The 72,089-nt window shown below is 42.2% G+C and overlaps 1 protein-coding gene across 1 annotated transcript; it reads left to right on the plus strand.

Annotated features, from left to right (window-relative positions):
• The first annotated feature begins 775 nt into the window (after positions 1 to 775).
• On the plus strand, positions 776 to 26,730 carry wnt10a (wingless-type MMTV integration site family, member 10a). The gene is made up of 4 exons (XM_015966762.3): positions 776 to 1,346; positions 2,500 to 2,765; positions 9,073 to 9,449; positions 24,489 to 26,730. Exons 1-4 carry the CDS (start codon positions 1,285 to 1,287, stop codon positions 25,014 to 25,016), a joined length of 1,233 nt encoding a protein of 410 aa, XP_015822248.1. The 5' UTR covers positions 776 to 1,284; the 3' UTR covers positions 25,017 to 26,730.
• The last annotated feature ends 45,359 nt before the right edge of the window (positions 26,731 to 72,089 follow it).

Consider the following 72,089-nt stretch of genomic DNA (forward strand, 5'->3'; position numbering starts at 1 on the left):
CCAGCGCAGAGACTGTCCCCATTCCCCCTTTATACTGCCATGGCGTAATCTTTTGTAAAATGGACACGATTGTGACATTAGTAGGAATGAAGGCCTTGCAAGTCGGGGTTGGTGGTATATTTTAACTAGTGTGTGTGTGTGTGTGTGTGTGTGTACATGATTATAATTTAAAGTAAGGTAGTAGAATGTTTACCTTTTGTTCATATTCTTACCTTGATATTTTCGATTATTGCCAAGTTTGTTTGTTTTTTTACATGATATTATGACCCAAACGAATAAAAAATGCTATTTATGTTTCGTGCAGTTTTTTATGTTGGAGTTAAAGGGACGATTTTCTTTCTCTGGACTGCTTATTTTATGTTAAACCAGTAAAAAGCTGAATTCCTCATTAAATAAGATCATTTTTAAAGCCTAAAGACGTGAAAATCAACTCTAAGCTTTGTTTGGATGGCTGATGGACACAGAACTGAAAGCAGCCGCTTGGTTTCTTTCTTCTGCCTGCAGAGAAAACCCAAAGTGTGTCTTCTCTGATCAATGCACGTGAAAAAGTTTTCCTCTGCGCGGAACAACTCCGCTTCATCACCTTCCTCATCGCCTGCGTCGCTCCTCGGGTGAATCAAGCTCCTCTGCTTCTCGGAGGGCGCAGGCTAAGTTTTCCTGGCGTCCTATCTTGAAGGATCTCCGTACTGCTCTAACTAGGCACTTGACCTCCCTCGGCGCGCTCCTACGAGTCCCCGAGTGACGCAAAAAAGTGGGCTGGCGAAGCGCTAAGAGCAGTAGTTTAGGGCTATCGGTGCACACCGAAACATCACTACTTAAGCTGGCTTGATTTAGAAAGCCCACAGGTAGAGCTGTCTCTCTCTCTCTTTCAGAGTCGGATGTGATATCAGTTTTGGCGCAGACAGCGGCATGTGTGCGGATGTATCTCACAGCAAGTCTTCTCCCAACCTGTAGCAAACTCCGGTCTGGAAGTTGTGCGCTTGATGAAACTTTTTTCTTCCTCTTTTCTGAATGAGCGTCTCACCGCTGGCTGCCACATCTGGACTCAGGCTGCCGGAGCTGTCAGGTCCACTTTTCCCCGGAACTTAAACTGACCCAAATACACTTTTTTTTATTCCTTTTTAATTCTTTTTTCTTTCTTTTTTTTTTTTTTTTTTTTTTTTTGTTCTTCATAATCTCTAAACTTGGGGTCGCCGCATTGGAATTAGTTTCAATGAACACCTCCTCCGTAAAAATTTAAAATCTCTATTTATTTATTAATATTTTTAAATACGACACGCAAGAATGGAACGCTTAGTCCTGAGACTGACACATGTCTTGGTTGTTTTCGGTCTTTTGGATAAAAGGTGAGTGAAATGTTTTTTTTTAACTCGGCTGATATTATTTTGATGCATTTTCTGCTTAAAAATATTAATTTTAACTGGAGGATTAACAGCTATTACAAACTTTCTCAGTCAGTTCACTTCAACACACTGAATTTAAGATATAAAGTTAAATACTTACCACAATAAAACATACTGATTTCAATAGTCACTTACTTCCCACATGCATTAGAGAATAAACTCTTTGCAAACTTTTACCAACAGTCAGAGACCAACAGGTTGCAACTGTTACTGGGAGAGCCACGGTGCAAATTTTTTTAAAATATTTCATCAAAATGCAAATGAAGTGCATTTAACATTATTAAAAGCTGCATTTATTGTTTTTAATGCAATTGTGACCTTTCTTGAATCGTTTGCACATGTACGTGCAAAGTTTAGTTTGAACAAACGTGCATGCAGGAAAAGTGTGTGTGTTTGCCAAGAACCGTGCATGTTTCTGATTGCGTTTGACTGAAAAATACAGAAGATGCACAACCTGTGATTTAAAAACAAAGAAAAGAGGAGCGGGACACCTTCATGTTCTCAAACTATCATCAGAGAGTCATTTTCCTGCTGAATGTTGATTTGCAAAAGATCACTGGAATCAGAGCAGACTACTACTTTATAGATGTTAAGACGATATTTCATGAAGTATGCGACAAGTACTTTTTCCTTTTCGGTTAAAAGTGAAGTTTTATTGCAGAATATTCACTAAATAGCAATAATTTGCACAGATGGGCTTAAATTGTCTTGGGTTTTTAAGAAATAAAGAACACGGTCTTGCATTCTAAAAAAGTTATTGGAAATGTTTGTTTTCCATTTTACAACAACAAACAAAAAAAACAATTAAACATCACTCATATAAATTAATAAAATAAAAGCAGGCTTGAAAGTGCACACTCCTCTTAAACCGCTCACATCTGGAGATAGTTTTTCTAACTGTGAACCCACAGTTTGTGGGTATTTTTAGGTTTTACTGGAATCAACCACCGTGGAGACCATCAACTCGGGACATCTTTGTGTTACAGTGGGAACTGAACATTAGGGGGTCACACCCGGGGAGCATCAGCAGAAACCACAGCAGAACTTAAGTGTCGGGGTTGTCCTGATGTTGTCCTGACCTTTGTGCTCCATGCAGGGTGGATTCCAATGAAATCCTGGGCCTGAAGCTCCCCAACATTGAACCCATCCTGAACGCCAACACAGTGTGTTTAACACTGCCGGGGTTGACGCGGCGCCAGCTGGAAGTGTGCATGCGTAACCCAGATGTGACGGCGTCAGCAATCCAGGGAATTCAGATTGCCATCCACGAGTGCCAGTATCAGTTCAGGGGGCATCGCTGGAACTGCTCCAGCCTTGAGACGAGAAACAAAATTCCCTACGACAGCATAGTGTTTAAAAGAGGTGAGTTTTACTGTCACTGTTCGCTTCTCCTTTGTGGAAATGTGCATCACAATGTATTTAGCAAAATCAAGAAAAAAAGGCTAAATGAGGTTGTTTTAAGCTTAAGATTCAAAATCTCAGCTCATCACAATTTACAAGGAAAAAAGTTTAGTCTTCAAACAAACTGTGGTTTCCTGCTCTAACACACCTCAATAAAGCGCCTTGAAATCATAGGTTTAGAGAGATTAGCTGGTACAGAGGCACTAAAGGGTCCAAACATCAGATCATATTTGGATTATTTCCCACCTCTCAACAAGGCTATCCCACAAGATGTTCACCACACGGTTGTCTCTAGTCACCAGCCGACCGGTATTGTCTTTGTGGCCACCTAACCGTTGCTTCTCAATAACTGGTGTACAAAAGAGCAGATACGTTCAAAAGAAGCTAGTCACCTTCAGATTACCAAACCTCATGGAGATCGGTTTTCTGGTGCTTTGTTGTGCTTGAAGCTTTGCAAGTTAGCCACAAAGGATGAAAGCGGATCTAATGGGTTGAGAAGCCTTCAGATGGACTCATCCCAGGTCGGTGACTGGAAAGAGGCATCAATTTCTCAGTAGCAAGAACACCTGGACAGGTCGAAGAACCTGCAACATGGTCGGGAGTTGGCTTTGAAGTTTTGTGGTGGTAAAAGTGCTTAAAGCAGGAACGGTATGACATAGTTGTGTTTATTTATTGAGTTATAGTGTCGAGTAGGAAAAGCTGTTTAGTACAGCGGTTGAGGTAAGTCTCATTTGACTAAAGAAAAACGTTTATGTTGCAGAATTTGCTGACACACCTCTGGTCGTGCTCTTGCTCGTTACGTGCTCATTGAAAGGCTGTTTGTCATTATTAGCAGAGGCAGTTGCTGGTTGTCTGGCATCCCCGGTTTGCCTCGGGTGCAGAAACTCCAAACCACTGACATAAACGATCTCTTTAAATCAGATGATTCATCTGTTGCATGTCGATGCGATACTCTTCACAGAAGCTTCAAAAATGGATACAAATGATCATGCTGCAGCCATTAACTTCAACGGCTACTGTAGAGAGGCAGGGCTGCGTGGAATCTGAGATGCTGTTCACACTCGGAGGTATAGAACAAACGTTTTCAGGCAAGATGCGGGGTTACCAATGACTAAAAGGGTTAGATGTCTAATACTACTGCATTAGCTGTGGCTTGGGTTCTCATCTTCCATAGATCTCACTGCCGATGATCTCTGTTGTCTTTTTTTTTTCGTTCTTGTTCAGCATTAAAAACTAGGCTAAAGAGAAACCCCAGCAGGACGTGGATATACAGAAATAGGAGAATCGGTCCATCTCCTTCTGTCATTTCTACCTCTCCCAATCTGTCACTGGGCTGCTCCTCATGCTTTTACTTCCCTTGCCAATGCCAGTACTTGTGAATTTGCTCTCAGCACTTTCCCAACTCTCAGCGGCAAAAGCATAAACCTGTTTAGTCGGTTTCTGTAACACAAAGTGACAGTTTCCTTTGAATCTTTAATTCATTTTGCCACTTCCTCTGCCATCAGTTCAGCCGGGCGTGCCGCACCCGGTGAATTATTTGTTAGATTGATTTGTTTCTAGTCTTCTAGGGACCTGTGTCGAGGAGCCCAGAGCAGAGCAAGCCAAGAGCTAAAACAGGCTTTCAATTTAGGAGGGTGCGCCATCTTTCCTGTCCCACCTTACAGCAGGTCAAGGTGGTAGAGGGGGAGGACGCAGGTGTTAGGTGATGTAGCCACTGGTCCGTATATACGGGCATTAGAGGGTTTTTCTGTCATGTGGCTAAAACATGACTCCAGATGTATTTAGCTCCTTCTAACCACTTTGCTCACTTTGTCACTTTTAAAGGTGACAACATGCTGATGCTGTGTATTTGACATGTCGGCTCTTGTTGACTCTTGTAATGATGCCTTTCAACGTGCTAGCAGTCGGAAGATCAACAAACATCTTTCAAAAGGCTCCAGTGTTTTTTGTGGCTGTGAACCAAACGTTAAACAAACTTTGGAAGTGAGAAAATGTTTATTGAATACATGTATAATTGATATCTATTTCAGAATAGTCTTTACTATAGAACCTAGATCAATGCTGTTTTGGTTTTTTAACAATTTCTGATTTAAAAAATGAGATTTATTAATTTTTATGTAAAAGGGAGAAAATCAGTCAGCTATTAAAAAAAAGGAAATGTGTTGGCAGGGATCCAGCACCCTCACACATTCTCGTCTGGATTATTAATGACCAAATTTTTTTTCGTTAAATGTTCAGCTAAAATTTTTTGCTGCTTTTTTGATACGTTTTGTTGCTCCTGGGTAAAAATGTTCAGTTCTCATTTAAAAGAAAACAACTTCATTTGAAAAAGCACACATTTAAAGAAATTTACAGACGTCACAAAAATATATCACTTCAATAACTTAAGTCTGAGAGAATAAGATTTCTGGTATTTTCAATGATTTAAGCAGGAATCTAAAGTATTTTGTTAGAGGACACCATCTAGTGGTGGAAAATGTACTGCACTTGGTCACAAGAAATGTCGCCAACTCGGCATCAGTCTAGGTACTTATGCAAACACGCATGAATGCTCTGATTGACAGCTGCACATAAGCGGACATTTAAAGCCTACTTCACACGGGAGGCATCAGCGGCGCAGAACGGCGGCGGAACATTGTTGCTTCAAATAGAATACATAACAGTCTACGGGGTCGACCAAACCGGCCGTGGCGCGTTAATTTTTTGATGCAACCCAGAAGCAGCACGCTGCGCCACTTAAGATAAGATCCGGTTCTATTGTTGCCCGCAAGTCACTTCTGGAACACGTCAATTTTCGCAGTTAACAATAGGACTAGACTGGAAATTCAAGTTTCAATTCAATTCAAGTTTATTTATATAGCGCCAAATAACGACAAGAGTCGTCTCAAGGCACTTCACCTAATAAACATTCCAATTCACAGTTCATTAAGCCAATCAGAAATAATGTTTCCTATGTAAGGAACCCAGCAAATTGCATCAAGTCACTGACTAGTGTCAGTGACTATACAGCAATCCTCATACTGAGCAAGCATGCAGCGACAGTGGAGAGGAAAACTCCCTTTTAACAGGAAGAAACCTCCAGAGAATCCTGGCTCAGTATAAGCAGCCATCCACCACGACTCGCTGGGGATCGAGAAGACAAAGCAGACACACACACACACGCGCACACACACACACACACACACACACACAATAATGTGTCTATAGTTCTATTGTGATGTCTTGGTAAATATTCTATTTGGTGAGATCAACTTTATTGTATTTATCCTAGTGGATCTCTAATTAAATGGGTAAACTAGCAGTAACACGTCCAATGTCAAGGAAAGCAAAAAGTAAAAAGTAATTATCAGGAGATGGTTAGCAGCATTGTGCTAGACGATAGCCCCCTCCACGAGGCCACCACAGCTCAGCAGAACATCATTGTAGCTTCTTCTGGGGAGAAAAACACTTAGAGAAAAAATAAAGTTATTAGCTGAAGTAGCAGAAAATAATACAGTTAAAGAGCAGATTGTAGAAGAAAGCAGTAGAGGGTTGAAAGTGGAAATCCCACACTGTTTCAGTGTAAAACATCGGGTATTTTTCAAAATAAAAAAACAATTGCAGTTACGCTAATTGATATCTATGTAGATTACGTCAATACAAGTGACCTAACTGATTATTTACTCTCAGCAACGTTCGAGAAGTGCAACAGTGTGCTTTTTATGGCTTTCGTCCTGGCACAGGAGAGGAACATGACATATGACATCAAATATCAAATGTCATTTATTTTTTCTTCTTTTTGGTTTGTTGGTAAATGACATAAACAAACCATGACTTTTGAAGTCTCAAGGAATGTTGTGATCTTGTGAGTCCAGTGAGGAGGATGGCAAAGAGGCAGAGAAACCCCTGAGCAGCTGAAACTCACCCGTCGTGAGGGGTAACACTGTTGGCTAATGCTGAATGGCACTCAATTCAAATAGCACAGGGCTGTATGGGACGAGGGACAGGCTTAGCAAAAGTATATATCACAGTTCAGGGTAAGACTTTCACTTTTACAGATATCTGATGCATCATACATAATTCCTGAAAGAGGGAAAACTCTAGATTACTGGAAACTTGAGCTGGAAGGTGTTAAAACAAAACAAAGTCTTACAATCTGCGAGTTTTCCCTAAGATGCAGATTCTGTTTTCCATCCATTTATGAAACTCGTCATTACTCTGATTGAGCATCAGAGCTGTTGAATGTTTGGTGTGAGACCCTTTAAAGTTCAGTGTTAGCAACTGGAGTAGACATGACAGAATACCTCTCAAAACAAGTCCTGTTACATGTTTTTACATTTGCATGAAGAAGGAAGCAACCTCAAACGGTGCTAAAAAGGGCAGATCCAGTTATTAGCTTTTTATTTGACTCCAACAAGCAGCCTGAATCATTTCCCTCTTGGAGCACTCCTATAAACCCCTGAGTGGTTTCTTTTGATGTTTTCTTTACAAGTTTCCATTCTACTCCTTGCTGTTTTCTTAACCAGTACGTGTCTGCCAGTGGTTCTGCCATTGCAGAACCCGGGGGCACCTTCACAGTAAGCTGAGAGCTAAAAAACACCACAGAGGCTATGAGTTCAGGTGACTCTGTCACACTTGAGTATTCACCAAGTCCACTACTGGACATGGATTTTTTTACATCAAAAATATATAACATATAGGAGCGATTATATATGTGTTTGTGTGTGTTAGAGGAGTGTTGTGAAAATTGCTCTTATGAATTTAGAGAGGAGTTTAATCTAGGAAAAAAGAAGCAGAATTTCAAAAATCAGTTATTTTATATTTACAAAGCTGCTGAGTAAGCCATCTGAATCAACTGAACTTGCGGTTTTTGCAGATTATTTACCTTTCAGTATTCCTTTGAGTAAAGAGTATTCACGCAAATGTTTTACTTTAAACAAAAATAACATTTAAAGAAAAAAATATTTTTAGTTGACTTATGTGCAATTGTATCTTGCATTATATATATTATAGTAATTTATATTTGGAATAAATCTTTAAACAAAAAAATAAAAAAAAAATACATTTTTCATGCATAAAAAAAATGTAAGAAGCAATGATGTAAAAATTCACCAAGCACAAAAAGGAATTCTCCTTTGTGGAAATCTCTTCATCTTAACTCATTCACTGCCATTGATGACTAAAGTCGTCATTTGCATGTTTTTACTGTGTGGGCGTCTGAACGAGCCCCCGCACCATGAGATCAAACATCTCAGCTCCGAAGCCGATCTTCATCCGCATACGTCACACGTCACATGATCAGGAAGCAGAACATCCATGTGTTAGGAGATCGTTTTGGGCCGCTGCTGTAAAAAAAAGTGAGGCGTGAACCGGAAAAGTGTCTGCCGATCACAATTATAACAACGGATTATGAAAGAACGGATAACGCTCGAAACGCGCGGATTATTCCTGACGTAAGAGGTGAGTCTCCGCTTTGTTTTGGTTGTTTTGGCGTCGACATCATGCTAGCGCGCAACGTTCTGTCACTCTTACAAAAACAGTAAAAACGGTGAGAAACGCTGGCAGCGAATGAGTTAAGGTGAAATGCTTTGTGTGAAGATGGAATATTATCCAAAAATTATTTAATTTTCACCTAAAAAATTGTTGCAGGTGAGATTCACAAGAAACACATGAACCTCATTAGTTTTAAAATATACAAGTTGTGCTTCAATCCATATTTCATGCATTTGCTGCGGAAAGAAAAAAGACGGGGAAACGCTCAGATCAGCAAAAGTCGTGAGATCTACGAGAAATGGACTTGCCCATCTTGGCTCATGACCACGGAAGGCTGAGTTTGCCAGGGGAGAGCAGAGCATGTCTTGGCTAGTAAAAGCTAACCGTTAGCATTAGCAACTCCACAACATTGCAGAACTCGCTCAGGCTTGTGTTATTTGTGGAGATAAAACATCAATGTTGCAATTTTTTACCCAATAGAAAAGAACAAACTGAGGCAGCGGAAGAGTTGCATTGCTTTGTCCAATCAGAGGCGATACATTTGCATTTCATTCATTTTAATGAGTACGACTTAAATTCCTGCCGTTTTTCGCGTTTTACTCATTCAGCTAACGTCTACCTCCTGAAACAGGAGTGCGAGAGCTTTTACCTACGGACTTCACTACTAGAGACCACAGAAAACATATAAAACAGGATCACTAGAACTACACATTCAACATGGTGTCAATACCTTTTGTTCTAGTTTACAAAACAGATGGCTACTTTAAAGCATATTAACACTTTTTTGCATTTGCAGGTTTTAGAGAGAGTGCCTTTGCGTACGCCATTGCAGCAGCTGGTGTGGTGCACGCAGTGGCCAATGCCTGCTCCATGGGCAAGCTGAAAGCATGCGGTTGTGACGAGAAGCGGCGCGGGGATGAGGAGGCCTTTCGCATCAAGCTTAACCGCTTGCAGCTGGAGGCGATCCACAGAGGGAAGGGAATGGTCCATGGTGTGATGGAACACTTCCCTGCCGACATGCCGGGACTGTCCCAGGACTCCTGGGAGTGGGGTGGCTGCAGCCCCGATGTGGAATTTGGAGAAAAGTTCTCACGGGACTTCCTGGATGCTCGCGAAACCTACAGAGACATCCATGCTCGAATGAGGTTACATAATAATAAAGTTGGGAGGCAGGTGAGTGTTTCTGTCCATCCTTGTGGTACAATTTGATTTAATTCTCTTTAGGCACAACAAGATCAATATTTAACAAACAAATTCATGAATCTTGTTTTCATTTGAACTTTTTTAATTAATTTCTTCTCCAGAATCTGCAGCATTTTATTTGTGAGTGGAAAAAGAGATAGAAAAAAAAAAGAAATGTTGAGACCATTTTTAACCCATATCAGGATTCATAAAACTGATTATTATTGGTCTTACATTTTTTTAATTCTATTTTTGTATGAATAATTCATTATTAGTGTTGATTTTGGCCCACACAAATGTTTGGTTCCTCGTTGACAGAACAAGTTAGAACATATGTCACTGCTCTCCTCAAACGGATAGATCCAGCATGAAGCAACGACGCAGCCAGCTGTTGTTGCTTTCTGATGACTAGCTCCACATTTGTGTTTTGTCTGCAAAATCAAGGAAGTCAGCAGTAAACCGATGAAAAGATAAAGGACCAAATTACTCAGGAGGAAGCAGGGAACAATGAGCAATTTACGGTTGCTTTTTGTCTCGATGCCACTACTGGTCGTTGCAGGCTAAATCTGCTACACTCAGCAAAACGATCTCAATATAGCTAATTTATTTTTGAAACATATGGAAAATACCTTTTGTTAAACAAACAAACATGTTAGGTTAAGTAGACACAACACTGATGAACCTCACTAAGCAAAAGTCATCAGCTGTCTTTGGTTCGCGCTTGAATTAGCACTTGCTCAGCTCTGTGACTACCACCCATATTTGCCCAGAGGTGCAACAACGTTGGACCTACTTCGCGCTCCTAATCCGTCGTGGTCATTTCAGTCGTCACTGAAGTAGGAAGAACAGATCTAAGGCCCGGTTTGAAAGGGACGAGAGCCGAGTTGTGAATTAGGGAGTTGGTCAAACACTGCTGTCCTCAGGATTCCAGAATCATTTGGGTGGACATTTATGACTTAATTGCCCTATTTGGAGGAAAGGCAATTGCGGTTTGAAGAGAACATTGCTGAAAATGTAGTGGCACCTTACTGTGTTGGGACTGCTAGTCATTACAACCAACAGCACTGTGTGAGGAAAGCTTCTCAGGGAATGATCAAAGGTGTCAAGTAATGAAGTACAAATACTTAGTTACCTTACTTAAAGCTACTATAGCAAATCTACAAAACGAGCTAGTTTTTGAATGCCAACACAATCACGGAACACACACCTCAACACAGTTATCTTCCCTGGTTCTGGGTCCATCGGAAACCAGCTTTGCCAGAGGAAAGGAGATGGTGCTAAACACCATTCACCATTTCTAGGTCCTAACTAAGTCATTTGTTAGTAACTTCAAATGGTGTTTTTCTTTTTGGGACACTGATAGTTGTCCAAAAGTTCTTTCTCTTTCTCTGATATTATTGAGCCACAAACCGCTCACACCAGTGGTGTTCTGTTGCTCAATGTGCAAGCGCGTAATGAAGGAACCAGGTACAGGCAGAAGTGTGGCGGTTTGGGCGAGACAGACAACTGGATGGTCCAATTGTTGGCTTCAGACCAAGCCACGTTATTGGCTAAGGTTTTTAGACAAATGCGACAGAATCACTTCACTATTTATTTTTCTCATTACTTTTTTTCAATTTCCCAAAAATATTTACAGCTATATTACGCTAAAAAATGTGTTAAAAGGCATGAAAAAAACGATTAAGCTAACTTTTTTGCAGATTTGCCATTTTAACTTTAACTTCATTTCTAATCGACCATACTGGGAATACGTACAGATTACAGCAGAAACCTTGAGTCAGTTGCAGAAAAAGGATTAGGCTTCACAACCGTTTAGGCTTAAATGACTTAGAACTCTGGACCCTCACTTTCCGACACACAACTGATGGCCTCTGATGACCTTGGAGAGGTTTTGCAACTGATTGATATTTTAGCTCTGATAACTGAGAATACCTTCAAACATTTAGTACAGAGTCCTTGTTATCTTGTTAAACTAAGAAACTGAGCTTATTTGGTGAAAAATGAGCTTGATTAGTTGAGGAATTTGCATAATACCATGACTGATAATAGCAGCTGACCACAAACTGGAGATCGTTACTTCAGTGAGTGTAATTTAAGAAAAGTGAGGGAGTCGAGAAACCAAGAGAGGGAGTGGATGATGGTCAAGGAAGGAGAGAAAAAGAACAAGTGAGTCACTACAGAGCTGTTACTGTAAAATAGCACACAACTGATGGCTTCAAGTGCAAAGCACTATGAAGCCCCATTAAGACATGGCTCACATGTATCAAACAGAAAACACAGACAGGTGGGGCCTCAAAATAACGCCTACCTTTTCCTCGTGTCTATCCTCCCACCAACCCACCAGGAACAACACCTCACTTCCCTCCACCCTACTCCTGCCCCTGTCCCGCTCGTCCCCTTTCGGAGACGTAGGCTTTGCAGAGGAATGCGGTGGGTTTTTTCGCGGGGTGTGCATGTTGCCTCATGCCCACCCTAGGGTTCTCACGACGTCCCGTCTTGTTTTTAGCCCTAATTAGTGACTGCTGGCAGTTTGGAAACAGATGTTTAAAACCCTGCAAAGGATTTTAGACTTCAAACAGCGGGGCGGAAAGTAGAAAGAGATTCGCCCTTCCTTCCCTCCCCCCTTTCCCCTCTCCTGCTCCTCTAACTTCTTTCAAGCAGACGTCTAAAAACAAAAAAAGGAACAATTCAGCCTACGTCATCATATATGATAACATTATATTTGAGTGAACTATAAGCTTGAACCAAAATGATAAAGATTTTATAAAAAATGTTGTGCTTTGTAGTATCAGGAAAGCGACTAAACTAAAATCGTTCCAGATATTTTCCTGTTACGTACCTTTCTGCAAAGAGACCCCTTCCAGTCATCCTTTGTTGTTAAATTTCATGAAGCCACACACAACAAGCAGTTTTAAAACCATTAAAACAGCAGCTGGCAATAAATTTCTTGATTACCAAACCCCCTATTCTTATCATTTATAAAGCACCCTTGAACAAATGCTTGGCAGACTTCTTTGTGTTCATGTTGCTGAGCTAGGAGCCATGTCGAGGTTCTGTTGAATCCTGTCTGTTCATTAGGCAGGTGGTGACAGTGCTGGCTACACGGGAGTCTGCTGTGTTACTGGCAAGCATCTTTTGGTATTTACAATTCACCACCAGGGCCTGACTTCAGGGGAGTAGAGAGAGATTGATTGCAGCTTTTCAAGAAGACGGTTATCCATTTCCACCCCCTTTAGCCCCATTTTTTAAATATAGATGCATTTTGCAAGAAGTGCATTTAGAAATAACTATACATTTGATGCAATTTAAATCTTTTTTCTCTAAATCTGTGGATTTATTATGAACTTCATAAATGCGTGCACTCTGGTGCAGGAAGGTGTCACACGGTCTCGTTTACTCTTTTATTTCCAATAAACTTGCTGCTGTCTCAAAATGATTGTATTACTTGTAAATAGTTTTCTGTGGAAAAATGTGTTTGCGCACCTCTTTCATGGAGTAGAAGTTTGTCAGGAATAGGGCGCGGAAAGCAAGAGTCATGAGTCTTACTCATAAATATTAATACTATCTCCTCACGTCTCCTCTGATTGGCCAACAGCAATGCAACTCTTACACTACCTTCGTTCACTCTTGGGTAAAAAGATAGATAATTTGTCAACTCAATAAATGACATAAGCCCAGTTATATTCTGCCTTATTGTAGAGCTGCTTATGGTACGCTTCTACTAGCAGAGACACGGTTGCAGGCTGAGGTGGGCGGGGCCATGAACAAAAATTTGCCCTGTGATGTAGTGGAGAACGGTCATTTCTGAAATGATCCTTTTCTTGTCTATTTTATTATTATTATTATATATTTTTTTTGCAGCTAATGCAGGTGATGGGGTTTGAAATTTTTCACGTTCAGTATGCATGTACAACTCTTAGGGTTAGGGTGACATTCGATTTAGGGAAATAGTTTAAAATACAGAAGATTTAGTAATGAACAAAAAATGAGAGATAGCTCTTTAAAAGTGTCCTAGAAAGGTTTCTTTTTTTTTAACAATTGCAGTGTGGGAGTATGGACACTGTTGTACATTCTTTGTTTTCCTTTTTCGTCAAACACGGGTGTTGGCAGTTCAGCCTAGCTTAAGCAGCAGCTCGGGCTAGCATTGTAGTTAGCATTACAGTAGCAAAATAAAATAAACATTGCCAACGTTGAACTGGGTTAGGACATGCAAATCTAAGGAGATGTCTTGCTTATGATGTTAAACCAGCTTTTCTCAAAACAAGGTGTTTCTCTGTGGCCATAGCATTACTAATTTACATAGAAAACCAGGTCAAAAAGGACTCTTGCTAGGCTACATTAACCGCGAGCCACGCTTTGTGTTTCGGCTGTCACAAAGGAAGGCTTTATGTTGTGTTGTGAGAAGTCTAGAGAGGTGGCACACTGTACAGTTTACTATTTCAGTGAGCCAAAGTGCCTGATGTCTCACTCTAGCAGTCACGAGAATACTTGCCAAAAGGTATACGTCACTAAAGGCCAACAGACACCCAAGACAGCAACAATATGGTAAATGGCCTGTTTTTGCATAGCACCTTCTTAGGGTTCAACATCCCCTCAAGGCACTTTACAACACAATCTGTCATCCAGCCCATCCATGGGCTGCAGGGTGGCGCAGTGGTTAGCACTGTTGCCTCGCAACACCAAGGTCGCAGGTTTGAAACTCGGCCGCGGCCTTTCTGCGTGGAGTTGCGTGTTCTCCCCATGCATGCGTGGGGTTTCTCCGGGTACTCCGGTTTCCCCCACAGATCACAACATGCCCTATAGGTTAAAAAAAATTGTAAGTCGCTTTGGGTAAAAGCGTCTGCTAAGCACATAAACGTAAACATCCACACATTCAAACACGAATTCACACCCTGGTGGGGATGAGCTACAATCTAGCCACAGCTGCCTTGGGCCGCGCTGACAGAGGTGAGGCCTGCTGAACACCGATGCCTCCAGTCCCTCCAACCACCACCAGTAGGCAAGGCAGTTTAAGTGTCTTGCCCGAGGACACAACAGCAGCATTCTCTGTTGGGAGCCGGGGCTGAACCTGCAACCTTCTGATTACTGGAGATCCCGCTCTACCTTCTGAGCTATTGCTGTCCCCCAGAGAAAACCAAAAGAAAAAGTGCACAAACAAAAAAATTAAAAAAGGAGTGGTCCACATGTCCTCCATTGCCAACGCTACTCTTGCATTGTTTGCTTACCAATAGTTTCTCGTGTCATTTCCTAGCTTTTTTCATTGGTTGACTGCAGACAAGACCAGGTTTTCTGATACTGCTTGAAGGCTGTTGGAGGCATAATTTGATCGTGAGAAGGCTCCATGAGCTGTTGCTCGGTCGGTCGCACTGGACAGCTGCAGCCTTGCAAATCACCCTCTACTTCACGGTTTTTTGTCACGACTTTTCTCGACTAAAGGTTTGTCTAAGTCGGCAGAATAATGCACAGTGTAGCCCGGGCTTTAGACACCCCAAGCTACCTATTTTCAACAAAATGTGGTTTTCTGTGGTTGATTTAAATTCAAGCTCAGCTTTAATACAATGCAAAATTATACAGAAAAAAGCTAAACAAAAAAATAATGCATGATCAGATATCCTTAGCCAATTTATATCAATCAACCAATCAATCAATCAATCAATCAATCAAAGCTTTATTTGTAAAGCGCCTTCCACGACCCTATCGGGAAGCCCAAGGCGCTGAACACGGTACATGAGAAAAAAAGGAAAAAACATTAAAGAAGAAGACAAATGGGTAAAACAAGAGCTAAAGAGACCAATGGAAGCAGGGAATTCAAGAATTCAAATCAAGATAAACGAAGGCCGAACTCAAACACATTCAGGGAATGCCAAGCGGAGGAGGAGGGTTTTTAGGCGACTCTTAAAGGCTGGCAGAGATGGGGATAGCCTGACTGAGGGTGGCAACTGGTTCCAGAGTGACGGGGCTAGGACTGAGGAAGCCCGGTCCCCGCGAGTACGACACCTAGAACGAGGGACAGCGAGCAGGCCTTGGTCAGAGGAGCACAGACCATGCGATGGGGAATGTCTGTTCAGGAGCGTGGCCAGATAGGGGGGAGCACTTCCCTGGAAGAAATTGTAAACAAAGACGAGGAGTTTTGTTATTATATTATTACATATTATATCATTATTATATATATTATATTATTATTATATGTTATTATGTTATATTAGTTTTATTTTAAAAGCAAAGCAGGTGCTTTCAGGCAGGCGAGGACTATCTGTGTATGTCAAAGCTTAACACTGCCTCGGCCAGAGCTCTGGAAGATTTATTAGTAAGTTGTAATGAATTTGAGCAGCACCCCTTTGAGATTTGCCCAAACCAGCAGTACTGGGACTCCCGGATCATTTTAAGGCTAATTTAACCCATGAGCAATGATAAACTGCTTCTAAGAGGCCATTCGGGTTAATTCACTGACTCAGAGCCCACACCAAAAGCTAAGTGTGTTTGATCAAAAAGAATCAGCTCTGCGTTAGTCCTGCTCTCCTCTGAGGCCCTTTTTCTATCATCTGTGGTTTTTGGGGCATTCCTGACAGTGCACGGGCACAGGATCTAATCTGAACACACACTATACATGCACTAATGCATGCATGCATTTAAACTCAGTCACTCAACTCACTTTAACTCGCACAGAGGCAAATGATTCATAGTAAAAAGCTCAACAGGTGGAAGTGCTTATGTGGGTAATAACATTTTATTAGAGTCTCTAAATGAGAGCTGTGGATACTGTGTGCAATTAACAGTGAGTAAGTGCTCCACACAGACACAAACACACACTCGTCCTAATGTAGTAAAGCTGCACACTGCAGATATGCATTTGCGCCGTAATTGCATGTCATTGTGCCAGCGTGTGTGTGCGTCTGCACACGCTTGGCTGTTCGTTTGAAGCAAAGCGTTTGATTTGCTTAAAGTTGATGTCTGGGTTTAATGTGATGCAGTGGGATTTGTTTGTGTGCTTTGATTTTGCCTCGGCTTTCTGCTCGGCTTTAAGGTCCTTTAGTAGATTGTCTTTGAACTGACAAACACAAGGCAGCAAACAGACGCGTCGGCTGCGAGAAGGGTCGATCGGAGGACACGCAGACATTAGATCAGGATTTTCCCAACTGTGGCTTGCAGCGATGACACAAGAGTGATTTAAATCAAAGAACCAAACTTACTGTTGAAATTAAGCTGGCTCCTGGCGGTGGCACTGACAGCTTCTTAACCTCCACATGGTGGACATTGCTTTGTTTTTTACTTACATGCAATATGTATTAATTGTATGAATTTGCATTTCAGAAAAACAGAAACTTCGAAAATAAGTTGCAAATGAAAATTAAAACATCAGTCAAATACGAGTTCTGCATTCCACAAACGTATGCCACACACCCTAATTTCCCATGGATCATCACCAATTGATTCCTTACAGCTGCGTCAGCATTAACTCAACCACATCTTTGTAGTTGATCACAAAAAAAAAAAAAAAAAAAAACGATATAGCATCAAGCTAAAGGGAGTGTGGAAACACTCCACCTTTGGCACACTGCTAGTCCAGGATCACACAATGTGTGTTACGACATGAGTGCAACAGGCAAGTGCGTGCAGGAACTGAACTGCCTCATTAAATTTCTGTTCTGAAAAACAATCACGGTGATTAACAGTCATAAAACAGAAACTTTTTATAAATATGACTGAAGGATAGAAGCAGCTTTTGAAATGCATGCGCTGTGGTGCAATCTTGTCAGCTCTCTAAAATAACAAAAAAAAAACAGCTTTTTATTTTCATTTAAAGTAATCATTATGAACCGATGTGCTTCTCCACAGTAGCCTGCACGCAATTTTCTCTGCTGTATCGTATTACGTGGCCTCCAGTTGTAGTCTGCCACCAACATGCTGTATTTGATCTCTGTCTGGGGTTGTTTTATAGACGCTTCTGTCAACTCTCTAAGCCCATTAAAATTTACCAGATGTCTGTTCTAACTATGGTCAACAACTGATTTTGGAGCTAATTACATTCTTACGTTGGACGCACTCAGTAAACCAAAGTTTATATTAAAAACTTTAATTCCTACTGCTACTGTTTTGAAAATCAAAAGAAGATTAAATTAATTTTATAATCAAACCTGCGAGGACATAAGGCCTACCTCTCTTCTAATTTAGCAAGATGACAAATTAAATCAGCCGCTAACATAACACGACTCGGTAAAGTGTTGAACCGCAACATGCCTCTAGAATAAAATCTTGATTTTAGACCCTTTTTTTCTAATTCTTTTGGAGAATTTGTTGATCATTCTGGAAAAGGGTGACTCTATTGCACGAAGGTGAGTCAGTTAAATAGGCTATAAATGTTTTTTAAAGGTGTGGTTCACTTAAAATCAATTTTTAATGATTATTTCTGAATATAATCCTGAATATATAATATAGTTACTCCTGATTCTTTCATGCAGGCTGAACATGAAAATAGTTTCTTACACCTATCTACTGCATCCGCTTCTGATAGAAAATAAACGGTGACACTCTAGGATTAGAAAATCCTGACAGATCAATGTCACACTGTCACTTAACATTCACCCATCTTGACTCACGACGGGGAAGGCTGTTGGTTTAGCGTCCAGGGAACAGCAGAGAACATCCCGGCTACTTTAAGCTAGCCATTAGCATTAGCAACTCAACCACAGCAGAAGCTCCTCCAGGCTTGTGCTATTTATGGAGATAAAACAGCCACGTTGCAAGCAGGGGCGGCGTTAGGCCCGGCTACTTGGGCTCAAGCCCTGGATGTTTTATGAAAAGTCCCGGATCTAAATCGCGGAAGTAACATGCAGTATCAAAGTCCAACAGAGAGGGAGCAGCTGGCAGTAGTTTGTATGCAGCCTGCCTGAGCCTCCACCACTGAAGAAGAAGCCCTTCAGCAGCCGGCTTCTTCTACACTCTCTGTCTGAACCACGAGTGAAGATGGACATAAGGACGTTTTTTAGACAAAAAGTACAATGACAGAACCCCAGCTTTGATGATACTGGTGTTGACTCAGGTTTGTGAGTCTTATTTGAAAATATTTGTTGTGCTGCTGGTTTGCCTAAAGTTAGCTTATCAGGTAATGTTGTTGGAGAAAGAAAGGGAATATTTACTATCATCTCACACTAAACACTAACAGCAACAATACTCTGCCCTGAATATGCTTAATATGTAGCTTCAGATAAAAAATGATGTGGTACAAGACAAATATATATGATGTTGTTGACTAGTGCGTGTCACGTGCGCACATATACACACACACGCGTGTGTGTGTGTGTGCGTTAAGCCCTGGATCTTCTTCAGTCCTAAATCCGCCCCTGGTTGCAAGTCAGTGACAAGTCGCTTTGCTGTTATCCAATTCGAGGTGAGATGTCAAAAAATCGGGAAATGAGACTCCAAAACATACTCGCACTTCCAACCTTGCGCTCTTCAATTGCAGGTCCCCGACCAGGGGGTGCGAGTGCATATAGGTGTCTTGATTCTCAAATGTGGAAGGGGACAACGCCCCTTTTGCACCCCTGATCTGCATTTCGCCCAAGTCCACATCAATGTGGAATTTGGCAAAGGGTATTACCCACAATCCATTGCTACTTGGGAATTTGGAGAAAAAGGTGCCGCAATGGCTCAAGTGACTTTTCAGAAAATATGTATTTTCAAATGAAAGAAGTACATTTTAAGAAGATGAATTATATTTATTAGTGCTCTTAATGTTTTAGATTAAGATTTAATGTGATCAGCAATGAATTTAAATTTAGTCAAATTGTTGTTTGAAAGTTTTAATAAAGATTATTTTAAAAGCAGCACAAACGGCGACCGGCATCCTATCACGCATCGCGGTCGATGATGCAATGCTCACTGTCCCAGTTCCACACACTTGTGTACTGCACACTCAAAGCCTTACTGTGCACTTGCTCAAGTGCACTTCAGAGAAGGGCGCAGAGCACAGTGCAAGTATTAGAATTGGGCCTGAAGCTCAGCTGTAATGTGGGTAACTGTTAGTTCCTGGAAATGGTTCACGGGCATATCCCCTCTTCCTATTGTATTGATTAATCGTGGGATCCACACGTTTAATTTATGTATCAAGTAAGGATGGCACAGATAACGGACTGTTCCTGTATTCCTATTTTCCATTTTTCTTATGTTGCCTCAAAAAACCCCAACCTTTTTTTCTCATCTTCAATCAACCAGTTTGAGTCTTTGAGAGTGGTCTCGACTGGAAATGAATGATTTGATCTGAGACTGAAAGTGTTTGATCGGTGATGCACTTTTAACCCTGGTCTTTATTTCCTCTTGTACTAAATCTTTTTACCTAATGCTCTCTGTCAGATAGATCAGGTCACATGTTACGCTGGCAGACCACTTCTAATAGAACAAGAACAGGCAGCTTCCTTATTTCCTGTCACCTGTTTAATGGCCTGCCTTGTACCTGTTCACCTTTCATCTACTTGCCAAAAGACTGTTTCCCAAACACATGAAGCACATTTCATTCGCAGCTGTTTTCTTTGTTGAGGTTTTGGTTCCTTTTTTTAAGCTCTGCCCCTTCAGGTCGCAGTGTGTGCAACACTTTAGTGGGTTTGGTGAACAACCAAATCCTGATAAAAATCCTGATAAGATGCTGTTTATTTAGTGATGGTGCCAAAAGTGAGAAATATCAGATCAGTTGAGAAATGGAAAAATATTTTTTGCATGTCAAATTTCCAGTTAGGCTCCAGCAAAGTAGCTATAAAGCTAATTTACTATGAATAAATAAGTCATCTTTTATTGGATACAGCATCATTTTATTTATTTATTTTTGGAACATGTTTGACTTAAAATCAGAGACTAAAGCAACCAGTTCTGCATGCAATTGTAATTGTTTGTTTTATAGTCAACTGTCCTCCTAGCTGTTTAAGTCCATTTGTCATTTTAAGCACAATGAATCAAAAACTTGTAACGCCTGTTTCTTTATAATAGTTAACGCATAACGCTTAGTGCAGACTGGATTGCTTTATGGCAGCGTAGGAAATCGACCAACCCTGATCTTGACTGAGAAAGGGAGTTTTTATCTTTTGCAATGACATCAAACACAATCTACTCTTATTTATATTATTCTGTCACCCTTTTATTCTACAAACACTCAGGAATGTGCCGTGGGGTTCTCTGAATCTGGTGCCCTTGGCGTCCCAGAAGTTTACAAGGATTTCATATCAAGCAACTCACAAAATATGTTTTAAACTAAAAAATAGAAAGGTCTATTTTCCTTTGCATTTTGACATTATGACTTGCCAAAGAGTTGAAGTCAGCCAAACGAGCTTTCCCCCATTGACCAAAGTAGCTTTTTTGCTTTTTCGGCCAATATAATCATTTGCTGCTCTTCTTTAACCCAACAAAAAACAAATGAGAAAAATAAATAATCTAGTCAGAATGTGTTCCTACGTGTATTTCATCATCATATTCACATAGTCAAGCTCAACCTTTCAACCCTGTTACACGTATAAATTATATTTATGATTATTTGTTTTAAAAAAAACAAAGATAGCTTTGGAAAAATACACTGATTTCTTGTTTTGATCTTCCTATGAGGTTGCTAGCTAATGTTGACTTATGACTACCTTTAGCTAAATTCTTCAACCTCATGACATTCAACCCTGCAACAACAGATGCAAGTCGATTCAAGTTGCAAGTCGTTGGCATTCAAGCCCGAGTCAAGTCATAAGTCTTTATAGATTTTATCAAGTCAATTCAGAAGTCATTAAAATAATGACAAGTCTAAGTCAAGTCCAAGTCATGTGACTCGAGTCCACACCTCTGGTCGCTGGGTCCCATTTTTAAAGCCTTTGGTATGACCCAACTGTGGATTTGAACCCACAATCTCCCAGTCTCAGAGTGGATGCTCACGGCGGTACATCAACACAAAATTATGTTTGACTCACTCAACCACTAACTTTAATTCCTCCAATAACACAATTTAAAGTTCTTAGATTGCCACTTGTTATAAAAAGATTGTTGAGTCATCTGAGTACATGACATTTTTTGCTTTCTTTAAATGCAAGGCAGCTTTGTTTATATAGAACATTTCATACACAAAAGTAATTCATTGTGCTTTTCAGGAACAAGAAAAGAAAAACATTAAAATCAATGTGACAACATAAAACAGCAGATTTCAAAGTCAGAATTCAAATACACCAATTCACTGCATTTTTTGGGAAACCAGGCAAAAGACCTTTGTAATAATCCAGTCTTCCGGAGAAGAATACATGAATGAGTTTCTCCAGATCTTATCTGGAAATGAGCCCTCTGACTCTTGCTGATTGATGAAGACGATAAAACGCTGATCTGGTTATAGCCTTAATGTGACCAGTGAAGCTCAGGTTTATGAGATTTCTAACCTGAATCTTTGTCTTTGTTTCTCTGGAGCCAAGTTGAGCAGTACATTCCATCTGTCCTTCTTATATCCAAAGACAATAACTTCAGTCTTGTCTTTGCTCAACTGAAGGAAGTTTGGCTGCATCCAGTCATTAACTTGGTTCAAACACTGATAGAGTGAGTCTAGAGGACCACAGCCACTAGGTGATAGGTAGAACTGTGATAGGCGACGTGTTTATGGTATATGACCTGACCCAGGGGGAGCAGGTAGAAATTGAAGATCAGCGGTGCAAGAATTGGACCTTGGGGAACACCCAATGGCAGGTTCTTTGTATATAGAGTAAAGCAGAGAGGTCCCAGGCAAATTCCCTGTGACATGCTACGGCCAACTACCTTTTCATCTGAAAAACTTTCCATCACAGAAGACCGTTAGCTTCCTGTTTTCTAAATAACTCTGAAACCAGACCATTTCTATGAGGCTAAACACATAACAGAGCATTTCTCTTAACAAGTGTTTATAATCAGTAAGATCAAATGCAGAGCTCATATCTAACAATACAGCTTCTAACCTTTTGTTGTCTATTGCTGTTAACCAGTCTTTTTTTTTTCATCTGAGCAATGTCTGTTGTGATTGAATGGCCTGTTCTGTATACATTACAGTACTCTGTTCTCTGTGTGGTACTGGAACTGTCAAGAATCAAACTACTGAAATTACCTAATGTGAAGGATTTTGTCCAAAGAACCTAACAAGCATCTTTTGAATCAATCATAGTTCAAAAAGTCACGTGTCCCCTTTAAATGGTTTTAGCTCATTGTGCTCAATAAATTAAAATACAAATAAAAAGAACACTGTAGTGGCTTTTGCATTTCTTTGAAGCCCCTATCCGGCTGTGAATAACCCATCTAACAGTAGCAATGTGGATGCAATTATGACTCCTGGGTCAGTTTGTGTCTTTAGGGTTGAAGTGGGCTAGAGAGTTGCATGATTACAGACTTTGCTGTGTGTTTAAGGCCAGAACGTTTGTGATTCTGGGGTTGTCTCTGACTCTTTCTGAAAACTTGAACCAGAGGCTGCACTCAGTGTAAGTAAGTGCTGTTTGGACTGTTACAGTGTTGTTTACCATAAACTCTTACACTCTTTATTTTCTCCTCACCGCTGATCACAGCTCCTGTAAACTTTTCAACCGTCTCTGTAATAGTGGAACTCTGTTTATTCAAAAAGCACACTTCTGCTTCACTTTCAGTTGTCTAAACAAGCGGAAAGCAAAACATGCAATGATGCAAAGGCTAAAAATGCTTTACATACATAAGAACCTGAGGTCCTGTTGGTATTTTTAACATTTAATTATCTCAAATGCTAAAAATGACAGTTCTGATGAATGATGGGAGGATAAAAATGTTCAAACATAAACGTATGTTACCCAAAACTGCATCAACGTGCACAATAAAAAAAATTGTTAACTTTAACACTATAATATCTTAAATGAAACTACATATTGGTTTAGTTAAATCTACTTTTGAAAACCAAAATTTAGCTAGGAGTTGTAAGTAAGAGTCATTCCCATTTTATTGTCTGCCCATCACATATTTTTATATCAGGGGTGTTTCAAGGAAAAAGGACAAAAACACTAAGAGAAAAGTCTCTGTGGGCCAAAAAAATATATAACTTAATAAAAAAAACAATGCAAAAAAATGGTTATGGTGACCTTTTTCCATTTGCACAGCTAAAAACAGGCATATTTATAAAGATTATCAGTAAAATGTTCAATTGTCAAAGGGAGGAGGCCAACACAGATATTTATCTTTTGTTTTAGATGTAGAAAATGTTTCCCTTACTAAAATAATGTTTACAAGATTACAACAACATCATAATTTTTAATTTGATATATTGGTGTGTGTGTGTGTGTGTGTGTGTGTGTGTGTGTGTGTGTGTGTGTGTGTGTGCGCGTGTGCGAGCGCCTGTTGACGGGGTGGCAGCATTGCCATCTGTCAGTACTCTGGGTGGCCTGGTGTTCCTGTTGGTAATTGGATCTTAAAGTTTGAGGCTGGTGCTGACTGATAAACACACACACACACACACACACACACACACACACACACACGCACGCACACACACGCACACACACATTACGGAGATGAACACGTCTGTGTGTAGCTGTTTATGTCTGGGCACCAATGAAAGGGAATTGGCTTGGATCTAAGGGTAAATTTTGGTGTCTGCTCACCAGAAACCATTTTTTTAACTTTGTAAACCAATTGGTGAAGCTGTTATCACTCACCTTGGCACTGTGAGTCTAGACAAATGAAGAATCCACGTTTCTAAAATCCAGTGCAGTTCTACTGGCCAGGATTAAACCGTTAGAGGAAATATGTAAATACCAAAATGCCCTCCTGCAGCAACATGGGGGTCGCCCTTAGAGTCATTACTTGATGCCAAACAATGAAAAATGAAGGCTGTTTGGGCAATGCCTGCATCCGTTCTGTTATTTGATATCGGCATGTTTAACCACACGCTTCGTCAGACCACCTGGATTTCCTAGCATGAAACCAATGTTTCTTCAACGGTTTTGTGGCATCTGGCCTTATTTGAAAGAATGAATGAAAAATTGGAATTAAGTAGGGAAGAGTCATTGATCATTTTCTCCCTTGCCTTCTGTTTAGGTCGTGCTTGACAACATGAAGCGGAAGTGTAAGTGCCATGGGACATCAGGGAGCTGCCAGCTGAAGACTTGCTGGCAGGTCACTCCAGAATTCCGAGTCGTGGGCTCGATTTTGAAAGAGCGCTTCCATGTGGCCACACTTATCAAGGCTCACAACAGGAACACCGGACAGCTGGACCACTCTCAAAACAATAACCACAATCATCACAACCATCATCATCAGCACAGCCACTACAACCACAACCACCACACACATCGGCGGAGGCCGAGCGTCAACGAACTGGTGTATTTTGAAAAATCGCCTGACTTTTGCGAGCGGGATCTGGGCTCGGACTCGGCAGGTACGCAGGGTCGGATATGCAACAAAACCAGCCCCGGCATGGACAATTGTGAAAGTCTGTGCTGTGGGAGGGGCCACAATATTCTCCAGCAAACACGGAGCGAACGTTGCAACTGCAAGTTTCACTGGTGCTGCTACGTGGTCTGTGAAGAGTGCAGGATAACAGAGTGGGTCAGTGTATGCAAATGAAGAAAAACACCCAAATCTATAAAAAGAAAAGAGAAAAACAGACTGATTTGATCCAAACTCTTACTTTAAAAGGGGGAAAGACTGTAAAATAAATGCCCCGATCGTTTTATTTTGCAGTTGACTGCAGAGAAGTTGTGCAAGGATGGAACGTGAAGCAGTCAAACTTGCAAAAGAAAAGAAAAGAAACTACTTCTTGATTGTTGGTAGTAAGTGTTCACATGCAGGATACATCTAAAGGTGGCACAAGTCAGGGAGAAAGAATGCATACTGCTTCATTCTTAAAATAAAAGGTTTACAACTTTAATGAATCAGACTGCAAAGCAGAAATAACAAAATATACAATAAGATCTTTTTGACACATAAAAGTCAGATTTGTTAGTTACTCACTCAAAAGTTTTTCCTGAACACCCGTCTCTGACTTCCAGTGTAGAGTGCATTTTAGTTTGTGCTCTACATAAACACACAAACTTAGATGTTCCCACAAGAGTCCACCTAAAGCAACAACGTGTTTGAGCACTCACACATTTTGTGCCTTGCTGAAGGACAACTAGGACAATCTATTTATAGCAACTGTCATGTTGCACATACAAGACAGCAGGTTAAGCTGATGCAAATGTTCCATAATAATGTAATAAAGTGTGACACTGCTTTCAAATTGTGACATCCTCTTAATAACAGAAATGCTCAGTTTGGAAGTAAAAGCTGCCACGCTGAAATCTATTCAGTCAAAAGTCTGATCAGAACAGTTGCTGCTGTTTCCTTACATTGGAAATCGATGTGGAAAAACGATTAAAAGCAACTTTTTAAAACGTTACATCTGTGCACCAGAGCAGCCATCTTGTGGATCCACTTGAGTATGAAAAATCACAAAGACAAGAAGTTTGTGTCACTGTTTCTACACATGCACGCAACAAAAGGAAAGATATGTGAACCTGCGTTCATTCATCCAAAACGTGCCACGTGTGGTCTGTGTGATGTGTTCCGTGGTGAGTGTCATTGTGCACGGTGGATTCAACGAGCACTCTTCATCTTCAACATGATCTGAATAGCACTGTAAATACAAATGAGTAATGATGCACAAATGCCATCAATAACGTTTAAGAGCCTCAGGAAACTGAGCGCACATGAATGAGCTCCAGTTGCACACTATAAACATCCGTATATGACATCAATCAAAGTGTTTCCTGTTTTGTGATGCATGTCCTGTGTGCAACACTGTAAGCTCCTTGTTATATATCCACTTACCGTCTTTCCACATCACCAACAGCCAAAACCTGGTGTCAACTTCCAACTATATAAGTAATACTGCTTATGTACTTTTATGGGACCTTATGTTGTCTCAAGATACTTGTATGAGTAAAGCTTCTTATCAGATGGTGTAATTTATTTTGAGCAAATGCTTCTGTGTTGAAAACAGAAAAAAATATTCTGAGATTATGTCTCAAATGCAACAGATTGTGTTTTCTTTATTCTGATGAGTAGTTTGCACATACTAATCTGTGTCCAGGAAAACTCTGGGAAGTTATCTTCAACATGCATTTTTTTAAGTGTTAATTGTAATGTGTGTTTGTGTGTATTTTTGTGTTTTATTGTGGATATTATCTAAGTTATTTTTTATTTTTGTGGATAACTTAATATTTGTAAAACAATAAATACAGATGTGTTCATGAAAATAGCTTTTGTGTGATCATGCCAACATTGCACTTGGTGCATACTTTTTTAAAGACCAAATTCACTCTGAAATGGTCTCTGGTTTAAATGATTGCCTTGTGAGTCAATCACTGCGGGGATACAAGCTCTGGCGCAACTGTTTGAGGAACTAGAAGTGAGCCAGAGCAGAAGTGAACAGAAAACAGCAGGTTTTGGAGTCTTATTTCCGGATATTTGCACGTTGCCTCTGACTGGCAAACAGCAACGTGACTCTACCACTAACTTTCTTTTGCTTTGCAACGTTGTTTTATCTCCACAAATAACACCAACCTGAAGAAGTTCTGCCATGTTGTGGAATTGCTAATGCTAACGTTTAGCTTCTCCTAGTCGAGATGTGCTCTGATCTCTCCTGGACTCTAAATAAGAACAGCCTTCTTCATCACAAGTCAAGATGGTTGAAACCATGAATGCTATTTAGACAATGTGACATGCAATAGTCACTGTCTTTGCTTATCAGATAATGTTCTTGTCTGTTTTCTATTGGTGGCTAATAAGAAAATAGGGATAGACGATTTTCACATTTAGCCTGGATGTTAAACTCACACTGATCAATCATATTTCAAAAAGAACAAGTAACAAACGGTTTCTCATTTAATTTGGCCACTAAGTATTGCACCAGTAACTTTAAAATCATTTCTTTTGCAAGATCCTCAAGGTGCAATGAGTCCACTCGGAACATTTTAATCTTAAGTCTTGAGAACCTTAAACGATATTAACAGACGTCAACATTATTAAAGGGGAACAAGGTAGTTTTGGCTTGCTTTTAGCACCCCCTAGTGTCTGTTTGTAGAACCATAAGCAAAACCTATCGCTACACTATGCGTTCGTCTTCAACACCTTAATCTAACAGCTGAAATGTCTCCCCAGCCTTCCTTAATGTCTACAGGAGTGATTCATTACTAAATTCAACAAATCAGCTGTTCATGATCTAAAACAGTGTTTCTCAACCCTGGTCCTCAGTGACCCCTGTCCTGCATGTTTTCCATGTCTCTGCTACAGCATACCTGGTTCACATATTTGCATTGCCTCCTTAGGAGGACATCAAGTGTCATGTTGGGAATATGTTTAACCCAGGACATGAAAGAATCACAAGCGGAGACGAGGGTGAGTAAATTACAAATAATATTTATTTAAGAACGAATAGTTAACATAAAGCGCTGCTCCAAACGAGAACAGGAGGGACCAAGATCTAGAACGAAAGAAGACTGGGATTAAAATCACAAAAAACAAACCCTGGAACCAGAGAACCAGAACAGGAATGGTTTGGAGAGTTTCTCTTACTGGGAACGTTCAAATCTTTGTTGAGGTTGGGCTGGGTAGTTGAAGCCAAGAGGGGACAGACAGGACACAGAGGATGAGGATCCAGGCTGAGATGAGTGAACAGGTTGTGTGGCAGATAGTGAGGCAGGTATTGCTGCAGATCCGGAGGATGTTGGTAGGCAGACTGGGAAACGGGTAGGATGACAGGTGAGCGGCGGAGAGCAAGGAGAGCGAGGAGACCAAGGGACAGTGAGCGACATGATGTAGAATAACAACTCCAGGCAGTGGTGAGTAATCCCAAGATGCGAGTATCAACCGGCACTGGAGTTGTGTCACACTGCTCCTTAAGTATCCCTGGTCCTCTGATCAGGGAGATCAGGAGCAGCTGGCTCTCCGACACGCCCACCTGAAACACAAAAAACTGGAACAACTGCTGTGCATTACGTGAGATGATTTGTGAGCAGGGCAGATTGTGACATCAAGTGCTGCAGAAGCCTGTTAATCGCTCATTCATTTAAGTCAGGTGTGTGGCAACAGAGAACAATGCTGTTGGACACGGCAACATAGAAAGCATGCGGGACGGGGGCGCTGAGGACCAGGGTTGAGAAACACTGAGCAGGAACCATGCTGGAACAAGACTGCAGTGCCTGGTATGTCAGCTCAGTGATCCGGTCCAGTTTCTTTCACCTGAGACGCCTTGCAAATATCAAGCCTATGCTGTCGAGAGCCCACCTGGAGCGGGTACTGCATGCCTTTGTTATTTCTAGGCTTGATTACTGCAACTCTCTTTATTCAGGGTTGTGTCAGTCATCACTGCGTCGCCTACAGGTTGTGCAGAACAGCGCAGCAAGGTTCCTGACTGGGACCAAGAAACGGGACCACATCAGTCCGGTTCTGGCCTCCCTGCACTGGCTTCCGGTTTGCTATCGTGCACAATTCAAAATCCTCGTCTTTGTTTATCATTTCTTCCAGGGTGGTGCTCCCCCCTATCTGGCCACTCTCCTGAACAGACATTCCCCATCACGCGCTCTGCGCTCCTCTGACCAAGGCCTGCTCGCTGTCCCTCGTTCTAGGTGTCGTACTCGCGGGGACCGGGCTTTCTCAGTCCTAGCACCGTCACTTTGGAACCAGTTGCCACCCTCAGTTAGGCTGTCCCCATCTCTGCCAGCCTTTAAGAGTCGCCTAAAAACACAGCTTCTCCGGTTGGCGTTTCCTGAACATGTTTGATTCGGCCCTCTTTTACGTTGAATTTCTTTCACAGTCATTGGTTCACTCTATCCCTTGTTTTACCCATCTGTCCTGTACTAGAATGTTTCACCTTTTTTGTAATTTGTATTTTGTAATTTGAATTGATTTTATTTTTGAATTGCTTTTATTTTTTATTTATTCACTATATTTGTACTTCTACTGTACCATGTTCAGCGCCTTGGGCTTCCTGACAGGGTTGCGGAAGGCACTTTATAAATAAAGCTTTGATTGATTGATTGATTGATTGATTGATTGATTGATTGATTGATTGGTTGATTGATTGATTGATTGAGCTAAATCTTTTCTAAATCCCAACTGAGCAGTCCACCTGTCTAAATTTGTAAGTGGAATATTCTGGTCTAAGGGGGTGATAGGGGCTGGGTAGTGTTTCATTAACCATGTAAAGGGTCATTTTAGCACATACTGGCTCAAGAAAATTATTTAAAAATATGAAAAAGTTGCAAGCTGTCTCTTTAAGAGCAGAAAAATACCAGTTGTTTCATGGCAGAAACATTTGGTTCTTTTCAGCACCTTCTGGTATTCAAATTGTGCAAAAAATCTAATTAAAAATGTGGTTTTGTGTTTTTAATTAGACTCTGATGTATAAATGCAATGCTGAGACTGTCTGGCATCTTTCATCAAATTCCAAGTGTTTATTAGAGGACGACACATCTAAAACACCGAAACTTGTGCGAGTTGGTTTGAAGATCATCTGCTAAATAAGTTAAAAAAAACTGTGATTTTTTTCTTTCATTTTTATTAAATTTATTGCAATATAAAAATGTGGAAACTGAATCTATGGGGACACTTAAACTCACCATAGTGCAAAGACTTTGACCATGTTTGGTTCAAAGTCACACAGATTCTTGAACGTTCTTAAAGTTGCAGGAACAAAAATCCACATCTGTCACAGATGAAAAAGCTTCTCAGCTTCTCTTTTTTTTCTTTTTTTCTCCCTCTTGTCATTTCTGGCTGTGGAGCAAACAGAATTGATGTCTGAATGCTGGAAACAAGCCTTACCCCCAAATTCCACTACCTCCGCTCCGGCACGAACTCCGCAGCAAAATCGGTCCCGTTGTAGTCAATCAGAGCCATTCCACTACTGCGGCCGTGCGGCGCAGTGCGCCGCCCTCTCTTCCGGCGTCCGGCAAAAATAGAATCAATCCTATTTTTGCCGGACGCCGGAGCACCTCCGCAGTCAATGGACAGGAATCACAACCGCCCAACAGGAAAGGGAGCAAGCAAAGCTTCCGTTATTTCACAATAAATCGATAAACAAAAAGCGTTTTGTGTTTCATATGCACAGGTTTGACAACTTTTAACAACTATCAATGGCGGCTGAACTTTAAATGCACAAAAGTAAGCCATAAATACAGTTTCTACTATCAAAGTAGTCACACTTTGTTGATCCAAACACTGCTGATCTCTCAACACAATTGATGGGCAGATTAAACAGTTCATTTCGATGCTTCTCCCACACAACGGGTGTTTGGATCCAACTTCCGCGTTTATTGCTCGGACTGTATCGCAAGATCTCGAAAATCCCACACATGCTTGTTTACGCACCTCAGGTCTCCGCACCGGAGCGGAGCCGTTGTAGAGCGGGTACCAGTAAAAATTGAGTTTGGATGCGAGCGGTTGCGGAAGGCGGGGCGGAGCGGAGGAAGTGGAATTTGGGGGTTACTCTCAGGTGGAGCTTTAAAGCTTCTGCTTTAGTGTCACGCCTGATCCTAAAACTTTATTGTCAGTGTTTTTGGATCTTTTTAATTCCGACTGGACACGGAGCCAGAGGTGAAAAAGAAAGGAAGAGAGAAAAGGAAGAGGGGGTTTGACAAAAACAGTCAATGATGAACAAGAGTATGCCTCTAGACCTGCAGAAAGAGAGAGAAAAAAAAGGGACACACAACAATACAACAAAAGCAAAATATCACTGTGTCAACCTCATGAGGAAATATAACATCAGTATTGTTTTGCTGAACAATCACATAATAATAAAACAACAGTGAATTTAGTGCCAGCCACAGCCTTACGACATGTGTTGAAAATGCCAAAGTCCACACTTATGTGAGCACCTGTGTGCATACGCGCGCTCGTATACGTGAGGTTTCTCTATAGGAGCGTCCAATAGTGAGTATGAGGGGCCACAGATCTGCCCCCCAAAAATGTGCGGAAGATGGAGGGAGCTCCAACCCCCAGAGATCCAGGAGCTGCCCCAGAGTTCAGGGACCTCAGGGAGACTGTCACTGCATACCTTTCCAAACTCATTCTAGACAATAAACACAATCCCAGAATACTTTTTTCCACCATAAACAACATTTTAAACCGTACATCCAATTCACTTCAGAAAACACCCTCCAATGCACTCTGTGAGGAGTTTGCAGCCCACTTCAGAGGGAAGGTAGACACCGTCAGGCGGAATGTTTTATCCTCCATAAGCAATAAGGTTTTAGATAAATCTGAATGTGTGTCTATACCAGAGGAAACACTGGACAGCTTTGTCCTGGTAGAAGCTGAGACTCTTGATAAAGTTTTCTCCTCAGTGAGACCCACCACATGTGTTCTGGACCCAATCCCAACTTTGTTTTTTAAACAATTTTATGGATCTTTTAGTGATGCAGAGTTTTGCTTGTAGGGAGGGGCAGGCGCTCTATTTGACTGGCCAATCACAGAGCGTGAAGACAGTCAGTTACCCAATCAGGATTTTCCTTCAGCACGATTACAGATATTTACGAGTTTTACTCGTTTCACGCTCGTACTCGTCAAAAGTGCTTTATCCGTACCGGATGCTCGTCTGAAACGAATATCCGGCTCATCCCTAGTCTTTACATTTAAGCAACTAGGTTTAGTGGAACCAGCTAACATAATTTGTTTAAGTAAATTCACATTTACATTTCTTACAGTGTAGATATGAACACATATTCTAATCACACTGATTCTGCAGACACCAGGGTGTTAATACTGTGGGTGTGAGTTAGGGTGAGCATCCTAAGACTTATCTACTCTTTTAAAAATGTTCAGAGGTTTTTCTTCTCTTTGCAGTCACTAAAATACCCTGAGAAAAAAAAACTGTTGTGTTGTCATTATAGATATTACTTTTTATTCCACATAACCTGAATGTTTCATGAAGCTCAAACCAGATAAGACCACATGTCTGTGGTCAAGTGTGGACCCTCCCTCACCAGTTGCGGCTTGCGTGCAGAGTGAAATCCTGTTGAGTGTCCTGACTCACTTAAATATTCTGTGCCCCGAGGGGGAAGCGATGAAGTCACCAACTCGTGTAAGAATACAAGAGATACGCTTTCAAAGTAAACAGTTGTGAAGTAAGAAGGTGCTATTTCTGAGTCATGCAACTCTATTCTTATCCAAACACACAACTGCTCTCCGATGCCTTGTCTGTATGATGAGTTTAGCATCTACAGCTCACTTTTCAACACACTGATCCAAGTGAAAATGCTCTGAACGTCGCTCGAAGGTTTCTCTCCACACGTATAAATAGTTTATGTGTGAACGTGTTCTTAGAGTAACACTGTTGGTGAAATGCTAGCGTGTGTTTGTTAACACGTCTTTTTTACAGTTTTTTCTTTTCATATTTTAAGTGAAAGTTGGTTCATGGTGGTATTGTTTTCAGAAGAGCACCAAACTAAGTTGGACAACCTGCTGAGATTGCAGCTGTCGTCTTGCACCAGCAGACACAAAGTTGATTGCTCTGTGAAGAGAAACTGATGTAAGATCTTCCGTTTCTTTATTTTTGACTGAAACAAAACAGTCATAACTTCTGCAAACCTTTTGCAAAACCTCATCAACGATTAAATGCGTTTTTTACAGGAACGGATCTTATGAATGTGAGGAGTACCAGGTCTGGACTTGTGCACCAAGATTATTTGAACAGCTTTTATTTTGATAGAGAGCAGGTCACAAGTGACAGAAGATTTGAGCTGAAAAAAAAAATCACGCTGGTAAGCTAGATTAATTTTGCTGTAACATGAACAAGCACGCCTGCATTTCTTTTGTTTTTGTTTTGTGCAAAAGGGTCAAAATGCAAATCATTAAAGAGTGCGGCTTTGGTGTGCAAAAATACTAGTAGAACAAACAGTCTTGTGAAATAGTTTAAAAATCAAATTCCAGTTTAAAATTTCTTGGGAAATCCAATAAACGGTTATGAGTCAGAAATTGCAGTGAGTTACATCATGTTATGGTTTTCATTAAAAATAAGCTATTAAAATAATGGCTTGGCACATTCAACCACCAAAAAAGAGCCGACGTTCTGTATTGTTTAATTAAATTTCTGGCAACAATTTAGCTGAACTCCGTCAACTCAGGAATGACATAATTCCCCAAAACACAGACAAGTTTGGTCTTTTGGATACCAGACAGTTGTCAAATACAATCATCAAGCATGACCACAATGTCTCAGTTGGTATTGTTGTTTTGTGAAATGGCTTGTAGAGAATGTTCTAATGACTCATGCTTAAATAAGTCATAAACGTCTTTAAATACATCTTTTTTAATGTTCCTGTATAAAAATCCTAGAACATTCCTAACATGATTAGTCTACTTTGATGAAAAATGTGCAGTCAGGTATGAACATGTGAGATGGGGACAAAGACATTACCTGTGAAAGAGACTAGATAGTCAAATATTAAACCCGTTTTCACTAATGGAACATACAGGTAATTTTACTGGACCTTCACAGCATACATGCTTCTCCATTTCACCGGGCTGGCTCAACCGGACCAGGAACCAATGGAGAACCTGAACTGGTGTATGTATTCAGAAAGGCCCAATAGCCTCTGGATGGGACTTATGGTTAACTAATGCCTCATCTGTCCACTTATCGGGTTGTGGGAGCAGCTGCCTAAGCAGAGAGGCCTAGACTTCTTCTCCCTAGTCACTTGGGCCAGCTCCCCATAGGCCTTCCCAGGCCAGCAGTAAAGCATAGTTCCTCCATCATGTCCTGGGTCTTCCTTTAGGCCAGGGATGTCCAAAGTTTTCAAGACGAGGGCCAAAAAAGGAATGTCTGAAATCAATGGGGGCAACAAGAATATAATTTTCTTAAGTTAAAAATGCAAACATTATTTTATATAATTTCTTTTTTTTTTGTGCTTGTGAAAATAAATCCAAAATAGGTTTATAAGTAAATATCTGAACATAAACATGTTAGAAAGTGGCCATCTATTGGGGAGACAAAATTCATGATTCTAGAAATTCAAGTGGGGGCCGTACAAAATCGCTAAGAGGGCTGGAAGTGGTCCCTGAGCTGCACTTTGGACATGCCAGCTTTAGGGCTCCTCCCAGTTGGATGTTCCCGGAAAACCTCAACCGGCTCCTCTCGATGTGAAGGAGCAGCGGATCTACTCAAGGGCCTTCCAGATGACCGAGCTTCTCGTCCTATCTGTAAGGGAGAGCCCAGACACTCTGCAAAGGAAACTCATATTGGCCGCTGGTATCTGCAATATCATTGTTTCAGGCAATACCCAAACATTCATAGATGAGGGTTGGAATGTAGATCGTCCAGTAAACAGAGAGTTTAGCCTTCTGGCTCAGTTCTCTCTCATCACCACGACAGACCGGTACCAATGGATCTCGTCCACCTTTCCCTCAGTTGTGATCAAGACCCTGAAATAAAAACTCTTCCACTTGGGGCAGGACCTCATCCTTGGCCTGGCCTTGGTGCTTATTGGTTGTAATTCAGTAGGAAATGACATCGGCAGACATCGGCAAACAATCTGCATTTGTAAAACTGGAAGAGTTGCTAATGAAGCTAAACTTAAGGAAAATACACTGCAATGATGCAGCTTTAAAATCACCATTTCTAAACTGCCGACGTCAAAAAATGCATTCGAAATCCTCCCCCACCTCCCACAACACTAACTTATTGGGCTTTGTGGTCTCAGAATGCCCTAAAACCCACTCTGCAGCTGGTCATTAAACGTCGCTTTTTACTTCACACAGCTGCTTCATACACACTTTGTCAGAATAAAAGTTTTAGTGCTAATGTCCCTAGATGCCTATTGGTGCTGATCAATGACGTCACTCACTGCCGAAATGGTCCCGATATGCGAACGTCCTGAAAGGGACAATGGCTGAGAGGACCAAGCCAACAAATCTCTCGATCACTTTTCTCCCTCCCAGAAGTTTCCCAGGACTCTTCTACTGGAAACACAGCTAGTGAAAACCACAGAATTCCCAGGCTCGGAGCAGGAAGGTTCAGTGTTCAAGACCAGCATGCAAAGCGGAACATCTCAAGGAGTAACACGTTGATGTTTTTTCCATTTCCACAAGAGCACCCCCCAGTCTTTCTTAGGTATATTTAAGTTTACAAAATTTAGCAATGTCATAAGAGGATTTCTTCTAGAGCCAGTTGTTAATCATAATAATTTAAATCTCACTCTGAATTCATGACTGATGGCTTAAAATGTATCTAACGGTAAAGTTCAGAGCGTACTTTGAAGGACATTTAGGACACATCACATCATAGATGAGGACCGGATCAGAAAAGACCACATAGGTGGAACACTTGATCCAATTTGCTTCAACAAAGCAGCTCCTAAGATTAAGTCAGTTCAAAGTGATCTGCTGCTGCCGTCAGTTTATTTACCTAATGATGCTCAAGTATGTTCTGCTGATTATCTATTTTTCTTTTATTTTTTTCAGCCATTTTTAAAAGTTGAGATTTGTAAAGTTGTGTCTTGTTGGATGCAGCTTTGTGAATTGCATTTTCAAGGCATCTCTACCTAAAGACAGAGCTTGTGTTGAAATAACTAATTCATCATTTTTATACCTGTGGGATCCAGCTGTGATTTAAATTTGATGTGACAGGAACAGAGAACACGCAAAGCACATCCACATGATCTCATAGGGCCCCTCTTGTATACAGTCCTTTCAGGTTCTTTACAAATACTTGATCTGCGCTAACACTGCAGTTTGATCTGTGTTATTTATTCATGACCTTTCCCACCAGGGAAGGATCGAAGAGAAAACACGGATCATTTTTAGTGTGCTTTTTCCCTCATTCATTTTTGAGAAGGCAGGCCAGCGAGTACATGCTTTTAACACCATTTGCAACATATTCCACTCGACCTAAACTGACTCTTGCTCCACTGGATCCGAGTTCCACTTTCTTGAAACTTGACGGGGAACAAGCCGGTGTGCAGAAATGCTATGGCCCTGCTGACGAATTGATTTTAACTCAAGCCTCACACACTCACATACACACTACGTACCTGTCCTTGTCAGCTTGGAAGATGGGGAGTGACACAAGGAGCAATTTTTCTAAAATATTGATACACAAGGGTCAACCATTTACTCACAAGAAGCACTATATGTAGGAAAAAGTCAGTTTTCCTAGAAGGAAGTTTTAGTTGCATCTATGCTGCTGAACCACTGTCAACTTAAAGTTGACTAAAGCAGAACATGTCTGCATTTGACTTTATTGCAGATATCAAATTAAAAATTTGCAATAGCTGAGGATGTTTTTAAAAAAATCCAAGAAGAAATCCAAAACAGGGAATAAGCTAAATGATTTTTCTCAAATTAAATGCATAAATGACCAAAAAGGGGTAGAAATTTAGATTTTTGGGAATTATTTGGCTACTAAAACAGACCTGATCAGTTTAAATGTTTACCCCTCTCAGTTGTTTGACATTTTTACACAAATCTAGCCACACATACAAAATATTTAGTTTTTTTATTTTATTTATTTATTTGCTAAACCTTTTGATTTTTACACTAAATGGTGAAATTCTCTTAAAGTATGTATTTCCCTAGCGACAGGGGGCACTACATACATAAATCATTGCAAACAAACAGTATTTTTGTGTTCAAGTAAGCCCATACCAACAGATGCCCATTAGGGTAAAAAAAAATCCCTGGATGCACAATTTTTGAACGAGTACTTTGTCAGATCACAAAATCACAAGGACAGCAGACTCCTTTTCATCACCGGCAACGAGCGAAGAAGCAAATGCGTAAAACAACAATGTTTGAGAGACGAAAGGTTTGTAACCGCTTGTTGCAAATCAGTAAATGCGTTTTGTCCTCACAGGGTCACATAGAAGGAAACATTGCATCTAATATGGCGCCAACTGGAGACTCAATGTCAGGGCACCTGGCTTACAAGGACAGTTGATCCTTGGTCAAAGAAAATGGTTACATGGAACAAGCATACCTCACCTGGCAGTCACGTCACCTTGTGTGACACGGGAGGTGACGTTATGCTTTATTCGTACAAGTTTCAGTAAAAAATGTATAACGAGCCTTTTTATTTGTGTATATATTGGTTAAATAACCCTAACCCTGCTAGCACCAAAGCTGCAACTAACCAACCATGGATTACTGCCTTGGATCAAAAAAACAGTTTAAATATCAGCCCAATAGCTACAATTAGTTGACTTTAATTTCGCTATTCTTTTGAAAATACCACGCCATATTCTGGGAAACCTTTGACCAAGGCCAGACTACAAGACATCTCCCCGTGTATCCTTGGTCAGCTATAAACAACTAACAAAGAACAGACGCCTCGGTAGAACATGAGCATTGAAACAAGCCTTGGCGGTTCCTGATGATGTATCTCCTAGGCAACTGGGGTGGGACCAAGGCATCAAGGCGAGATTCCTTGACGTTGAGAAACACCCACAGACGTGATCCCATATATATTAGACCCGAGTTTTATGGTTATGTTACAAAGCCACCAATATTTTTTAACAACTGGGCATCATTTTATTCATTTTCCACAACATTCAGATGGATATTTCCTGAGATTAGTGGTAAAAACTACAGATTGTGTCTTTAATGTCCTTAAAACTATTTTACTCATCTCAGACATCAGATCTCACTTGAAGTCTAAATTAAGTAGGAGAATGTCTGATATCTTGATTGTTGCCCTCTAACAAAACACAGAGCTTAATGTACCATTGTTTGGTCTTTTATCTCCACATTCCTCCCTAGTCTGTGATGCATTCTCTTACTTTCACGAAACCCTTTTGAACCCAACACTCATTACAAATGAGTAAGTTTATCCTCTAACAGCCTTGATTATGGCCCAATTCTTTTTTTTTTTCTTGACCTTCTCTCTTGCATAGGCCATGAGCCCACTTCCTTAAAAACCACATGGTTGTCCAGCTATTATAAACTATTTAATCTAAACAAGCAGAATTGCTGCGCCATCAAACCAAACCATCAAACTTCCGAGACAGTATAATTTGCATTTTCAGAATTAATAACAGATTGAGGGACGAGCCATCGTACTCTTTAATTTGAAACAGCTCAGAAGGTTGATTTATGCCCTCTCTACTTCCTTCCATCTTTTTTCTTCTGCTGACCCTTGTTGGACTTAAACCCATGATCTTTACTCAGGCTGGACTTTTAAAATCAAAGGGTGTGTTTAGTTCGGAAACAACCAGAACCAGGTAAGGGGTCAAATTACTTTTTGACGTAAATTTTAGTTTGCAGCTCTGTAATCACCTATTGCTTTCACCTGCAACCTTCAAAGATATAATGTCTACAGAGTTTATGGTCTACTTTGATAAGCTGTGTCCAGTAAACATGGAGATAAATTAAAGTGAGCATACACTCCTTATCTCAATAAACTTGCTGCCATCTCTCATATGAATGAATGTCTTGCAAGTCATTTTCTGTGGGAAAAGGTGGAAGTGGAAGTAAACCAGAGGAGTGGGGAGCAAAAAAACTGTACAATTTTGAGTCAAACTCATTTGATGCATGAATTATGAAATGTTCAACCATGATTTTTTAAACATTTGTTTTCATTCATCTTTAGCTGTGAATGAAAGAAATTTCATATTTACACATTTTTTGTAACATTTAATTTACACATAGTTTATTACCACCTCAGTGGACAGCGTGCATTCTGAACATGAAATATGTCGGCTTGACTTACTGAAGTCGAAACAGAGGGGCTCAAATGCAATAAAGTCTTCAACAGCTGTGCTTATTAGCAAAAAATAAATAAATAACAATTTTGAGTACCTGTCCACTGTAGTGACCATTATGCATCAAAGGGTTAATATTCATGATATGCAAACATCTCACCTCTGATTGGTCAAGGCTGCTATAGAAAATTTGAAATACATATTATTTTAAAAGTTTTTTTCATGCCTCTTAACAACATTCTAACAAAGTATAGCTACAAATATAATGTGGAGATAGAAAAACAAAAAGAGAAAGTTGTCCTCTTGCATTTGTCTAAAAGCCTCCACCAATAACATGTTTTGGACCAAAAGCAACCATTGGACCATCCGGTTGTCAGTCTCACCAAACCACTCACTTCCCTGACTCCTCCATTGATTACTCAGTCAAGTACCGTAATTACCTGAATACAGAACGGCCCTGATTATAAGACAACCCCCCTTTCTAAGACTAATCTTCAGGGGAAAAATAATAATCACTTTTTAAATTAACAGTGTTTATGGAAAATTTGAGAAGAAATAATGAGCAAAAATTCTATTTTAATGCAAACAACCAGAACTTTGCTCACATGTGAAATCAAAAGTCAAATGAGGCTTTTATTCACAGATGTCCTCTGCCTTGCTGCACTCACTCACTCTCATGCTGCTGCGGTTCGGTGTACCGTCAGATCGCTACACCTGCCAGCTCCTCCCATTGAACTTCATCCTCATTGCCATTGCATCCATGCTGCCAATGTTTGACGCCTCTGCTGAATTGACCACCGTCATCTTCTAATTTGCATAACTCTGCCATAGTAGCTTGTTCACTTGTCCCACATTCGGACGACTCTGCTCCGGACCTCTCGTCTCCATTTTTTTTTCTCCTGTTGAGACCATACAGCCCGGCGCCCTCTGCTGTTAGGAGAGTGTAATGACCCAAGACAAATAGCAGCTTGTGTGAACACTTAGACCCCGATTGTAAGACAACCCCACATTTTAAAATATATTCAATGAAATAAACCTCGTCCTATATTCGGGTCAATACAGTATTTAGCAACAGAACACCACTGGTCAGAGAAGGAGAAATCGCTGGCTGATACCGCTTCAACTTTAGGACAAACTAGAGTCCCAAAAAAGAAAACCACCTTTTGAAGTTATGGAAAGCAAAGACATTTGGACCTAGAAAATTGCAACTGGTGTTTAGCGCTCTCTCATTTTGTCTGGCAATGCGGGTTTTTGGTTTCGGTGCACATGGAACCAGTGAAGGTACCCAAAGGGAAGGGTCGGCATTCCAAACCCAGCTTGTTTGCAGATTTGCTATAGCAGCTTTAACAGCAACATGACTCATCTGTTGCCTCCATTCGTTCTTTTGTCTTGGATAAAAATGGAATGTTCAATCAAATTCAATTTAAGTTTATTTATATAGCGCCAAATCACGACAAGAGTCATCTCAAGGCACTTCAGACTGTAAACATTGCAATACAGTTCAGTTCATTAAGCCAATCAGTAAAAAGTTTCCTATATAAGGAACCCAGTAAATTGCATCAAGTCACTGACTCCTCATACTAAGCAAGCATGTAGTGACGGTGGAGAGGAAAACTCCCTTTTAACAGGAAGAAACTTCCAGAGGATCCTGGCTCAGTATAAGCAACCATCCTCCACAACTCACTGGGGATCGGGAAGACAGAGCAGACACACACACACACACACACACACACACACACACACACACACACACACACACACACACACACACACACACACACACACACACACACACACACACACACACACGCACGCACGCACGCACGCACGCACGCACGCACGCACGCACGCACGCACGCACGCACATCTACACAACATGTATACCAAGTAGTAGTTCTATGGTCACATTGTGATTTCTTAGTAAATATTCTATTTAGTAGGAGATAAACTTTATTATATTTATCCAAGTGAATCTATAATTAAACGGGTAAACTAGTAGTAGCACATTCAATGTCAAAGAAAGTAACATGTTATTATCAGGAGAGGGAGAATGTTTAAATGGTTAGCTACAGTGTTCAAGCCAATGGCCCCCTCCATGAGGCCACCACAGCTCAGCAGAACATCACTCTAGATTCTTCTGGAGAGAAAAACACTTAGAGAAAAAAATAAAGTTAACAGCTGAAATAGCAATGCAGTTAAAGAGCAGATTGTAGAAGAACGTAGTCGAGTGTGGAAAGTGGTCAGTGTGTCCTCCAGCAGTCTAAGCCTATAGCAGCATAGCTACAGAGATAACTCTGGATAACCTAGCCTTTTAGATGGAGGCATGTTGGAGGCAGGGCAAGGGAGAGCCGTCTTTACCGACTGTACACCCCACCTCCCTCTACTCCCCCACTTGTCCAGGATGGGTGCTAACATCAGATTTTAACCATAGGCCCTATCAAATAAAAATGTTTTAAGCCTAGTGAGAGAGTATTATAAGACACCTTTCGTCAAACATTTTGACAGGTCTATTGTTCTTTGACCTTTCATTCCTATTGTTCATTTGACCCTTGACCTTGCCCCCCCTTCCTATCATTAATCAAATGGACAGGTGTATTGTTCAATCTTTGCCCCCCCTTCCGTATCATTAATCAAATGGACATGTGTATTGTTAATTGTCCAGATGGTTTAGACCCCCCACGCCGCATCATCAATGGCGTATTGTTGAACGTGTCCAGATGGTCTAGACCCCCCACGCCGCATCATCAATGGCGTATTGTTGAGCGTCCATGATATCCCACGTCATAGGCTAATGTGTGTAATGGTGTGTGGTTTCTTTTTTGTGATAGCCCATCGGTTCCCACAGCCCCTCCCTTCTGAGTGTAATCCTATTGTGTTTAACTCTTTAAAAGCTCAGATCTGTCCGAATGGTGAAAAGCCGAGCTCTAAGAAAAAATGATGAACCACGAGGAGCTGAATGAAGCACCAGGCCGCGCTGAAGAAGTGTCTACTACATCAGACGCTTCAACTTCAACTCAAAAAGTGAAAGAAGAGAGCGTGGATATACCGCTGTCAAAAACCATGCTTTGTGAAAAATCCATCGCTATACATCAGATGCCGGCTGGAATTGGTGCCCCCCGCAAATCTACATTTTACATCTGCAGAGTGCAGGTTCCTCCTTTCGGCGGTAAAGAGATCTTGGAGCAAATATGGCAGTTGGAACCTTATGGCTATAGCGGTAGTTTTGGATACCGGTTCAGCTACGACACTAAGGAACTGTGTTTAATCCAAGATGTGGCTGAGGGCGAACCTCTTAAATCCTATTTATCAAACTCACCAGCGGTTCTCTCCTACAACGATTGGGCTGTGCTCAGGCTGGCTGTTCCACGCAAGGTGCACAGAGATGATCCTGAGAGACCTCGTCCGCCAGTCAATCGCAGCGGGCCGCAAGCTCTTCCAACGTTGGATGAAATCCAGAACGCTGTGACAGCATTCAGCGCTTCATGGGAGGGGGAAGAGGATGCTGATGGAGAGTGGATGTTCAAGGCCTCGGTCCGTGTGAGAGGATTTGAGCTCTTTTTTGTGCTGGAGAATGTGCATTCTGTATGCGGAATTTACCGCCTTCTACAGGTTGTACCTTTCGAAGCCTGGTGTGAAAAAATAAATGAAGTGGAGGATCGTATTACTTCATTTTTTCGTACCAGCCGCTGTTGGAACGACATTCTGACAGTGCGAAAAAAGCTGGAGTTCTAAGACCTGCCTTAGGAGGAGGAGGAGGAGGTTGCATCATCATACCACGCCCCCCATCCAGCACTAGTTATAAAGAGCTTACAGTTAGAAACCATTTCATCCAGACGATCTAAGCATCAGCATGACGGGTTTCTACAATCAGACGACCCTTAAAGACCTTTGGAGCCCACCACCGAGCTGGGTACTAACGGATTCATCACCACCGAGATACAACACCAGTCCGAGGTCCAGATCGCTACCATCACCACCACCGCCGAGATACAACGGCAGTCCGAGGCCCGCATCGGCCCCATCGTGTTTTCCAGAGGATAACCTACCACGACTCCCCACCATCATGGAGGTTCCTGAGAACGTACCATTCAGGCCCTGGGTCGATGGGGCTGATCCACCTTTGGTGACATCAAACCCTGAGCCGCCGCCAGGTCATGAGGAGGAGGAGGATGTGCAACCCCTCGACATCCAGAGCACCGATGAGGAGCCTCACCGTCTGCCTGACTGGGTGTTTTCAGAAGACAAAGTAGACCGTGTGAAAATGGGTCTTCTTCACTTGGTCAACATGGCGATCAAAGCTCACTTACCAACCATCTGCCACGGATGCAAGATCGATCACCCCAGTCAACGGCAACACGAATGTCTTTACGTAGCTGAAAATGAATTATTTTACGATTTTCACTTTACGGACATTATTCGCAGGGTTTTAACACCTAAACTGATTCCGGCTCTTCAAAGTTTTCTCAGTCTGCACGGCTTCCAGCCTCTGGACACTGAGATTCTGTTCACCATGGCTGTGACGCAGCTGCACGGATTCAGGGCTGTGATGCCCATTCACAAAGACATTTTTCCGGTGTACGATCGCCTGTCCAAAGCTGACCTGGACGCGCTGTCCGGGGTGGTGATGGAGTGAGCGAGCTGCGGAGGGGCTCTTCTACAACTTTATTATTATATTTGACGACAGTATGATTAGATTTTAGCTCTGACGGTAGCGTCATTAGATTTTAGTTCTGATTAGACTGTGTGATTTTATTCATTATATTTGACGACTGTTTTTAGTTCTGACTAGTGTTTAGATTATATTTGACGGCTGTTTTTTACGGTATGATTTTATTCATTATATTTGACGACTGCTGTTTTTTACAGTATGATTAGACTGTGTGATTATATTTGATGACTGCTGTTTTTACAGTATGATTAGATTGTGTGTACAATTTATGAAATAAAAAGAACTAATGAAAACAAATGTGCATCATTTTTGCCAACCATTCATCAGAGATGGAGGAGGTGATGAAAAAGGTTTATTTTACACCAGAACATCAGGGTAGTTACGGTGGTGTGGAAAGGTTTAGAACCGGTTTACAACAAGATATTGGGGAGAAAGTTTCATCGGATAAGGCTCGCGATTTTCTCTCAGAACAAGACGCCTATACACTTCACAAACCTGCAAGAGTTCATTTTCCGAGAAATAAGGTTTTTGTCTCAGGGCCGCTAAAACAGTTTCAAGCTGACTTATGCGACATGCAGGCCTTGTCAAAATCAAACGACGGCTTCAATTACCTATTAACCGTCATAGATGTATTTTCAAAGAAAGCCTATGTACGAGCCCTGAAAAACAAATCGGGGAAAGATGTTACAGAAGCTTTTGCTTCAGTTTTGAAAGACAGCGGTGTCCCTAAAAAATTGCAAACGGATTCCGGTAAAGAATTTTTTAATAAGAAATTTGAAGCCCTCATGAAGAAACATGAAATTGTGCATTTTGCCACAGCCAGCAGCGTAAAGGCCAGCGTTGTGGAGAGATTTAACAGGACTCTAAAAGGTAGAATGTGGAGATATTTCACAGCCAAAAACACCCATCGCTACATAGATGTAATTCAAGATTTGGTGAAAGGTTATAATCATAGCTACCACACTTCTATCAAAATGGCCCCCTTTGAAGTTAACACGGAAAATCAATGGCAAGTGTTTCGCAACCTTTACGGGACCACCGCACCGAAGCCTGCAAAGAAAATGAAGTTTAACAGGGGTGACGTTGTGAGAATTTCCAAACTCAGAGGTGTTTTTGATAAAAAATATGAGCAGAGTTTCACGCACGAGCTGTTCACAGTAGACCAGTGTCTTCATCGAGCACCGCCGGTTTATAAACTCAAAGATTTTGATGGGGAAAAAATTGAAGGGTCATTTTATGAACCCGAATTGCAGAAAGTAAACTTATCGACCGAACGATCCTTCCACGTTGAAAAAATTTTAAAGCGCAGAACTTACAGAGGCCAGAAGCAAGTGTTTGTTAAATGGCTTGGATGGCCTCAAAAATTTTCCAGTTGGATTAAAGCCTCAGACCTGCACGACGTTTAAAAAACAGATACAATAAAAAAAATGGATCTGAGACAAGAGGAGGGTTTTTATATCACATTGCCCTCTAACGCCAGTAACGAGGTGTTTAAAAATAACACGATTGCCAGTTACAGAACCGATCTAGCCCGTCACATCAATCTCAATGGCAGGTGGCAAGTGGGACTGTCTGAAATCACTTACGTACACTCGTGGTTTAATTTACCGAACGATCGTGCGTTTGTTGAATGGCGACGAGTGAAAGAACCTAAGAAAATCAACAGAGCTCCGATTACTCCCGGATATTATAAAGCTATCCAAACACTTAGAATGGAATGTGAGACTGCTATGAGAAAGATTGATCCTGATTTCTATCTCATTCACAGATTCCCCGACCCCATTCTCAAATATCAGATCGGTGATGAAATAGAATTTAGATTTTTAGCGCCTCTGGCCTATCTGTTAGGTTTCAACGCGGGTGAGTGGTTGACGCCTGAAGGTACTTCAGGCTTCGATGAACCTATCAAATCGGCGCCTCACCCACCCGATTTAACAGGCGGTCTATATCAATTTTACTGCTACACGGATGTCGTGACCGAGCAGTTGGTCGGGGACGTCTTTGCGCCTTTATTACGTACGGTGAAAGTTGAAGGGACCTTCGGTCACACGGTCACTCATGTGTTTAATCCTGTGGATTACATCAGCGTTTCTACGAATCATATAGAAAGCATTCATATCGAAATAAAATCTGATCAGAATGAGCCGATTCACTTCTTATACGGAAAAACAACGGTGAGGCTTCATTTCAGGCCCGCACATCAGAGAAATACAATAATATAACGCTCGTGAAACAGGGCGAGAGAGTCAGTTACACTCGTACGTCTTGCAGACATGATTTATCACCTGCAGAGAAACGATCCCAACCGTTTTATCAATTATTACGTCACTCAGGCCGGTCATGGTTTACCAGGTTTTAGCGGTGTTCCTTATATGTACGGACGTGGCTTTGGATCGATATTTTCAAGATTGTTTCGATTCATATCACCTTTTGTTAAAAAAGGATTTGCTCTGGCTAAACCGCATCTCAAAAAGGCCGCTACAGGAATCATGTCAGATGTGTTGACGAGAGCCGTCGGTAAAATCAATGACCCTAATGCCCAAGAGGGGTCAGGCCTCATGGTTCTGTCGAGGCGTGTTCGCAAAAGACCCCCCGGCAGGCGTTTAAAGACATCTACATCACGAAGCGACCGACGCATCAAACCTCCAGTTACAAAACGCAAGCAAAAGAGGAAGAAGTCTCGCCAGACGGGCTCTGATATTTTTTAATCATGTCACTGCTCCACAGCAAATCGTCAGAATGTACGCTGAGTGAACTGGATCTCTTCACCGTACCCATGACTCAGTTGTCTATCGAAGATAAGATCTACAGCGAAATTTTACCCATAGCGGCCCTGACGGACGGCGGGCCTGTAGAATTTTTTGTCCCCGGAGATGGAGAAAAATATTTGGATTTAAACGACACTCTTCTATTTTTGCGGGTGAAAATTACAAACGATGACGGCAGCCCGCTAGATGATGGTGCTGCCACCGGTCTGATTAATTACCCGTTAAACACGATTTTCTCACAATGTGACGTGGTTCTCGGCGATCGTCTGATTTCACAGTCCAGCGCCACGCACCCCTACAGAGCGATCATCGAAACCCTGCTGAACTTTTCTGAAGCGAGTTTGAATTCCCAATTCAGCGCGGGATTGTTCTTCAAAGACACCGCAGGCGCGCACGATTCCACCGTTGTAATTAACGGACGCAATTTAGGCCTTAATCAACGAGCGACTTTTACAGAAAACTCCAGAGAAGTGGATCTGATAGGACCCCTGCATTCTGATATATTTTTCTGTGAAAGACTTCTTTTAAATTCCGTCGATCTCAGAATTAAACTGACACGCGCGTGTGATGCGTTTTGTCTGATGGGGGCGCGTGATTCCACCTACAAGCTGAAACTCCTGGGTGCATCGCTTTTTGTGAAGAAAGTTAATATTTCACCCGCCGTACGTTTGGGTCACGAGTCTGCTTTACTAAAAGCAAACGCCATGTACCCGCTCTCACGCGTGACCGTCAAAACTTATTCCATTCCACAAAATTCGAGGATATGTAATCTGGAGAACCTCTTTCTCGGCGCCATTCCTAAATATATCGTTTTAGGATTAGTGGATCACGAAGCTTACACAGGACGTCGAGATCTTTCGCCTTTTAATTTTCGCCACATGAATGTGGAATATCTGGCGTTGTCCAGAGACGGAAAACAGATTCCATCGAAAGCCTTTCAACCTACTTTTTACCAGGGAACATCGGTCAGAGAATTTTATAATCTGTTTACAGCCACTTCAAGACAATTGAAAGATTTGCCTCTATCGATTAATAGGTTGGAATATCAACAGGGGTATACACTCTTTGCCTTTAATCTGAACACAGCGGATGACTCGGAGGCGCTTTCAACCGTTTCCACCGGCAACCTGAGGATGGAGATGCGCTTTGGAGAACCTCTGAGAGCCACGGCTACACTCATTGTGTATGCGTGTTACGACTCCATTCTGGAGATAAACTCAAAGAGAGAGGTATTGGTGGATTATTATTAATGGATAATCACGAATTGGACGGGATATTATCGAACCTGCTGGGAGATTATTTTGGTGGCGTGTACGCGTCTGATCAGCTGTCTACCGTCCCAAAAAACATTCGACTACCGGCCTACTTTGTGGTAAACACTCATCCTGTCCATTTACCCGGTGAACACTGGTTGGCGCTAGCTGTGGAACAAAATGGCCTCGGGACATTTTTTGACTCTTACGGTCTATCGCCTGAATTTAAATATTACCCTGAAAACATCCTGAATTTTCTAACAGAACGTTGTTCACGAATACAATATCAGGATCGTCAGCTACAGAGTTTTGCATCCGACCGTTGTGGCCAGCATTGTGTTTTTTTCCTGTGTCATAAGGCTTGTGGACTTTCTCTGAAACAAATTATGTCTAAATATCATAAAAATGTAGATAAAAATGATGCTATGGTTTATCATTTTGTTAAAAAATTTTCAAATTGCATCAAACGTCATGATGTTTACTACACACAGGTGAATTGTACTCTTGAAATGTTTAAAGAATGTCACGGACTGTGAAATTTGTTTTGAATAAAGTTTTATTGAACAAACAAGAGAGTTAAGGTGTAAAGCTGATCCATTTCTTCAAAGTGGGGACATCGCTCCAGCTTGGTGATAAAATGATATTTCTCCTCGGTTTTTTCTTTTTTTTCTTCAAAACGTCTTCAGAATCCGGAAGTACAACCCCTCCGTTCCTGAGTTGCGTAATCTGACGTTTCGCTAGCGGATTGGACACGATAGATAAGGGTACATTTTTTTCTACTAGAGTTTTTAGGAAAGGAGTCCAACCCGTCGGTTCTGATTGTGTATGTTTTTTTAACGGGTTGCTGATGCTTTTAATCAAGTCAAGGATGTGTGATCCTTTCTGCACATCGCCTTTATATTTAAATTCCCCCGTCGGAGTCCAGTTTAATCGTGTCATTTTCAGCAGGTACTCGGCGTTTTTTCTTCCGCGTACAGGAAGATTCTGTAGCGTTTCATTAATGAGTGTGTCAGCCGCTGTTTCTACAGCTGACGTAGGCTCAGCCGTCACAGTGGGCGGTTCAGTGGGAGGTGCACTTTCGTGTAGACCGGCTCTCATCAACTTCAGATAACGCTGTAACAGCGCATTGTATTTTTTAATTTTCTCATACGGCGTTAATCCCGTCTCCTGCATAATTAATTTCATTTCAGAGTCAAGATTCTCTTCAGCCACGTCCCGTATCGTAGGTTTAACAAGCTGACGTAATTGTTGGGGGGTCACCATAAACATTTTTTGAGAAGCCATCGTTTATTTCCTTATTAAGCCACCTATCAGTTCGCCGATCAGAGGCGCAGCGGCTGCTAAGAGTATGGGTAGAAATCCGCCTTTCTGACCGACTAAAAGCTTCTTTTTTTTAAAAAGGCTAGTTTTGTTATGAGTCAACTGTCTGAGCAATTCTTTGCTTTTAGACAACTTTCGAAATTGTCGCGGCGATAGACGTATATTTCCTTTGATCACGTTTAAAGCTATTTCGCATAAAGCCTTCAGAACGTCATCGGAGCACCCTTTTAAAAACTCCTGACGTTTGCGAGGTTTCATACGTGACAAAGCACGTAGAATCTTGGCGTTGCGTTTTATACGGGCTGACATGGCTCTGTTTTAGACAAATACACCGCGGTGAGTTGATCCGGAAGTAAACCCGTACGGAGACGGAAAGAGTCTGGCGTTTCCGCTTTTAAATCCACAATTAAATAACCGTACGGTTCTGACGTAGCGTCTTGAAAACTCTCCATGAAATATCTTTTTTGGTTAGGATATATTTGATTTGCTAAAACATTAATTTGCAATTTGTCTCGAGGGTTTTTAAACAAAATCAAATAATTGGTGTTTAAGCTGATGGAACGACTATGTTTTCCTTGATGAAAAACATTTTGAGTGATTAAAATGACGCTCATATTTCTGTGATGTCTCAGCTGGGTAAATAATTTTAGCACTCCAGGATGACTGGAGGTTTGAGACATCATGTCATCCAAGATCACCAAGTGGTTTTGACCCGATGGAAATAAATCATCATCCTCGAATGAAAGCGGGAGACCTTGAACGAATCGAATACTTTTATTACAAAGATCATCATACATAGGTTGATAAGATGTAAAAAACCACACAATGTTTTTTGGCATTTCAGTTAAACATTGCATACAATTTTCCAAAATACTTTTTACAAAAAAGGTTTTTCCACAGCCTGACGGACCAGCAATTTGTACACTGAATGGAGACTTTAGTCTAGCGTCAAAATCAGTTTCCATTTTTAATACCCAAATGGTTCTGTACAGCCGTCAGCAAATAACCTCCGCTTATCAAAAATCACACGAAACCTTTTCACAAATGAAACATTCGCGAGAGTGAGACCTTTTTTATCCCTCTTGATGACATCCTGTTGAGTTTGCAAAAATCTTCCCCTTTCTCCAGCCACGTACCCCTCAACCAGCAGCGCTAAGCTGTCAAAATTGATGTGATCAGATGAAATGAATGACTGTGTGATACCCTTAGCCTTTATCACCACCTGCTGGCGGTCCCGGGTTTTGTAAGCATACGTTTTTGGACCGGCTGATGAAAATTCCGTGATGGAATCGCCGTGCAGTTCATCGGTTAAATCCCCCAGCAGCGGTCCTGTTGGTAAAACACACTCATTCTCTTTGACAGAATAAATTATAGAATCTGTATCGTAATAAATGACGCGATTTCCCAGTTTGTTCAACGCATTTAATAATTTCAATCTGGCATAAGTTGTGGTGAATGCAGCGATAAAAATGTTGTTGCTTCTGCCAGGAGTCGTTAGGCATTTTTCTGCCAAACTGTGTTGCACCAGAACAGCTCCTGAAGTGAGAAAACTGAAGAATTTAACATTGTATCTCCCTGAAAACAGAATGTCAAAAAATTCATCAGGTTTTTGAACAAATGTGGTTTGTACAAGATCATCTCTTTGGCCAAACTTTCCCCAGAGTGAATTGAGACATAATTTTGAAATGGCACGCTTAGCAGGATTGTGCTGAATCTTGGACGCATCTAATAGTATTCCCTGACGAAGTTGGTAGTCCTGAATGTATTTTCTTTTCGACTCATCATCAATCAATCCTTCAGGAAAACCAGACGCTTGTTGTTTCTGCTTCAAAAACGTGTTAATGTAACCCGCGAACACATCTTTACTGCTTTTCTCAAAATCCCAGACTTCAATCATTTTCACCAGACTGTAACCTGAATCCAAAGCGTAATTGAGCTCTACACTCACCCAAACGCCCGTCAAAGCACGTTGAGACGCGCTGTGTGAACAAGAATCAGATTGATTATTCATTTCAGCGCATGTGCGACACAGTGTAAAAACGAGTTTACCTTTGGATGTTTTAAAAGGCAGAACAGGGAAAAACAGTTTTCTGGGTGGCAAAACGACAGCTTTAATCAAGCCAAAATAGTGACTCGGATCTCTGAAATTTTTAACATGAATTTTGGGATGGCCTATGGGGTAAGCCTGTGTGGCATTTACATAAGGGTACAGGCTCGTAAAATCCACATAGTGGATTTTTTCACCGCTCTGAGCAGAATGCCTCAGCCGAACCGGACAAGTTCTGCCACCATACAGGGCTTCACGAGGTAAAAGAGGAGCGGGCGGGGGGTCAAATCTTGAGACAAACTGTTTCACGTCCGGATCAGTTTTTACCATCTCCTGCCAATCATGTTCCCAAATGACATTCATTTTTAATCGATGCACAGTTTCCAACGACTGAAGCTTTTCGACGGTTTTGTCATAAATTTCACCAAAAGTGATTTTTCTCAGAGGACATATGGATGACTGTAAGAAACATTTTGGACAGCCGTGGAAAAAACAACCCATATACTCAAACCCTTGTTCGACGCCTGAAATCACAGCATATCCGTCGAGATAAAAATCTCCCACTTTATACTCCCCCAAAGGCGTTAAAGCGTGTTGAATGTCTACATTTTGACTGTGTGAAACCCATTCCAACCACACGATGCTTGAACTTGAAAATGGTTTTTGTTGCGGTCGATAACCGAGCGGACAAGGAATGGCCAATGTGTCTGGTTTTAGGAATTTTGATCTAAACACGCGCATGCAAGCTGAAGCGATCGTGACAGATTTCAGCGGGTCGATACCTGTTTCATTAAAAAACTCCTCTCTGAAAATACCGCATGCTTTACGCAGAATTTCCACATCGTTTCTACAATAAAACACGGCCTCCTTTCTGAAATCAAACAGCTGCTGTTTAGACACATCGGTGTACCATTCTAAAAATATTTTTTTATGCTCCGGAGACATTTGTTCAAACCCATAATGGCTGACATCTGGGTAAGGTCCTTTATAATTCAGATGTTCAAGCGATGAAAATCTGTGAGGAAAATAACCTTTAGTTTTATCTGTAAAGCCCAAAGCAGCTGGAAGGTTGGCTAATTTCATCATGAGAAAACTTAAGGAATCAATGAATCTCAACCCGAAATCTGGATCGTGAAAACTCAGGATTTTACAGCCTTGCATGAGTATATTTTTGGGAACAATTTTTAATTGACACATAGCGCTCAGAATTATATAAGCATCAAATCCACGCGCATTGTGTGCAACAAATGTATAATTGCTGAATTTAGGACGACGCATCTGCATAATAAAATCTTTAATGCAATCTAAACCAAATTTCTCCCAAACGTCGCCTGAATCGGATTTTGCACAGATTAAAAAAGGTGTATGCACACCGTTCTGATCCGTAAACGTTTCAGTGTCGTAATAAATAACCTTTTCCGTTAAACCGTCATCTTTTTTTTCAAGCTGAATAAAACAGCGATGATCGTCCGTGACCACCGACTGTTTGCAAACGATGCATTTGGTCGCTGAGCAAACGTGCTGTGAACCATTTCCACCCATGGCGATGTAATAAGTTTGTTTACAAATGGTGCATTTTTTAAACATTTCGCAAGGAGAAACTAACCTGTTTGCTTGAGGCCTGAAAACAGGTGTTTTGTGAGTTTGAAAACATATTACATTTTGGCATATTCGATTACAATCAGAACATGTGATGAGAGACGTTTCTGTTCGTTTGCATAAATCGGTATTACACACGCGACAGAACCATTTACAATGATGTCCGTTTATGTTATTATAAGCGGAAAAGCACCATGAACAAAAATATTTGGCTCCTAAGAAACCTTTAATATTTTTTATGCCGTAATAATGTTGATTGAGTAGCAAAATGAACAACGGATTTGTTCGATCGCTAAAATCTGTTTCAAATTTAGAAATGATTCTGTCGGATCTGTAAAAAATGATTATTTTTCTTTGAACAATATTTTCAAATTGAATCACGTCGCTAAATGAAACGATTGATTGCTCCTGAAGCCCTGCCTGTTGATGAATATTTTTAGCCACATTCATTAATTCTGTATCTCTCGCTGAGGGATTTAACAGGCCGGCTATGCTTAGCGCAAAACACAACGGCTGATTGGCCTCTGGAGGACAAATGAGATGGTTTCGTTTTTTATTGACTAATTCGTGATCCAGAATGGTTTCGATTTTTCGTTTTCCGCCGCCGGACGGGTTATTTATCACTTGCAGTCTGAAATTAAATTCGTTGTCAGCCTCTAATGCTTCATTTGATTGGACTAACAGATCCAGTAAATACTGAAGCTGATTTAACATATTTGATCCGTCATAATTAAAATTAACATGGTGTGTCGTGTGTAAAGTATTAATTTCAAACTGGACTCTATCGTTGGGACGCGCGATCTGGCTTCCTCTTTCAGCAAACCTGTTTAATATTTCCATCAGATTAATATAAAACTCGGCTGGGTCGTTGATTGCTTGAAAAGACACTCTCTCTCTAATTTCACGCTGGTTAAAAGCTGCGTTTACGCTCCCTCCGATCTGCCGGTGTTCTATTTGTCTCACCTTTTTGAGATGCGGTTTAGCCAGAGCAAATCCTTTTTTAACAAAAGGTGATATGAATCGAAACAATCTTGAAAATATCGATCCAAAGCCACGTCCGTACATATAAGGAACACCGCTAAAACCTGGTAAACCATGACCGGCCTGAGTGACGTAATAATTGATAAAACGGTTGGGATCGTTTCTCTGCAGGTGATAAATCATGTCTGCAAGACGTACGAGTGTAACTGACTCTCTCGCCCTGTTTCACGAGCGTTATATTATTGTATTTCTCTGATGTGCGGGCCTGAAATGAAGCCTCACCGTTGTTTTTCCGTATAAGAAGTGAATCGGCTCATTCTGATCAGATTTTATTTCGATATGAATGCTTTCTATATGATTCGTAGAAACGCTGATGTAATCCACAGGATTAAACACATGAGTGACCGTGTGACCGAAGGTCCCTTCAACTTTCACCGTACGTAATAAAGGCGCAAAGACGTCCCCGACCAACTGCTCGGTCACGACATCCGTGTAGCAGTAAAATTGATATAGACCGCCTGTTAAATCGGGTGGGTGAGGCGCCGATTTGATAGGTTCATCGAAGCCTGAAGTACCTTCAGGCGTCAACCACTCACCCGCGTTGAAACCTAACAGATAGGCCAGAGGCGCTAAAAATCTAAATTCTATTTCATCACCGATCTGATATTTGAGAATGGGGTCGGGGAATCTGTGAATGAGATAGAAATCAGGATCAATCTTTCTCATAGCAGTCTCACATTCCATTCTAAGTGTTTGGATAGCTTTATAATATCCGGGAGTAATCGGAGCTCTGTTGATTTTCTTAGGTTCTTTCACTCGTCGCCATTCAACAAACGCACGATCGTTCGGTAAATTAAACCACGAGTGTACGTAAGTGATTTCAGACAGTCCCACTTGCCACCTGCCATTGAGATTGATGTGACGGGCTAGATCGGTTCTGTAACTGGCAATCGTGTTATTTTTAAACACCTCGTTACTGGCGTTAGAGGGCAATGTGATATAAAAACCCTCCTCTTGTCTCAGATCCATTTTTTTTATTGTATCTGTTTTTTAAACGTCGTGCAGGTCTGAGGCTTTAATCCAACTGGAAAATTTTTGAGGCCATCCAAGCCATTTAACAAACACTTGCTTCTGGCCTCTGTAAGTTCTGCGCTTTAAAATTTTTTCAACGTGGAAGGATCGTTCGGTCGATAAGTTTACTTTCTGCAATTCGGGTTCATAAAATGACCCTTCAATTTTTTCCCCATCAAAATCTTTGAGTTTATAAACCGGCGGTGCTCGATGAAGACACTGGTCTACTGTGAACAGCTCGTGCGTGAAACTCTGCTCATATTTTTTATCAAAAACACCTCTGAGTTTGGAAATTCTCACAACGTCACCCCTGTTAAACTTCATTTTCTTTGCAGGCTTCGGTGCGGTGGTCCCGTAAAGGTTGCGAAACACTTGCCATTGATTTTCCGTGTTAACTTCAAAGGGGGCCATTTTGATAGAAGTGTGGTAGCTATGATTATAACCTTTCACCAAATCTTGAATTACATCTATGTAGCGATGGGTGTTTTTGGCTGTGAAATATCTCCACATTCTACCTTTTAGAGTCCTGTTAAATCTCTCCACAACGCTGGCCTTTACGCTGCTGGCTGTGGCAAAATGCACAATTTCATGTTTCTTCATGAGGGCTTCAAATTTCTTATTAAAAAATTCTTTACCGGAATCCGTTTGCAATTTTTTAGGGACACCGCTGTCTTTCAAAACTGAAGCAAAAGCTTCTGTAACATCTTTCCCCGATTTGTTTTTCAGGGCTCGTACATAGGCTTTCTTTGAAAATACATCTATGACGGTTAATAGGTAATTGAAGCCGTCGTTTGATTTTGACAAGGCCTGCATGTCGCATAAGTCAGCTTGAAACTGTTTTAGCGGCCCTGAGACAAAAACCTTATTTCTCGGAAAATGAACTCTTGCAGGTTTGTGAAGTGTATAGGCGTCTTGTTCTGAGAGAAAATCGCGAGCCTTATCCGATGAAACTTTCTCCCCAATATCTTGTTGTAAACCGGTTCTAAACCTTTCCACACCACCGTAACTACCCTGATGTTCTGGTGTAAAATAAACCTTTTTCATCACCTCCTCCATCTCTGATGAATGGTTGGCAAAAATGATGCACATTTGTTTTCATTAGTTCTTTTTATTTCATAAATTGTACACACAATCTAATCATACTGTAAAAACAGCAGTCATCAAATATAATCACACAGTCTAATCATACTGTAAAAAACAGCAGTCGTCAAATATAATGAATAAAATCATACCGTAAAAAACAGCCGTCAAATATAATCTAAACACTAGTCAGAACTAAAAACAGTCGTCAAATATAATGAATAAAATCACACAGTCTAATCAGAACTAAAATCTAATGACGCTACCGTCAGAGCTAAAATCTAATCATACTGTCGTCAAATATAATAATAAAGTTGTAGAAGAGCCCCTCCGCAGCTCGCTCACTCCATCACCACCCCGGACAGCGCGTCCAGGTCAGCTTTGGACAGGCGATCGTACACCGGAAAAATGTCTTTGTGAATGGGCATCACAGCCCTGAATCCGTGCAGCTGCGTCACAGCCATGGTGAACAGAATCTCAGTGTCCAGAGGCTGGAAGCCGTGCAGACTGAGAAAACTTTGAAGAGCCGGAATCAGTTTAGGTGTTAAAACCCTGCGAATAATGTCCGTAAAGTGAAAATCGTAAAATAATTCATTTTCAGCTACGTAAAGACATTCGTGTTGCCGTTGACTGGGGTGATCGATCTTGCATCCGTGGCAGATGGTTGGTAAGTGAGCTTTGATCGCCATGTTGACCAAGTGAAGAAGACCCATTTTCACACGGTCTACTTTGTCTTCTGAAAACACCCAGTCAGGCAGACGGTGAGGCTCCTCATCGGTGCTCTGGATGTCGAGGGGTTGCACATCCTCCTCCTCCTCATGACCTGGCGGCGGCTCAGGGTTTGATGTCACCAAAGGTGGATCAGCCCCATCGAACCAGGGCCTGAATGGTACGTTCTCAGGAACCTCCATGATGGTGGGGAGTCGTGGTAGGTTATCCTCTGGAAAACACGATGGGGCCGATGCGGGCCTCGGACTGCCGTTGTATCTCGGCGGTGGTGGTGATGGTAGCGATCTGGACCTCGGACTGGTGTTGTATCTCGGTGGTGATGAATCCGTTAGTACCCAGCTCGGTGGTGGGCTCCAAAGGTCTTTAAGGGTCGTCTGATTGTAGAAACCCGTCATGCTGATGCTTAGATCGTCTGGATGAAATGGTTTCTAACTGTAAGCTCTTTATAACTAGTGCTGGATGGGGGGCGTGGTATGATGATGCAACCTCCTCCTCCTCCTCCTAAGGCAGGTCTTAGAACTCCAGCTTTTTTCGCACTGTCAGAATGTCGTTCCAACAGCGGCTGGTACGAAAAAATGAAGTAATACGATCCTCCACTTCATTTATTTTTTCACACCAGGCTTCGAAAGGTACAACCTGTAGAAGGCGGTAAATTCCGCATACAGAATGCACATTCTCCAGCACAAAAAAGAGCTCAAATCCTCTCACACGGACCGAGGCCTTGAACATCCACTCTCCATCAGCATCCTCTTCCCCCTCCCATGAAGCGCTGAATGCTGTCACAGCGTTCTGGATTTCATCCAACGTTGGAAGAGCTTGCGGCCCGCTGCGATTGACTGGCGGACGAGGTCTCTCAGGATCATCTCTGTGCACCTTGCGTGGAACAGCCAGCCTGAGCACAGCCCAATCGTTGTAGGAGAGAACCGCTGGTGAGTTTGATAAATAGGATTTAAGAGGTTCGCCCTCAGCCACATCTTGGATTAAACACAGTTCCTTAGTGTCGTAGCTGAACCGGTATCCAAAACTACCGCTATAGCCATAAGGTTCCAACTGCCATATTTGCTCCAAGATCTCTTTACCGCCGAAAGGAGGAACCTGCACTCTGCAGATGTAAAATGTAGATTTGCGGGGGGCACCAATTCCAGCCGGCATCTGATGTATAGCGATGGATTTTTCACAAAGCATGGTTTTTGACAGCGGTATATCCACGCTCTCTTCTTTCACTTTTTGAGTTGAAGTTGAAGCGTCTGATGTAGTAGACACTTCTTCAGCGCGGCCTGGTGCTTCATTCAGCTCCTCGTGGTTCATCATTTTTTCTTAGAGCTCGGCTTTTCACCATTCGGACAGATCTGAGCTTTTAAAGAGTTAAACACAATAGGATTACACTCAGAAGGGAGGGGCTGTGGGAACCGATGGGCTATCACAAAAAAGAAACCACACACCATTACACACATTAGCCTATGACGTGGGATATCATGGACGCTCAACAATACGCCATTGATGATGCGGCGTGGGGGGTCTAGACCATCTGGACACGTTCAACAATACGCCATTGATGATGCGGCGTGGGGGGTCTAAACCATCTGGACAATTAACAATACACATGTCCATTTGATTAATGATACGGAAGGGGGGGCAAAGATTGAACAATACACCTGTCCATTTGATTAATGATAGGAAGGGGGGGCAAGGTCAAGGGTCAAATGAACAATAGGAATGAAAGGTCAAAGAACAATAGACCTGTCAAAATGTTTGACGAAAGGTGTCTTATAATACTCTCTCTCTAGTGTGTTGATGTGTTTTGTCCACAAATAACACCAACCCGAACACATTCTGCCAGTTAGTGTTGCTATTGATAATTGGTTAGCTTCTACTAGCCTAGACAAACTCTGCTCTCTCCTGGCCTGCTAAATTAAAGCTTTCTGCAGTTACTAGCCAAAATGGATGAGTCTGTCAATGCTACATTACAGTCTGTGCATTTACTCGTGCATCTTAGTTGATCTACGACAATCAACTTGGACATTTATTCTAGTTTACAAGATAATTAGAAAAACATTTAATTAAAGACCGTAAGACATTAAAATTTCATATCGAGTATGAAATCCATCCTACGGACCACTGGATTATTTAATCAGAAGATTGGAACTTTTTAATGCAGGGATTGAGATAACACTTTGTATTAACTGAGAGACAAGAGAAGAGAGAGACCTTCAACCGTTTAAGATGATTTATTACCAAATAATTTTAATTTAAACAAAACTAAGTCTACTAATGATGGATGCTCTGTTACTAGTGTGCAGAGTACGCTACAGAATTATGGAATGAAGTGCGTTTCACTCTGCTATGGTAGATCTGTGTTTCTGACCTCAGCATTTCACTGTCAATTTTCTTTTGCTAATGCAGGAAATAGGGGTAAACGACTATTTTCACTTTCTGCATGCATGTAAACTCAGCGTGACCAATCGTTTTCCCCGCCAAAAAACTGTGAGCCTCCTCTTTAACAATTCTCATTATAACTCACACTAGATCTTGTATTTTGACTGAAATATGTTTACATTTCCTACTTGAAAGACAGGTTGTTTTGTGTTTTTAGGGTTGATCTTGGTTTTGATTATGTACAGCCTCCAAAAAAGGCTGAATGATTCCTGAATGGTTGGGCGCGACTTTCACAAATAACACAAGAGTTTAAGTACTTCTTGGGCATGGCAATAGTAGGCCTATGTAGTTGGAGAACTCAGCAAACAAGGGTCATAACTAAACTAGATTTTCCTCCCTATCAACTTTTTACAAAAACCATTGAAGACGTTCTTCCCCTGGCTAACTTCTCCTTATATGTTTCAGGGTCCCTAATAAAAGGCAACTTTGCACCCTTTTTCTAACAGATTAAACATGTCCTAATTTAGAGTGATAGGTACTTTTCAAGCTGTTTATTTGACTCCTAAATCTAAAGCGTTAGAGGTAAAGATGGGTGTGGAAGATGATGAGACACAGGTTGATCAGTAGCAAGTTATTTGTGTAAAAACAGAGAAAATGATGCATCCTTAGGCCATTTCAACCACCTTACCTGGAGTTCACTGCTCACGCTGTCTTTGCACAGACCTGCAGGGTTGAGCTCACCCCTCATTCCTCACATTTTTCCTCCCTCTGTTGTCTCCTGTCCAGCCCTCCTTTTTCTCCCCGTGAACCCGGAGGGCAACACTGCCTGCAGACTGTGACACAACATAGACCGATACACAGAGAGCAATTTGAACTCGTGCCCGGGCCTTCATTTACTGTTAGCATAAGTTTAGAGAACATGCTCACAGATGCACAAACATCCATAATGTGGATTGTGGTTTTATAGACAACTAAAATGTGCCAATAAATGCTTTTGATGTCAATTTAAATTTAACTTAATCCGCTAACAACCTCACTGAGATGCTTTCTTCCCAAATTAGTTTCTCCCTCGTGTGCAGAGTACAGTATACATTACAAATGTCTAACTAAATGAAAAACTATGCTATGTAGCACACTTTCACCTTCTGTTTTGTACAGGTGCGACTGGAGCTCAGGGCTCCTGTTTAATTTTGAAGCCCACACCCCCACCACTTAAACCCACAGGTGCTGCCTGCTGCTCTTCCAGTTTACCTCAAAACCGCCCAAATAACTGTCCCGTTTAGTGACAACACAAGATGCATAATTTCTACCACCCCTCAACCTCTTATACTGATGTGACACACTAAGGTGACCAGGAGCCGATTAAGCTGAGAATTAGTGATACAAACAGATTTGGACATGCACAGAGGGGAGTGCCGGGGAGCTGTTACAGTGTTCAAACCTGCCCCACGCTGAAGGCATAGGTGTTAGTGTGAAGTTGCATACGAATGTGCACACATAGTCACTGTCTGCTCGGTATGTACTGAATTTCTGCAGGCTTCCCAATGAAAGAAGGCCACCTCACAAGAGGGCAGCATTCCAAATATGAGCTTCATCAGGAACATCTGGAGGGCATGTTATGAAAAACATGTTATTTCCCCATTTGACCTTTAATACATACACATCCAGCAAACTGATGGCTGGTGAAAAACAAATTTGGTGGGGCTATATGTCAAATATTTTCTTTCTTATTCCAAATTAAGAATTAAAATGAACTGTTTAAATTGACTATAATTCCAAAACAATACTTTATTTTGTCATGGTCGGTGGTATATGCCTAACCCACGACATACAGAATCAATCCACAAGTCAGAATTAGAGTTAAATAATGATTTATTATAAAGGAGAAATGGCAGGAACAAAATGTCAGGCTGGACTGCTGGGATCCGGTGGGGGGAGTCTGAAGGACGAAAAAATGTCAGGACTGGTTGCAGAAAAATGGGAATAATGGATCAGTTAAGACTTACGGGCTGAAGGTTCAGTTAGAATGTTCGGGAGAGGTTGGTTGTCTGGTCTGGGGGTGAAGCAGATGGCTTACTGAGTTAGAGGAAGCTGAGAGTCCAGGCGAGGAGGGAGCTGAGCAATTATTGAGCAGGAGATCCAGGAGGAAGGTGGGGAGCCGGCGTGGGGGAGACCATGGGAGGACGCTGAGAGGCGAATGGCAGGTTGACCAGGTAGTTATTGTAACAGGATGTCTGGGTGAAAAGGTAGGAAGACAAGTGGTCAAAAATCATGAAGAGCTCAAAATCCAGATAAAAGTCAAATCACTAGGAGATACAAGTTGTTCGGCTGTTAGCTGAGTACCCAAGTAGAGTTAATCATCCAGCAAAGTGAAGCCGCCTCTCAGGTGCTTAAATATCCCCTGGCAGGTGATGAGTGGATTGCTTGCAGCTGCTAGCAACTTCCCCACAACCGGACACGCCCACCTGCAGAGGAAAGGAAGCTCAAAAAGTAAATCAGAGAAAGATGACACCCCCAGACCGTGACAGTACCCCCCCCTCAAGGGACGCCACCCGGCGTCCAGACAGAGGAGGCGGAGGAGGCAGCCCGGGCCGCCTCGAAATCCCGGACGAGCGAGGGGTCCACAATCCAAGACCCAGGCACCCATTGCCTGTGTTCAGGCCCGTAGCCCTCCCATTCCACCAGGTATTGGCGACCACGGCCACGGCGCCGAACGTCCAGGAGACGCCGAACCCGGAAACCGAGACCCCCATCAGCCAACTGAACAGGAGGAGGCGGATCCGGAGGAGGAGGACAGAGAGGACTGGAGGAGACAGGTTTAAGGAGGGAAACATGGAAAACGGGGTGAACCTTCATATGAGAGGGCAGCTCCAGGCGAACGGAAGAGGGGTTGATAACGGAGGAGACAGTGAAGGGGCCGATGTACCGGGGAGACAACTTCCTACAATGATCCCTGAGAGGGATGTCACGGGTTGACAGCCAGACGCGCTGACCAGGCGCATAGTCTGGGGCCCGCCTACGGTGTCGATCAGCCAGGCGCTGGTTGCGGGCGGCAGTCCTCTGCAGAGCCTTCTGCGCAGCTGACCACGTGCGCTTGGCGCGCCTCAGGAACTGGGGGACGGAGACTACAGAGGAGGGAAACTCGGAAGGGAACAAGCAGGGTTGAAAACCGTGTGAAACTTCGAAAGGTGACAAACCGGTGGAGGATGAGATGTGAGAGTTGTGGGCATACTCGACCCAGGGTAATTCAACACTCCAGTGGGAGGGGTTGGACGAACAAAGGCAACGAAGCATGGCCCCCAGTTCCTGGTTCATCCTTTCGCATTGACCATTGGACTGGGGGTGGTACCCGGAGGTGAGGGCGACCTTGGCCCCGAGGCAGGTGGCGAAGTCCCTCCAGACTCTGGAGACAAACTGGGGACCTCGATCCGAAAGGATCTCAAAAGGGATTCCATGCAGCCTGAAAACATGTCTGGTGAGCAGAGTGGCAGTTTCGGAAGCTGAGGGGAGAGCCTTTAAGGGGACGAGGTGACAAGCCTTAGAGAACCGGTCCACGACTGTCATGATAACAGAGAAGCCTCGGGAGGATGGCAGGCCTGTTACAAAATCCAAAGCGATGTGGGACCATGGCCTGGAAGGGATGGGTAATGGGTTAAGCAAACCGGGGGGAGGCTGATTACTGGCTTTACTACGGGCACAGACGTGGCAAGCGGCTATGTATTCCTTTGTGTCTTTAAACATAGTGGGCCACCAAAAAAAAACGTCTGATAAGGGCTACTGTGCGACTAACCCCTGGATGGATCGAGAATTTGGCAGTATGACCCCAGTGGATGACCTTGTGTCTAACAGACGGAGGAACGAAAAGAGTGTTGAGGGGTACCTTGACTGGACCAGGAGTGGTCTTGAGCGCCTCGAGTACCTGATCTTGGATCTCCCAAGTTATAGAGCCAACTACACAGTCAGGAGGGAGAATGGTGGCGGGTTCGGAGTTAGAGTCAGCTGAAAACTGTCAAGAGAGGGCGTCGGGTTTTACGTTCTTGGTTCCGGGTCTGTAAGAGAGGATGAAATGGAAACGTGAGAAAAACATAGACCATCTGGACTGCCTGGGGTTTAGCCTCTTTGCCTCCTTCAGATAGGCGAGGTTCTTGTGGTCAGTCCATATGATAATGGGGTGCTCAGCTCCCTCCAACCAGTGCCTCCACTCCTCCAGGGCGAGTTTGATGGCCAGGAGCTCCCGGTCTCCCACATCATAATTCCTCTCGGCTGGGGATAGACGTCGGGAGAAAAAGGCACAGGGGTGGAGACGGTGGTCAGAGGGAGAAACCTGGGACAACACGGCCCCCACACCAGCATCAGATGTGTCCACCTCGAGGGTGAACTGTTGAGAGGGGTCTGGTCTGGTGAGGACTGGTGCTCGGGTAAATCTGTCCTTGAGAGCCGCAAACATCCTCTCGGCAGTGGAGTCCCAAACAGAAGGTTTCTTTATAGATGTCAACTGTGTCAGGGGTGCGGCCATCTGGCTGAATCCTTTAATAAAACATCTATAAAAATTGGCAAACCCCAAGAAGCGTTGCAGCTCTTTACGTGTGGCAGGGGTGGGCCAGTCCCGGACCGCCTGGACCTTTTCAGGATCAGGCCCCAGTATCCCACTCTCCAGGACAAAACCCAAAAACTTTACAGTGGGGGCGTGAAATTCACATTTCTCCGCCTTGACGTAGAGACGGTTCTCCCGCAGGCGGTGGAGCACAGCTCGAACATGTCTGGAATGCTCCTCCGGGGTCCTCGAAAAGATCAGAATATCATCAAGGTAAATCGTGACAAACTTATTTACAAAATCAGCCAAAACTGTGTTCACCAGTGTCTGGAAAACGGCCGGGGCGTTGGTGAGCCCAAACGGCATCACAAGGTACTCGAAATGTCCTATCGGTGTCTTGAACGCCGTCTTCCATTCATCACCCTCCTTTATACGGACGAGGTGGTATGCGTTCCTCAGGTCGAGTTTGGTGAAAACAGAGGCGTCCTGTATGGGTTCAAATGTTGAGGACAACAAGGGCAATGGATATTTATTTCTTACTGTGATCTTATTAAGCTCCCGGTAGTCGATACAGGGCCGAAGGGTCCCATCCTTCTTGGAGACGAAGAAAAACCCAGCTCCAAGGGGAGACGTGGATGGTCGAATGATTCCAGCAGCGAGTGACTCAGATATGTATTTCTCCATGCATTGTCGTTCAGGTTTGGAGATGTTGTACAGTCGACTAGACGGGAGAGGAGCTCCAGGAAACAGGTCAATTGCACAATCAAAACTCCTGTGGGGTGGTAGAGAGCAAGCCTTATCTTTAGAGAATACCTGCTGAAGGTCATGATACTCCTCTGGAACGCCGGTGAGGTCCGGTGGTGGGAGAGCTGGAGCCTTGAGGATGGGACGGGTTCTAGCTGAGCCCAAACAGGTGACATGGCATTGATCACTCCACTCCTCCACTACGTTAGAAACCCAGTTTACGCGGGGGTTGTGGAGCCTTAACCACAGATGCCCCAGGACGATGGGTGACTGATGGCAGGGAAAAACAAAAAAGGTTAAAGACTCATGGTGATTTCCAGAAACAGAGAGACGAACAGGGACCGTCATGTGGGTTATAGAAGTAAGATGGCTACCGTCCAGAGAGACCACCCTGGTTGGAACCTCGAGAGGGATGATGGAGATGCTGAGCTGTTTTATGATCTTAGGGTCAAGTAGGTTTTGCTCACACCCAGAATCTAACAACGCCTGAGTGGCTATGGAGGAGTGCTCGTATGTTAAGGAACAGTCTAGGGCACAACGGGAAATAGCTAGATCAGATGAGCCGCCCACCAGAATTCTAGGTCCTACTGGTGGGCCCTGGAGTTTAAAGCCTTGGAGCAGGTAGAGACAAAATGGCCGGCTAGGCCGCAATATAAACAAAGACCAGACCTCATCCTCTGATTGCGTTCTTCTGGGGTTAGTTTTGCCTGACCCAACTGCATGGGTTCGCTGGGTGGTGAGGGCGGTGCCGGCTGAGCAACCCGGAGCTGAGTGTGTGGAGATGGGGTAAGGTATGAGTGGTTACCTCTATGCCGGTCGTTTAACCTCCTCTCAATCCGGTTGCAGAGTGCTATAAGAGCCTCTAGAGTCTCTGGCTCCTGGCAGTACGCCAGTTGGTCCTGGAGGCGCTCGTTTAGGGCCTGTGAGAACGCTCCCTTTAAGGACTCCTCATCAAGGGTGGATGCGGAGGCCAGGGTCCTGAACTCAATGGCAAAGTCAGACACATGTTGCCTCCCTTGGCGGAGGCTCCAAAGCCGTTTGGCTATCTCAGAAGCGGGCTCAGATTTATCAAACGTCAGGTTGAACTCGGAAATGAACTCAGAAAACATACCTGTGAGAAAGGTCGGGGAACGGCTCCTGGCTTCCGCCCATCTGAGAGCCCTGCCGCGCAGCAACCCCACTATGTAAGATATCTTAGCTGCGTCTGTAACAAAAGACTCCGGGGAGCGTTGGAACGCCAAGCTGCATTGGAGGAGAAAGCCTCTACATGAGCTCCGATCTCCATCGAATGTCTCCGGTGGAGGAGACAAGGCGACCCGGAAGTTGGATGGGCCGGATGGTACCGGTGAAGTGGGTCCGGGCGGGGTCGGAGCTACGGGAACAGAGGGTTCCGGGCGGGTGAGTTGATCGTTTAGTTGTTTCATCATAGCGCCTAATTGAGACAGAGATGGTTAGTACTGAATAGTTGTTCAGACAGGGATTGCAGGGTCAAACTGTGTTGTGACAAAGTTTCAGCAACAGATTCTGTACTGAGGTTAGGTTGTTGGCTGGATGATTCTGTCATGGTCGGTGGTATATGCCTAACCCACGACATACAGAATCAATCCACAAGTCAGAATTAGAGTTAAATAATGATTTATTATAAAGGAGAAATGGCAGGAACAAAATGTCAGGCTGGACTGCTGGGATCCGGTGGGGGGAGTCTGAAGGACGAAAAAATGTCAGGACTGGTTGCAGAAAAATGGGAATAATGGATCAGTTAAGACTTACGGTCTGAAGGTTCAGTTAGAATGTTCGGGAGAGGTTGGTTGTCTGGTCTGGGGGTGAAGCAGATGGCTTACTGAGTTAGAGGAAGCTGAGAGTCCAGGCGAGGAGGGAGCTGAGCAATTATTGAGCAGGAGATCCAGGAGGAAGGTGGGGAGCCGGCGTGGGGGAGACCATGGGAGGACGCTGAGAGGCGAATGGCAGGTTGACCAGGTAGTTATTGTAACAGGATGTCTGGGTGAAAAGGTAGGAAGACAAGTGGTCAAAAATCATGAAGAGCTCAAAATCCAGATAAAAGTCAAATCACTAGGAGATACAAGTTGTTCGGCTGTTAGTTGAGTACCCAAGTAGAGTTAATCATCCAGCAAAAAGAAGCCGCCTCTCAGGTGCTTAAATATCCCCTGGCAGGTGATGAGTGGATTGCTTGCAGCTGCTAGCAACTTCCCCACAACCGGACACGCCCACCTGCAGAGGAAAGGAAGCTCAAAAAGTAAATCAGAGAAAGATGACACCCCCAGACCGTGACATATTTATCTTCTCCAAATAAGCAGATTTTGATCAATTTTAAAATTTACAGATAAAGTTCACTATATTACTCAAATAAACAGACAAGTCAATGATGTGAGCCTTTAAAAGCAACTGCGACCTATTTTTGTTTTTATTTACATTTTATTTTGTCATTAGTTTGTTTTCCAGTGTGAGTTTTCAGTCTCCAGCAGCCTGTGTGTCTCATTGCTGCTCAAAGCAACCGCACACCTCAAAGTGCAATACTCAGTTCTGCCAGTAACTGGCACTGACACAAATAATTTGAATAAGATATCCTGTTAAAACATTATAATCCCATGAAAAGAGAGCAAATAAAGACAATGTACCGCAACAGCAATGGCAATGATGTCATCTCCATCCATATAGACATCAACAGTGAGTATATGTGAATGAGGGAGAGCGGGAGAGGGAACGGAGATCCAGCTCCTTCTAGCATGCTAGCTAGCTATTTTCTGTAGCAGGAGTGCTATTGTGCCCCAGGGACATTAAATCCTCGGATCCTTATTGGCCCAAAATTCTCCAGTTCTCCCTAGCAACCAAACATGATTGGCTGTTTAGCTGCAGAAGTGCCCCACAAGATATTAGTGGAATTTGTGGAGGAAGTTATCTTTTTGAGAGACGGCTGCTGAAAATATATGTGTAAACAATTCAGATTGCATGTAGCCATACACAAATAAACACAACTGACAAGTTGTCAGTTTATAATAAATACATAAATGTACAATGTATTTTTATTTTTTTTACTTTTTAGACTTTTTTTCCCCCCTTCAGGTCAGGGAGGGTGGCGCTCTAGCGCCCCCTATGGATGAGCCTTCCCTGATCAAGCCTCAGAAAAGTGATCAACATTCTAAAATACTGATTTTGACAAATATAAGATACAGAAATTTGCCCAAATATGTTTGTCATGTCGATGACCTTTGTTGTGTTAACTATACCTTCTGCTTTCCAAGGTGGATTAGGGTTAGGACTTGAACACAAAATTACAGAGACAAAATTATCTAAGTTTAAAGTTAGCCTGTAAGGTGTGCACTGTTTTTGTTTTTATAATTAAAAGAATAAACATATTTAAACAGCTAAATGTCCTTCCAGTTTTTATTTATTTATATATTTTCAAAAATTTTTTGACAGCTTGTTGGGTAGATTGGTTAAACAAATAACTCTAATTTGCTCCAAGCTATTTATAAACATAAATAAAATACATCATGTGGCGTTAATGACAATCTTGTTCACAGATGATGGTGTGATGGAGCAAGAGACGAGCAGGAAGATTATAACTTAATTTTGCACCAGTATCTCGTTTTTATCGAAGCTCTTAACATAGTGGTCCCGCTACGTTGGAATCTTCACCTAAGATTACAAGATTTGGAAAATGACAAAGAACAAGACCTAGGTGATTTCTGAGATACTTTTCTCAGTAGAGTGGTTGGTTTCAGCCTCGTCCACATTCGGTGGGGTCAGCTGAGATGGTTTGACCCTCCTGGTCACCTCTCTGCAGGTTTTCAGTTGCTTAATGGGCAGAACCAGAACTTGTTAGATGAATCATCTATCATCTCTTACCTGGCAATGACTTGGACTCCCCAGGAGGGAATACAATGTTTTTAAATAAAAATATAGCAGAGCGCAGGGTTCACGGGGCCACAAAGAGGGGGCCTGCAGGCCACACATGGCCCATGGTCCTATTGAGGACCACTGTTCTACTGGGTTGAGATCTGGTGACTGTGGGGGCCGTTGTAGTAAAGTGAACTCATGGTCATGTTCAAGAAACCAATGTGAGATGATTGGAGCTTTATCACATGGTGTATTATCCTGCTGGAAGTTGCCATCAGAGGATGGGTACATGGTGGTCATGAAGGGAAGGGCACGGTCAGAAACAATGATCAGGTAACCTGTGGCATTTAAACAATGCCAAATTGGCACTAAGGGGCCTAAAGTGTGCCAAGAAAACATCCCCCACACCATTACACCACCACCACCACCAGCCTGCACAGTGGTAACAAGGCATGATGGATCCATGTTCTCATTCTGACTACCATTGGAATGTCTCAACAGAAATCGAGACTCGTCAGACCAGGCAACATGTTTCCAGTCTTCAACTGTCCAATTTTGGTGAGCTCATGCAAGCTGTAGCCTCTTTTTCCTCTTTGTAGTGGAGATGAGTGGTACCTGGTGGGGTCTTCTGCTGTTGTAGCCCATCCGCCTCAATGTTGTGCGTGTTGTTGCTTCACAAATACTTTGCTGCATTCCTCGGTTGTAACGAGTGGTTATTTCAGTCAAAGTTGCTCTTCTATCAGCTTGAATCAGTCGGCCCATTCTCCTTTGACCTCTAGCATCAACAAAGCATTTTCGCCCACAGGACTGCTGCATACTGGATGTTTTTCCCTTTTCACACCATTCTTTGTAAACCCTAGAAATGGTTGTGGGTGAAAATCCCAGTAACTGAGCAGATTGTGAAATTCTCAGACCAGCCTATCTGGCACCAACAACCATGCCACGCTCAAAACTGCTTAAATCACCTTTCTTTCTCATTCTGACCTTCAGTTTGGAGTTCAGGAGATTGCCTTGACCAGGACCACACCCCTAAATGCATTGAAGCAACTCCCATGTGATTGGTTGATTACATAATTGCATTAAGGAGAAGTTGAACAGGTGTTAATCCTTTAGGTGAGTGTATACTTCCAAGCTTCACCATGATGTCAACAGTGAAAAAACATTCTTTTTCTCCTCCTTTTTGTGCTTTTTAATGACGATCGGCAAACTAAGAATGCTAACTGGTAGCATAACAGCAGCTGTAAAGCAGATTAAAAGTACCCCAGGACACCTACCCCGCTACACAAAACTACTGAGTGCAGATTTTGGTCAGCGGAGGGCTGCAGAGTGGTGTCAAACATGGAAATGGTCAAGTTACTAACTCAACAATCACTGAGATCAATGTTAAAGCTCTAGCTTTAAGTTAAAAAAACTATCTGTTGTTTCTTGAATTCATTTCCCTAGATAAATCAGTTTTAGTTGCTTGGGGGGTTCAACTTGTGAGACTGACTAAAGATTGGCCCAGCCATCTTTGGCTGCTTTTAAGAGTCACCTGAAGACTCATCATCTGGCTTTCACCTAATCTATTCTGTGACTGGTTTTAACTGATTGTAATAGTTGTTTTTATTTTTGTTTGATATTATTGATTTTCTTTCTTTTTGATTTTATTCTTATTGGTGTTTTGCTTTCTATGTTTTATTTGTGCTGTGTTAGGTGCTTTGAGTCCCCCTTGTCCTTGGCCAATATGTGTCAGAGACTTTATGTCTCTGCTTGAGCAGACGCAGCAGATCATGACCTTTAGGTCAAAAACAGGACATTCGTGACGCTACACCCTTGAGGACGATGGAAAGCGCTTTACAAATAAAAGCTGATTGATTGATGAGTGTCATTCCTAGCATCCCTTCTCGTAATTGCCAGCTTCTGCACATGACATAATATTTTACCAGACATTCCCACCTGAGTCTTTCACATCTTTTGAGCAACATTCCTTTTTGTATGAGGCAGTGTGCCATCCCCTCTCAGCAACTGATATGATCACACCTTCTGGCTGTGTGTGTGTGAGAGAGAGAGGTAACTGTGAATTATCCACATTGTAAGTGAGCATTCATTTTATGTTATCATCTCACAGCATGATACACACTCCAGACATCTGGAGGGCTATGCTTTTAACAGGGGTGTGACGTTAGAGGGATACTCTTACAAGGCTCAACAAACTGTAGAAGTGTGTGCATATTTGCAAGTCCATGTGTACTTGCAGGTACTTGCATTCACTCACACGTGTTAATGTATTTAAGTGTTTGTATATGAACACCAGCACTCCAAAGTGGAGAGAACAAAGAGATCGCATGGATCAGACACAGAGCAGGAGTGTTTAAGAGTGCGTCTCCCTCCCAGTGTCACAGCAATAGCCTTCATCTCACCTACAGAAACCACAATAGAGGAGAAGGGGGATGCTTTACTGAAATGTGACTGATGGTTCCCTCCCAAAGGGGAATTCCAAGTAAAACCAATTTCATGCTAAGGTGAAATATATTAGCTACAAATCTTCAACATTTATATTATTTCTCTTATGAGTTTTGAACTTGTTATGTGTTCAGATGCAACATTGGTATCGGATTACTCTTGTAGTGTCAAGTCTTGAGTGTCAAAGAAATCCAGAAAATTCATTATAGCTTGTAAAGCAGTTGTTTTGCAAACTTGTTGATCTGCAGTGTTTTTGACATTAATGTTTATGTTAATGTGAAAAGTAAAAACAAATTGGTAAAAATATTAAAGATTTGAGGTTGATTTAGTCAAAAGAAGCTGATGCGCGTGAGAATAGCTGATAAAACAGGACAGATATGTTTACCTGAAGTATTATATTGAGTTAAAAAGAGCAAGTTCACTGAGAAACTGTTTCTAATTTGTTATTTTGGAGTCAAAAACACTGAGTTTTACATGCAGGCAGAACATGACAAACGTCTTCTACCCCTATTTCCTGCATTAGCCGCTGATGGAAAGTAGACAGAAAATGCTCAAATCAGAAAAAGCCACACATATCGACATCACACTGAAATTTTGCCTTCATGGACTCATCATCTTGGCTCGTGACGGGGAAGGCGATTGATTTAGCATCCAAGAGAGAGCAGAGCGTGTCTTGGCTAGAGGAAGCTAACCATTAGCATTAGCAACTCCACATCATGGCAGAATTACTTCAGGCTTTTATTTGTGGAGATGAGACATCAAAGTTGCAGAGCAAACAGAGTCAATGGTAGAGTTGCTGTTAGCAAATCAGAGCGGAGCAGTCAAAATATCTGGAAATAATAATGAGTAGGACTGCAATTCCTGCCATTTTCTGCTCACCTCTCCTCCATTTCACTTCTATTCCCTGAACAGGAGCGCCAGCTCTTTTTTTCATCACATAAATCAACTCTCAAATCAATCACTTAAGCTTGGTTTATGCTTGACACATTCAATTTCCGCTTGGTGATGCGGCTCATGGATGGAACGCGCTTCACAACTCGCAGCGTTTATGGTTCATGCGGCTTGTCTCTGCGATGAGCCAATATTCTCCCAAACTGTAGGGGGCAGCATGGAGCTCTACGGCATGCATCCAACACTACACCATAGTAGAAGAAAAAACTGTTGTTTATAACACGGCTTCCAGCATTTTTAACAGCGTCCTCGTCTTTTCCGACAGTGCGAGCTATTTCTCTCCAAGAATTATTAACAACATGTTGATCACGGTGATCTCTGAGAGCTGAATCAAACAAATGTCTGTATTTACGAACCTCTGCCATACTAGTTCTTGCCGGTCCGCCATGTTTTTCCACGTCCGACCGTCCGCGTGGTTAGAAATTTTTCTAGGTGCGCGTTGCGGAAATTTTGGGCCGTGCTGAGACGCGGTGGAAGGGCGTGGATGTTAAAATGACGCAATTTCGCCGTGCGGACCTCGCGGACCTCGCGAACGCGTCAACCATA

Source organism: Nothobranchius furzeri, chromosome 14, assembly GCF_043380555.1.
Source record: "Nothobranchius furzeri strain GRZ-AD chromosome 14, NfurGRZ-RIMD1, whole genome shotgun sequence".
NCBI lineage: Eukaryota > Metazoa > Chordata > Actinopteri > Cyprinodontiformes > Nothobranchiidae > Nothobranchius > Nothobranchius furzeri.

What these genes read in the sequence shown, in the direction of transcription:
- wnt10a (XM_015966762.3), top strand. Translation starts at nt 1,285, where the DNA reads ATGGAACGCTTAGTCCTGAGACTGACACATGTCTTGGTTGTTTTCGGT. An exon ending in TTCGGTCTTTTGGATAAAAG is followed by an intron (nt 1,347 to 2,499) that starts GTGAGTGAAATG and finishes TGCTCCATGCAG; the next exon opens with GGTGGATTCCAATGAAATCC. An exon ending in ATAATAAAGTTGGGAGGCAG is followed by an intron (nt 9,450 to 24,488) that starts GTGAGTGTTTCT and finishes CCTTCTGTTTAG; the next exon opens with GTCGTGCTTGACAACATGAA.